The 55,624-nt window shown below is 44.2% G+C and overlaps 1 long non-coding RNA gene and 1 pseudogene across 1 annotated transcript; both read right to left on the bottom strand.

Annotated features, from left to right (window-relative positions):
• Window positions 1-36,854: 36,854 nt before the first annotated feature.
• LOC129704857 (uncharacterized) lies at window positions 36,855-40,245 on the bottom strand. The gene is made up of 2 exons (XR_008724803.1): window positions 39,781-40,245; window positions 36,855-39,492 (listed from the first exon to the last, which is right to left on the bottom strand). It is a non-coding gene; the product is annotated as an uncharacterized LOC129704857 (long non-coding RNA).
• LOC129704936 (U2 spliceosomal RNA) lies at window positions 39,859-40,026 on the bottom strand (annotated as a pseudogene).
• Window positions 40,246-55,624: the final 15,379 nt, after the last annotated feature.

Here is a 55,624-nt window from a genome sequence, read left to right as displayed (position 1 = left end):
ATGATAAAGTACCTGCACTGTTATCAAAATGGCTAAAAGAAATAGCATCTCTCGCACTTCATAATTATACAATTTCAGTCTATAAAGCAAAGACATCTAAGCTCCAGCACTGATTTCACAGTCCAAATTCATGCGGGTGTAAGTAATGCAAGGGATTATGATTCCTCTAAATTTAAAATTAAAGAATTTCACTAAATAGCACAAAGCCATGAGAGCTTCGTAAAATAATATTCCTTTGATTTCACCCCCTGAGAGATGTGTGAATAATCCATTCAATCTTTCATTCAATTCAGGGCCATGAATAAAATGAGAATACTTCATGAATCTTAAAGCTGCATTACTTCTCAATCAATGCGCGCACCTTACTGTAGCAAAGTGGTGGAATGCAGCAATTTACTCTACGTAATTAAAAACTTGGACAGCATAAATGCTGCAAGTAAAGCAAGGATATCCTTGAGATAGATGCATGGGGTGTAGTGGCGATTCACATATTTAATCCTGGATTTTGGGGCATATAACCTCCATAATTTAGAATAATGAGAGATGATCTCATCAAACTGCATGTAGTATAAGGGATTTGACATGGTTGGTGATCCTCCAGTTGTTTCTCAGCGTGGGTTTCGCCAGTTTGGGATATCTCAATGGATTGCAAAATAAGGGATTAACTATTCAGGACAGGGGAGCCAAAAATGACTTTTGAAATAATATGAAATCCTTGGATGTGCAGGAAGGAACTGCAGATGCCGGTTTACACTGAAGATAGACACAAAAAGCTGGAGTAACTCCAGTTCCTCCCTCCACACAAATTCTTCCAATAGTTTGTTTTTTGCTCCAGGTCTTCCAGCATATGCAGTCTCTTGTGTCTACTTATATCATTCAAGATAGTTATTTATTTTGGCACCATTTCACCTGAAATATTGAAGAAACATTCCTCCCTATCAATCTTCCCAAGAATCTGTATGGAAAAAAGGCAGGATTCAGTGAGGACGAGGGTTATGAATGTTATGAGAAGCCTAGACAAGGTGAACAGGGAGGACATGTTTCCCACTATAGAGAGTTCAATAACAAGGGGTCATAATTTAAATGTCATAGATTCATTCAGCCCTTGAGCATAGAAACAGACCCTTTGGCCCAACACATCCATGCTGTCATGGTTTTATAGCTGAGCTGGTCCCATATGCCTGTGTATCTCTCTACACCTTTTTACATGCCTGTTCAAGTGCCTTTTAAACATCACCATTGTTCCTGCCTCTCCAGCCTGCTCTGGCAGCACATTTCATATACACAACATAATCAGGTCCTTTTGAAATCTTTACCCTCTAACCTTAACCTTATGTCCTCTAGTTCTGGAATGTTGGACCCTTGAAAAAAGATTGTGACTGTATAACCTTCATAACAAGAGGAGTGAGTATAGGAGCAAACAGGCCCCTCTGCAGTTATACAGGGCCCTAGTGAGACCACACCTGAAGTATTGTGTGCAGTTTTGCTCTCCAAATTTAAGGAAAAACGTTTTCACCCAGAGAGTTGTGAGTCTGTGGACTTCTCTGCCTCAGAAGGCAGTGGAGGCCAATTCTCTGGATGCTTTCAAGAGAGAGTTAGATAGAGCTCTGGGGACTCTGGGGATATGGTGAGAAGGCAGGAACGGGATACTGATTGTGGATGATTAGCCATGATCAACATGTTCCCGATGTTGGGGGAGTCCAGAACCAGAGGCCACAGTTTAAGAATAAGGAGTAAGCCATTTAGAACGGAGACGAGGATACACTTTTCTCACAGAGAGTGGTGAGTCTGTGAAATTCTCTGCCTCAGAGGGCGGTGGAGGCAGGTTCTCTGGATACTTTCAAGAGAGAGCTAGATAGGGCTCTTAAAAATAGCGGAGTCACGGGATATGGGGAGAAAGCAGGAACGGGGTACTGATTGGGGATGATCAGCCATGTTCACATTGAATGGCGGTGCTAGCTCGAAAGGCCGAATGGCCTACTCCTGCACCTGTTGTCTATTGTCTAACTCGTGGTTTTGTATATCTCTCTGTGATTACTCTTCAGCCACCTACGCTCCAGGGAAAAAAGTTCCAAGCTGAGCAACCTTTCCTTACAACTCAAGCTATTGAGTCGTGCATAGATAGAAAGATTAGAGGGAAGAAATTAAGATAAAAACATTTACCCAAAGGGTCGTGAGGAGCCTGGAAATCTCTGCCTGAAAAGGCTTTGAATCCAGAAACCCTCATCACTTTCAAAGTGCTTGGATGAAGACTTGACAAGCTGTAAGCTCCAAGACCTTTTATAAAAGCTGGGAGGTTTAGTTTAGTTTAAACAATAGACAATAGACAATAGACAATGGGTGCAGGAGTAGGCCATTCGACCCTTTGATCCAGCACTGCCATTCACTGAGATCATGGCTGATCATCCACAATCAGTAACCTGTTCGTGCCTTCTCCCCATATACCTTGACTCCGCTAGTTTAGTTTAGTTTAGAGATACAGCACAGAAACAGGCCCTTCAACCTACCGAGTCCGGACTGGCCAATGATCTCCGCACACTTACACTATCCTACTCACACTCGGGATAAGTTACAATTTTACCAAGCCAATCTACAAACCTGTACGTCTTTGGAGTGTGGGAGGAAACCGGAGCACCCAGAGAAAACCCACGTAGGTCACGGGGAGAACGTACCAGCTCCGTTCAGACAGCACCCGTAGTCGGGATTGAACCCGGGTCTCCGGCGCGGCAAGCACTGTAAGGCAGCAACTCTACCGCTGCACCACCATTGCCGCCCCGCTTGCATTTCATTGCCAGGAAAGAAACAAACTCCAGAATAATTATACAATTCTGCTCTCTGCTCTACAGGAAAGATATGAAAGCAATAGAGAGGGTGCAGAAGATATTTACCAGGATGTTGCCTGGAATAATGGATGTAATTACAAGGAGAGATTGGATAGGTTAGGTTTATTGATACTGGAGCTATGGAGGCTGGTGGATGATATTATAGAGATTTGTAAAATTATGAGGAGCAAAAATAGAATATATAGTTATGGTCTTTTTTTCCAGGGTGAAGGAGTTTGGGATGCAGGGGGTTGGGGGGGGGGAACAAACAGTTGGAGGAATCCTTTGCCTGTGGAGGGAAATTATCCAATAATATTTTGGGTCCAGACCAACCCAGAAGAAGGATGCTGACTGTCCATTCCTCTCCACAGATGCTACCTGACCTAATGGGTTCTTCCTGTCATTTGTCTTTTGGGTCGAACAAGGCAAATGGGATTAACATAGATAGACATCATGAATGAGGTATGTCAAAATATGATTGCCATGCTATACAATATGATTCAGTGTGTTATCTCAAATATATTATATCTATATATGTATATATTATATATATATATATATAGATCAAGGAATATTGTAGAGTTTATAAACTATAACAATTAATCTAATCAATTTGGTTGAGTGGAATCAAATTAATTAAATGAAATAATATTGAATTTGGTCATTCTTTATCTAAATGTTAATTTTTTTATTCTAAATTGATTCCCTTGAAGGTAATTTCACATATAATCAATAAGCTTTTCCCTGATGGATTTGCTAATTTGTGAAGATAATTGTCAATTACATCTGACGTGTTTCACTTCATACACAAGGATGTTATTATAAGGTAAATATTGTGTTCACATATTTCTAATTGTGAGCTTCTTCTTGCGTATGGCGTGCACAGCCTAAACTTGTGAGAAAACTTGTTCCATTCTATCTTATTTGATTGTGCACGCCAGGTTGATTGCATTCGTAGAAACAGGGTGGACCACGTGAAGGTTGCAATCTCCCACCCCTAATTGTGCACTGAAGTATATTGATGAATGGAGAAAAAAGAGAGTTTTAGTTTAGAAATACAGAGCGGAAACAGGTCCTTTGGACCACCGAGTCGGCACCGACCAGCGATCCCCGCACATTAACACAAGCCTATACACACTAGGGACAATTTACACTTATACCAAGTACACAAACCCAAGCCAATTAAACTACAAACCTGTACGTCTTTGGAGTGTGGGAGGAAACTGAAGTTCTCGGAGAAAACCCACACGGTCACAGGGTGAACGTACAAACTCCGTACAGACAGCACTCGTGGTCAGGATCAAACCCAGGTCTCCGTGCTGCAAGAACTGTATGGCAGCAACTCTACCACTGCACCACCAAGGCATCTACTCTGGTCTCACACAATGAGAAGAATCAGTTATTATCCATCATTGATATCCATGTTCACATTCCCATTAAAATTGGAGTTTCTACACTGAGGCTAACTTTGCCATTTCTATGTAAAAGCCAGCCACGAGTTGATTCTACAACACTATGACCCAATGGTTGCATTCGTCTCCTGGGTTACGACTACTGTGACACAATGCTTACCAGGCTAAAAAATAAATAGTTCATAAAATACGAGGCTGAGAGTTTTCTGTCACAATGATTGAAAATCCATCAACTTGAATGTTGAAATAACGAAGCAAAAATGCTGAAAATGCTTTGGTCAGGCAACGAGAAATGTAGTTAACAACAAAGATAAACATAAAATGCTGGAGAGAATGAACAGGTGCCGTTTCGGGTCGAGACCCTTCTTCAGAACAAATAAATCAGTGGAACATTGGAGTTACTGTAAAGTTGCCCACTCACAGTGGCACAGCGGTAGAGTTGCTGCCTTGCAGAGATCCCAACTACAGATGCTGTCTGTACGGAGTTTGTACTTTCTCCCCGTGACCATTTGGGTTTTCTCCGAGATCTTCGGTTTCCTCCCACACTCCCAAGATGTACAGGTTTGTAGGTTTATTGAGTCAGTATAAATGTAAATTGTCCCTAGTGTGTGTAGGATAGTGTTATTGTGTGGGGATCGCTAGTCGGAGCGGACTCGGTGGGCTAAAGGGCCTGTTTCCGTGCTGTATCTCCAAACCTAAACTGAACTACATTGTGAATTAGTCTAGTTTAGCTGATGGAAATAAGCAGGGTTCAGTTCTTGAAACTTTATGTCTGATACTTTCCACACCATTAACTTATTTTCTGCTTCCAAAAGTAGCATTCATCATCTTTTGGCAGTCACTTTGCGTTGAGAATGATTTGATGTCAATATCTCCATCATTTCCCCTTCTTAATGACAGGGTTTTTTTTAATCCATCCAGCTTGAGCATGTCAATGGCATGGCTGAGAATTTGCCATCAATCACCACTATGCTATTTCAGACGTTAGTTAAGCGCTAACGGCAGCTGATTCCTCTTCAGTGTGGATGAAGCACCCACAGCTGACAGTACAAAGGTGGAACAATTTTGGGCACCATATCTGAGGAAGGATGTGTTGGATCTGGAGAGAGTCCAGAGGAGGTTTACAAGAATGATCCCAGGAATGAGTAGGTTAACCTATGATGAGCGTTTGGCGGCACTGGGCCTGTACTCGCTGGAGTTTAGAAGATTAAGGGGGGACCTCATTGAAACGTACAGAATAGTGAAAGGCTTGGATAGCGTGGATGTGGAGAGGATGTTTCCACTAGTGGGAGAGTCTAGGACTAGAGGTCTTAGCCTGGCAATTAAAGGACGCTCTTTTAGGAAGAAGATGAGGCGAAATTTTTTTAGTCAGAGGGTGGTGAATCTGAGGAATTCTTTGTCACAGAAGGCTGTGGAGGCCAGGTCAGTGGATATATTTGAGGCAGAGACAGATAGATTCTTGATTAGTACGGGTATCAGAGGTTATGGGGAGAAGGCAGGAGAATGGTGATAGGCGGGAGAGATAGATCTGTAATAATGAATGGCGGAGTAGACTTGATGGGCAGAATGACCTAATTCTACTCCTATCTCTCATGATCTTATGAACTTACTTTGTATTCTTATTGCTGTGCCTTCTGCTTTTGTGTCATTTGCAATCGAAGCATTGAAGTCTACAAATTGGCAGCAGGGCAGATAAGATAACTGATATAATTTAGTTTAGTTTAGTTTAGAGATACAGCCCACCGGGTCCATGCCAACCAGCGATCTCCACACATTAACACTATCCTACACCCACTAGGGACAATTTAAAAAAAAATTAACCAAGCCAATTAACCTACAAACCTGTACGACTTTGGAGTGTGGGAGGAAACCGAAGATCTCGGAGAAAACCCATGCAGGTCACGGGGAGAATGTACAAACTCCGTTCAGACAGAACCCGTGGTCGGGATCAAACTCGGGTCTCCGGCGCTGCATTTGCTGCAAGGCAGCAACTCTACCGCTGCCCCAACGTGACCGCCCTGATGGAAAATGATGAGTTGATGCTTCAGACTGCTTTCTTTTATTGGACCGAGAACTGAAATAAATTGATATTTGGTTAAAACTGGAAATAAAGAGAGGAATGATAAATGGTTAATTTAATGGAGGGGGAGGGGTGGGGGGGGGGGGGATTAGATGGCTTGAATGATCTGGAAATTAAATCTCTGACAAAAAAAGTATTAAGAGTGAGGTCACCTTCCAAAAGGCTGACGGTACATCAACGAGAATTGGTGCATCAGTCATATACATCAGTGTGGGACCAGGTGGAACAAGGCAATTTCATAACCAAGACTTCTTCCATCATTTCTAATTCGAGACTTGCATGCAAGAAAATAACCTCAATGGGTGCACTGTATGAACTTTATTTTTAAACTGTTTATTGCTGAAGAGGCTCATTTGCATTTGCAGCATCCATTGCAATATAAATACAATGCTTGATGCTTGGATCTGAGGCAAAAGTAGAAATTCTGGAAGTTTAAGAAACAGTTGGACAGGTACAGTACATGGATAGGACAGGTTTGGGGTGGCATATGGATAAATGCAGGCATGTGGGACAAGTGTAGCTGGGACATGTTGACTGGTGTGGGCATGCTGGGCTGAAGGGTCTACTTCCACACTATGTCAGCCGATCAAGCTCCATTGACCTATACAGGATTTAAAATACGAGCTCTGTTTGCATACTGGTGAATAGATTCATTGATATCTTTTCAGGTAAGCTCTCTTTCCTCCATTTTGTACAGCTCTTCATAGTTGCCTCCAAGCATGCAAACCTTGCTGCACTCATTTCTTCCCTGCCTCTCATTTAGCAACAGCACTGTGTTTGTTTCAGTGCAGTATGGATAGTAAACATTGCAGACATTACTCTGGAAATAAATGGAATCAATGAAGACCTGTTGAAGTGTTTCTCTCTCTTCTTTAAGTAGGTGAAATAATTAGCTATTAGTTTTGAGAGCTGTTTATAGTGACAATGCAGCAAATCGGAGTGGAGATTATTGGGTAGTTCACCGGTGAATCAAGGCTGTTCCCCACATTGCTGTGAATGACTCTGATTGCTTTAATGCACATAGTTAGTATGCAATCCTCCATCACTGATTGCATCTTTCTACAGATGCTTTCCTGCTTTTATTGACAAAGTTTTCTGCAGTTTCTTTTTTTTAATTACAAAAATAAACCTTTTTTCATGATGAAAAATATGCAAAGCAATATGTGTAGGACGGAACTGCAGATGCTGGTTTACTGTGAAGATAGAAACATAGACATAGAAACATAGAGCATAGGTGCAGGAGTAGGCCTTTCGGCCCTTCGAGCCTGCACTACCATTCAATATGATCATGGCTGATCATCCAACTCAGTACCCCGTACGTGCCTTCTCTCCATACCCCCTGATCCCTTTAGCCACAAGGGCCACATCTAACTCCCTCTTAAATATAGCCAATGAACTGGCCTCAACTACCTTCTGTGGCAGAGAATTCCACAGATTCACCACTCTCCGTGTGAAAAAAGATGGACACAAAATGCTGGAGTAACTCAGCGGGACAGGCAGCGTCTCTGGCGAGAAGGAATGGGTGACATTCAAGGTCTTCTTATTCAACTGAAGAAGGGTCTCGACCCGAAAACGTCACCCATTCCTTCTCTCCAGAGATGCCGCCTGTCCCGCTGAGTTACTCCAGTGTCTTATCTTCTACACAGAACAAAATCTCTCAGTACATTCTTAGTTTCTCTACATTCAATAGTGTTAGAGTCACACTCTGCAGTGCTGGCCCAAGCACCCGAGCCACTCACGTGGTCCCCTGGGGTGATGCCCCTTCACTTGTTTGAGGGGTATCCCCACAGACTCAGCCCCTCAATGTCCAGCAGCGGAAGGACCCGAGACTGTGGTCTTCCCCAAAACCATCTTTCCCCTCTGTCGCCATCGTTTCGCATTGGCTGCACCGAGCTTCCGTGCATCCTTCAGCATACACTCCTGCAGTCTGGACCAGGACTATCAGTAGCATGCCCTTCTGGACATCTCGCTGTGTTGGAAAACCAAATCAGATTTCTGAGTAAATTGACTTTACTGTATAAAGGACTGTTTCATTTGAATCATACATCATTCTGTACCTCACAGTTGTTGTCAATAAGTAATTATGGTTTTTTTTATTTGAATAGTTCACTTTCCAAAAGGAAACTGCTGGAAGTTGACACCATAGCTGCTGGTGTTTCCAGAATGTTAAGACTTTTGTTCCTGATGTTCACAATCTGCTGAATTTGATTTTGTTTTCATAGAGTCAGAGAGTCAAACAGCGTGGAAACAGGCCCTTCTGCCCAACTTACCCACACTGACCAACATGTCCCATCTGCCTGCGTTTGGCCCATAACCCTCTAAACCTGTCCGATCTATGTATCTGTCTAAATGTTTCCTAAACGTTGCAATAGTCCCTGCCCCAACTATCTCCTCCAGTAGCTTGTTCCATACACCCACCACACTCTGTGTGAAAATGTTACCCCTCAGGTTCCTATAATATCTTTACCACCCTCATCTTAAACTTATGTCCTCTGGTTCTTGATTCCCCTACTCTGGGCAAGAGACTGTGCATCTACCCAATCTACTCCTCTCGTGCAATAAATAATAGGGTGGAGAAGAGTTCAGAAGCAACATATTTAGTGTTAATAAGCTTATGTGAATCTAGAAATAACTTCAAGCAAATGGTCAGGTTAAGTACAACTCAGTAACTCCCTCTTCTCTTAATTCATTTTGTGCAGAATTAAATAGAAACATAGAAACATAGAAAATAGGTGCAGGAGTAGGTCATTCCGCACTTCAATATGATCATGGCTGATCATCCAACTCAATATCCTGTACATGCCTTCTCCCCATAACCCCTGATCCCGTTAGCCACAAGGGCCACATCGAACTCCCTCTTAAATATAGCCAATGAACTGGCCTCAACTACTTTATGTGGCAGAGAATTCCACAGATTCACCACTCTCTGTGTGAAAAACAGAATTCTCATCTCCGTCCTAAAAGACTTCCCCCTTATCCTTAAACTGTGACCCCTTGTTCTGGACTTCCCCAACATCGGGAACAATCTTCCTGCATCTAACCTTTCCAACCCATTAACAATTTTGTAAGTTTCTATAAGATCCCCCCTCAATCTTCTAAATTCGAGCGAGTACAAGCCAAGCCTGTCCAAATGTTGAATATGAAGTGAATAAGTCTTTCCGGATATTTATTTTGCAAACAGGATTTTAAAAACAAATTAATTTCAGAAATGGTGGCACATTCCTCCTCCCCAACAGAGCTGATGACGGATGATGTCCAGTGGTAATTGGCTTTTTAGAAAATAATTTAGTGTGACTAATCAGTATAATTATGGCAGCAGCTGTGGCTAAAAATGAAGTTGGAAACTGTCAAAAGAAAGCTGATTTATTATCCTTTGGTAAAGCTTGGTTAATTGTGGTAATCACAGCTGACGTGCTCATGTTAGTCCTCGTGTAGTCTTGGCTAGCGAATCAGAAGCTGTCCATTGCTAAACATTTTACCTGTTAGTTGCCGAAGTCCATTGAAAACAAAGCAAAATGATACCTTCAGACCTGTGCTAGATTTCACGAGATCAGATCATCCCAGAGTGTGTTCTGGTAGTTTGGTTTAGTTTAATCTATTGTCACATGTGGCACCGAGGCACAGTGAAAAGCTTCAGTAGTTTTGGTAGTTAAAATTATTTGGGTTCTAAGGCAACTGTGGCAACAATATTGTAGGAGGAGTGAGCTGATAACATCATATTGAGAGCAGCTAGAGAAGGCCCTAGTGAAAACCTTGGGCAAAGGTGCACAAGAGCTCACGGTACAAAAGGACGTGTGTTACTATGGATTGAAGATAAAAGACACGGTCAGAATAACAGGGATGTCGGAAGAAGGGTCTTAACCCAAATCATCACCGATTTCTTTTCTCCAGAAATTTTTCTGCAGTTGTATAGGGCTCTGTGAGACACATCTCTGGAGTAAATTGTTTACAGTTTTGGTCTCAACTATTCTGTGGCAGAGAGTTCCAGAGATTCACCACTCTCTGTGTGAAAAAAGTTCTTCTCAGCTCGGTTTTAAAGGATTTCCCCTTTATCCTTAAGCTGTGACCCCTTGTCCTGGACTTCCCTAACATCGGAAACAATCTTCCTGCATCTAGCCTGTCCAACCCCGTAAGAATTTTGTAAGTTTCTATAAGATCCCCTCTCAATCTTCTAAATTCTAGAGAATAACCAAGTCTATCCAGTCTTTCTTCATAAACAGTCCTGACAAGCCCAGATCAGTCTGGTGAAATGTCTCCCAATCCCTTGGGCGAATGTCCTTCCTGGACACCAGGGGGGTCCACGACCCAGAATAAAGGGGATTTCTTTTCTCCAAGATTTTTCTGAGAAATATAGGGCTTTGGTCACCACATCTGGAGTATTGTGTAAGTTTATGGTCTCCTAATTTGAGGAAGCCACAGATTGAGGCAGTGCAGGAGGTTCCGAATTGATCCCTGGGATGGATTTAAGAAAGATTGAAAGACTAGGCTTGTATTCACTGAGTTTAGAAGGATCGAGGGGACTTTACAGAAACATATAAAATTATAAAAGGACTGGACAAGCTATGGGGAGAAATAGGCCCAATGGGGCGCGTCCAGATAGGGGACGATCAGCCAAAGATCAATGAATGGCGGGAAATACTGGCTCGATTGGCCTGAATGGAATTCCTCCACCAGTGGAGGCCCTATTTTCTATGTTTTTAAGAGAGTTAGATAGAGCTCGAGGGGCTAGTGGAATCAAGGGATATGGGGAGAAGGCAGGCACGGGTTATTGATAGGGGACGATCAGCCATGATCACAATGAATGATCACAAAGATGGATGTTTCCAGTTTGGAAGGATGTAACTAGTGCGTTGCCCCAACTATCTGGTCCTGACCTGTGATTATTTAAGGGTTGTAGCAATGATCTGGAGGAGCAGGGCAGAGTGTAGGGTAAGCAGGTTTGTCAATAAGATATCTCAAAATGAGGATATCTGAGGATTCTGCAAAGGAATATAGATAGGTTGAGCGGATGGAAGAAAACTTGGCAAATAGAGTTAATATGGAAAGAGAGAGGTTGTACACTTCAGTAAGATGACTCCGCAGGCTCACTATTATCTATTGGAGGAAGGCTGCAGATGAAGAAGGCATTATGGTATGCTTGGTTTCATACATCGGGGCATTGAGTGTAAGGGTCAGTGAGTCATTGCATTGCACTGTATTGCATACAGTTCTGGTTGCCCCATTACAGGAAGGATGTGGAGGCTTTGTAAAGGGTGCAGAGAATGTTTAACAGAATGATGCCTGTAAGCGGGGCGTGAACTACAGGGCGAGGTTGGGCAGACTTGGATACTTTTCTCGGGAATGTCGGAGTTTGCGGGGAGACCTGGCAGAAGTATATTAAAATTATGAGAGGCGTAGATAGGGTTGATAGTGAAAATCATTTTCCCTGGATGAAAAAATCAAATACCAGAGTGCGTAGCTTTAAGTTGTGAGGAGCAAAGTTGAAAGGAGATGTGCGGGGCAAGTTTTTTTAAACATACTATCAGTAGTAGTAGTTTCTTACCAATTATTTCATTCTACAATTAAGAAGAAAGTACCAATTTATCAACCAAGTGATAACGAAAAACTATGTGTTATTAATGATAAATTCTTTCGGTTGGACTCAGTGTTATCCTTTGTCCATTAGAGAAGTCAGTATAATATGGGTCAAATCTAATTAGTATTCATTCTAACATTATTGCATATTTATAACCACATTTTATATTTTGAGCTGCTTTTCAGCCTAGGGATTGAACCTGTTTATTGGAGTGGACAAATAAAAGATGTATTCACAGTGGCATGCACTTGGATGTCCAGTAGAAGCGGAAATGAACAAAATGCATTCCTTTTGGAAGATGTTGCAGTAGCTGCTTGTCAAAGCTGGAATTCAATCAATTTAGTGAGTTATGGAATAACAAAGGCATCTTTACCCACTGATATCAGTGATATGGCAATCAGCACTCTGATTAACAAGCGAGTAAGCAGTTCTTGGTGGTCTATTGGTGCCATTTAGACAGGATGACGGACACTTCACCTCTGTCTGACTCCTTGTCTTGCTGTTTCTCTGTATCATTTGCAACATCCTGAAGATAAATCGGTCCTGGCTGGAAGCGCAAGGCATAAAAAAACAACAAAAAAATGTCCTGCATAGAAAATATGTGTAGCATTAATATAACCAAAATTAAAAATGATTAAGATCAGGTTGTGGGTTTTTAGTTAAGAGTTAGCGGGGCAGTATCTTTAATTCCATTTTGTTTTTTTCATATTGTGGTGAACAGCGCTGTAATGTTGGTCTACTTGTGAGTTTCAGTCTTAAGATGCTACAATTTATCAAATGCCTGGAGCTGACAAAAGCTAGGTTGGAAATCTGATTTTTCTGAAGGTCTTCCCCCTTTTCTGTTCCAATTGACCTGACACTGTGATTAAACTGTCAGAATGCATCTTTGAGAGAAGATGATTTCCTTGATGCTTCTTTCAAGCCAACACTGCCATCTATCTGTGAGGTCACTGAGGTCTTGAAATGTAATAATCAGTGAGATAACATTCTCAGGAGCAAAAAGGGTTGTTTTCTGAAGTTATTCCCTGTTTAAATGTTTTCATGCACCTTCCATTTTTAATATCACTATTTTCACCATTCAGTGTGTCCTTCATCTGCATGGGCAGGTGCTGTTGGAAGTGTTGTTGTGGGTTGCGTTCAATGGAATATTAAGAACAGTGTTCCTGCAGCTGAGACATCATTTTACCCATTAGAATAATGGCTAGGATGCTGTGGGCAAATGATAATGATGATATGAGCAAGTATTCCCTAGCAATGCTGCTGTTTCTCCCTGCTGAGATCATTACATCTGAAACTACCTCATTGCTTCTAATTCTTGCCTTCAGTACAACCAACTGCAATCTCACATTCATGGGTGTCTACATCTGAGGCCACTTATGTATGAGTTACACCCGACTAATGTCACATTATCCATTTGGCTGATGAGAAAAGATATCTAGCAGAGCCCACAATCCTTGATAACGAATGCTACCCTTTACATTACCATTCTTCACTTCGGGACTTGCTGGCTGTGAATTCAACATGGATGTTTTGAACCTTTGTTAATAACACTAGTCACACATGCTTGGCTCACAGATAGCTGCGATGGTATCATACCTAATTCAAGACTATGTTCACATTGTGCAAGCAATGCTTGGTCACACACTGCATCCTTATAGCTGTTATTGATATACATAAACTATCATGGACTATCCTACAATAAATAAACAATGTCATAAGTTCATAAGGTCATAAGTGATCGAGTAGAATTAGGCCATTCGGCCCATCAAATCTACTCCGCCATTCGATCATGGCTGATTTATCTCTCCCTTCTAACCCCTTCTCCCCATAACCACTGATACCCGTACTAATCAAGAATCTATCTATCTCTGCCTTAAAAATATCCACTGACTTGGCCTCCATGGCCTTCTGTGGCAAAGAATTCCAGATTCACCACCCTCTGAATAAAGACATTTCTCCTCATTTCCTTCTTAAAAGAATGTCCTTTAATTCTGATGCTATGACATCTAGTCCTAGACTCTCCTGCTAGTGGAAACATCCTCTCCACATCCACTTTATCCAAGCCTATCACTATTCCATGATTCAATGAGGTTCCCCCTCATTCTTCTAAACTCAAGGGAGTACAGGCCCAGGGCCGGCAAACGCTCATCATATGTTAACCTACTCATTCCTGGACCCTCTCCAGAGCCAACACAACCTTCCGCAGATATGGTATCCAAAGTTGCTCACAATATTCCAAATGCAGCCTTTCCCAATGTCATATCTTCCTTCAGAATACGTCAAATTACTGATAAGTTCCTAAGTATAGCAATGTTACAAAATTTTGAGATTTTAAAAATCAAGCCTGCAATTTATCCCATCAGGTAAACAATAAAAATAAGTTTAATTTGACACCTAATTCACTTTCATATCTCAAGTATTTAAAAAGTTATGGCCATTTTCATACTCGGAAATTAGCATCTTGTTCCCTATTGATTTTCTATTGACATAACAAAAAAGCTGTGATTGTGGACAGTCAAAAGCCCATAACTTTCTTAAAAATTAAGAGAACTGAATGAAATGTTCAGTTATCATAGATTGAAGCATTCTGAAACAAATATAAAATAATCTTACTTGGATGACCTGAAATTAAAGCATATAATTAGTTAGTTACCTAATTGTAGCTAATTCCAAACTTCAATTACTAGATCTAAACATCTATCCATTTCTTAAGAAATGATTAACATTTTTAAATAGCCTAAGTGTCCAAATAATATTCACAAATAATTCACAATAAAACATGTTTTTTAAATCTCATTTACATTAATTTATAGGCCAAATGGAAAGGAATTTAGTGTTCAATTGCTGTAAATTAATGTCCATTTAAATCAGCTTTCTAGTGGGATCCTGTGAACGCGCTGGTTAATGTTTAACCTACTATAACAATTAAATAAAGCCCTTAAAACTAATAATAGCTCAAGCGAGGGAATCTTCCAGCGATTATTCGTTAATAATTAACTAGGCTGAAAAAACTCGATTTGAACAGCCTAGGGAAAATCGCGTTTTAAACCCGCCCCCCTCTAAACGGCGCCAAAATCGCGCACACGGGCTGGGACAGATTTTCAGCGACGCTTCAGGTACGTTTTGCAACATACCTACTAAGTACATTCAATTACATCATTTTCTGTATTATTGCACAAAATATACATTAAAACAGAAAATGTTGGAAACACGCTGAAGATATTGTCTGCCTCCGTTCAAACTCAAGATTCCGACTCCTTCTTCCAGTAATCTTTAATGTTTTAAGAGACCTATTTTTCAGAAGCTAACCAATGTTAGATGAATGTGATATTTCAACACGATGCCCTGTTATCTTTAAGGCAAGGTGAAATCTGATCACTACAATTCTCCTCATTTCCCAGCACGAGTTTTTTTTTGCAAGGAGGTATTCTTTTCCCCTTAGTAGACTTGTTTTTCTCTTGTGTCCTGCTTACTTTCCCATGATAGTAGGCTACCTTTACGTTGTGGAGTCATCTCCATCATTCACCTTATTTGATCGAGGATGCATCTTGATTAACAGGCTCATTTACAGTTTTGCTCTGTTGTCTCAAAGGAAATACCACCAATGCTCCAATTTTCACTTCGTCGATTGCCACTTCATTGCTTCGTGCTGAGAAATTTCAACCTCATGGTTGGAATTTCTCAGCACAATCTCATTGCAAGCAAGAATTTCATTGTCTTATCTGGGACACATGACAATAAACTCTCTTGACTTGACTTGACTTGACTCCTGCCCATTTGGGTCTTGTTGTAACACTTCAGAGCCTCTTTGATGACCTGAACTGACTGAAAGTTGGTAATTGCAGATCCATTGCATTTGCCTCATTCTTTGGTATTTTGATCCATTTTGCCCCTTGGAGAAAACCCAGCGAAGGCACTTCTGCAGCTCATTATTTAGTACACAAGTGGAGGAAATGTGTTGCTTTGGTTTCCAGTTGACTGACAACAACAATCCCCTTTGATCCAGTGCCCTGTTTCTGTTCTATTGCGGTTCCTGCAACCTTTTTACTGTCCAATAAAATGTACGCGTTGCCTTTAAACAGAAATTCTGATACAAATAGCGCCCTCAAAGGATTGCTTGACAACATTTAACGTGTCAAGTCAAAACACTTCACGGATGTTTGAACAGAGTCTTTGAATCTCTTTCTCCATCCACTACTTGCTTGTTTGCCCTCAGTCAGCTCCCAATAAAGTGGCTGTTTTGGCATCGGAGATCCGACGTTCTTCTGACATAGCCCTACGATACGATACAGATTTATTTATCCCAGTGGGAGACTGGTCTGCCGACAGTCCAAAGATTCAGTTACAAAGGTTGTGTCACCTGCATTATAAGACTAATGACATTAAAGTGGCCAGTTATTGCACAGCACATGTGTAATATTGCACAAACATGGAATGAAATTATCGAGTGGAAAAGTCCAGGATGAGGGATGTGCAAAGATGGGGAGGAGCTGCACAGTTTGATAGCCACAGGGAAAAAGGATCTCCTATGGTGTTCTGTGGCATTCTGGCATCTTCCCACCTGATCTGTCATTCTTTCAGCAATGTGTAGATGCTGATAAGGTTTTATTGGGCAGAATCTGTATGAAGTCTTGCCACTTGACATGAGGTATTCTGTGCAGACGGGTCTTGTGGAGGTGGTTAAAGGGCCTGCCCCACTTTCCCAAGTTATTCACAAATTCTCCCTAGTTTTCAAACTCGCAGAATGTTCGTAACGAGGCCGTTGGAGTCCGTGGATATATCGTAGCGGCTCGTTATTGCAGCGGTAGGTACTCGGGGCTATTTTTTTACCCATGGACATTTTTCATCAGGCTGGAAAAAACGTCCCGACTTACCTGGTGCCCCGAGTACCTACGACTGGCGCTACGATATAACCATGGACTCGTACAGCCTCCTGCAGACTCGTTACGAACATTCTGCGAGTTTGAAAACTCAGGTGAATTCGTGAATAACTCGGGAAAGTGGGACAGGCCCTTAAGGCTATTTGGCGTGTCTGCTGAACACACTGAAACATAGTTAGGTGGGGATAATAACAGCAAGATGCACTTTCAGTTTGGTCTTTAGGCTCATTCCTCTTTACTCCCATACGTTATGTCTTAGTCTTCCTGAAACAGAGCTTGTCTTTAGCATCAGTGTTGACTGATGTCGAAAGAGAGTGCTGCCAAGATAAGTAAACGTGTCCAAATATTGGAAGCTTCTGACCATTCACAAGAATGTTTGGTTCTGCGTGCGGCTGCGGGGGGCTGCATAAATTAAGTTTTCTTTGTGCTAATTGTGAGACGAAAGTTATCCCAGGCACAGGAGCATTTGTCGAAGTCTAGTGGCTCATCAGCTTCTGAACTTGCACTGCATGTGCAGTCTTTTCAGTCTTAGTTTAGTGATACAGCGCGGAAACATGCCCTTCGGCCCACTGAGTCCGCACTGACCAACGATCCCCGCACAATAACACTATCCTACACACACTAGAGACAATTTGACATTTGTAACCAAGCCAACTAGACAATAGACGATATGTGCAGGAGTAGGCCATTCGGCCCTTCGAGCCAGCGCCGCCATTCAATGTGATCATGGCTGATCATCCCCAATCAGTACCCCGTTCCTGCCTTCTCCCCATATCCACTGACCGCTATTTTTAAGAGCCCTATCTAGCTCTCTCTTGAAAGCATCCAGAGAACCTGCCTCCACCGCCCTCTGAGGCAGAGAATTCCACAGACTCACCACTCTCTGTGAGAAAAAGTGTTTCCTCTTCTCCGTTCTAAATGGCTTACTCCTTATTCCTAAACTTTGGCCCCTGGTTCTGGACTCCCCCAACATCGGGAACATGTTTCCTGCTTCTAGCGTGTCTAAGCCCTTAACAATCTTTAACGGACAATTAACGTACAAACCTGTACGTCTTTGGAATGTGGGAGGAAAACGAAGATTTCTGAGAAAACAAAGCAGTTTACGGGAAGAACGTACAAACTCTGTACAGACAGCACCCGTAGTTAGGATTAAACCCTGGTCTCTAGCGCTGTAAGGCAGTAGCTCCACCGCTGCACCACTGTGCCGCCGTGTCATCAACAAAGGGGACGTCACTTAAGGATGTTTCTTATATTTCCTTTTGGCTGAGAGTCTCCTCGGAGACCGATCAGTCGAGTATCTCAGAATGATTCCATCTTCATATTAGGGTAAGTATCAGGTTGCATTGTAGAGAATATCGTAGCAAGCAGTGTGATGCCCAGCACAAGGCTTTGCTTCACACCATTGGTGAGAAGGAATTGGTTTAATGTCCCTCCGTCATCCACTTCCCTGGCCATTATACCATCATGAAGTTGTCGGAGAATTGTGCTGAATATTTTTGGGGTAACCCTCCTCTGCCATAATTTTTCAAAGACCTTCATGGCAAGCAGTGGCTAAAGCTTTAATGAGATCCAAAAAGGTGGTGGACAAGCCGCAGTCTTGTTCTTGGCACTTCTCGTGGAGTTGCCTTGCTTCAAAGACATGTTTCCTCTTCCACACTCTTCACAAAACCACATTGGCTCTCTGAGAGTAAGCCCTGTTCAAGCTGAGTGAATGAACAGTGCGTTTGACAGGACTCTGGCACAGGTTTTACCAGCAGTCGGAAATAAAGGGTTTCATCTGTGATTGTCACAAACTTGTCAATGTCCCATATGCTTGCATAGGCAGATAATGGTGATGTCCTTGAAGTCCTGAGGTGCTTGTATTCTGCTCGTTAGCACCTGACATTGCTCTGTAAGTTTCCCATTCAACATTTGGGGCAGCACGGTGGCGTAGCGGTAGACCTCCTGTCTTAAAATGCCGGGGACCCGGGTTTGATCCTGGTTATGGGCGCTGTCTGTACAGAGTTTGTACGTTCTTCCCATGCCCCGCGTGGGTTTTCTCCGAGATCTTCGGTTTCCTCCCACACTCCAAAGACATACAGGTTTGTAGATAAATTGGCTTGGTATATTAAAAAAATGTAAAATTGTCCCATGTGTGGGTAGGGTAGTGTTAATGTGCGGGGATCGCTGGTTGGTGCGGACTTGGTGGGCCGAAGGGCCTGTTTCCGTGCTGTATCTCTAAAACTAAACTAAACTAAAGGGCCTGTCCCACTGTACGAGGTAATTCAAGAGCTCTCCCGTGATTAAACAAAAATCAAACTCGTGGTAAGTACGTAGAATGTACGTAGCAGGTACGTTGGAGCTTGGGACGTCTCTCAGCGGCTCGTAACGCTAACGGCAGGTATTCAGGAAATGCGGTAAGCTCGTGAAGACTTGTGAAGATTTTTCAACATGTTCAACATGTTCAACATGAAAAATGTCCACGAGAGCCCCGAGTACCTACGAGCGGCTATTACCGTAATTCTCCGAGTTTGAATTAGGAGAAACTCGGGAGAACTCTTGAATTACCTCGTACAGTGGGACAGGCCCTTAAAGCGAGTCCCTTCTTTGAAGACTTTAGTTGGTATAAGATCTTCAGTTGGTATAACATCTGCTTCTGGAGCTTTCACACCTGATAATTATGACACTGAATTGTAAGCGGTCAATTTAGGACACGTTAGGTGAAAACCTCAGCCCACCTCTGTAAGATCCATTTCTCTTTGCTGGTGTGTTAATCCATCTGCACGAAGTAGATAGATATACAAGTATTAACAATGGTGTTAAGTTATCTCTTAGCAATGGAATCTGTGTTCCTGAAAACCTCCGGGAAAACATTTAGTTTAGTTCAGTTTAGAGATACACTGCGGAAACAGGCCCACCACCAGGTCTGCACCGACCAGCGATCCCCGCACATTAACACTATCCTACACACACTAGGGACAAGTTACATTTACACAATTTCTTGCTATTTTCTCTTGATCATGGCCTGTCTTCTCAAATGTGGCAGAAAATGGCCTGATTACATTCAGTCTAAATTCCCGGTCGTCAGTCTGACATCCCACAATTATCTTGTTCTACAAACAAAAAGTCTGCATTCAATTGTTTCTGTTTCTCCACTCCCTCATTTGCCTCCCTGTTCTTCCTGAAGATACCCAACCTGCGAACGAACAGTTGTCCACACCCTCTTATCTCCTCCAATTTAGCAGTTTAGCTCGCCATGCACATGTCATTGTTCACAGGCTTTCTAAATGTCAAACAGGCAAGTGATTGCATTAACAGTTATTGTATCGAAAGACCACTTTAACACACAGTTATTTATATCTTATCTCAGCCCAGCAGCATCTCCCGACATAAAAAGAAAATGAAATGTCTTTATCGCCGTTAACAGAAGCACCAGTATACACAGGCCATCCCCTGGTAACGAACGGACATCCGTCTATAACTTGATTTTCTCCATGCGTTGGAAATATACACAAATCACTCAATATGTTACCATGCCTCCATGTGTTGTAATGAATGGTATCAAAAGCACATGCAACTGATAAGAAAGAATAACCATTACTAAATGGGGAGTGAGAAAGGAACTTGTTCTGCATTGGTATGAGTTTTGAATATTATGGGAGTTTGATTGTATATCACGATGTCTTTAAATCTGGTGTTTATAACGCAGGGATGGCCAGTATGTGGTTTTATTTGCTGCTGGGTTAAAGTATGCTTTTAACATTCCAATGATCTCTCCAGATGGTCCAGATAGTGTCACATAAGTGGCCAAGTCCGCATTTACTAATAAAGTTGCTTCCTTCCACACTTGGATCACGGCATTTTCTTCTGCTGATTGGTGACTTTGAAGGATCAATCCAAGCATTCCATATAAATAAGAACCTCTCCTTCAAATGGTCATAATCACCAAGTTCCCCCATGTATCGTATTTGTGCCATTTATGCCACCGCATCATGTGTAGCTTTTTGTCTGTAGATGTGGATTCTTTAATCCCCTGTGAAGGAACGAGCTGCAGATGCTGGTTTACACCGAAGATAGACACAACCCGAAACATTACCCATTCCTTCTCTCTAAAGGTGTTGCCTGTCCTGCTGAGTTACTGCAGCATGTTGTGTCTATTTGACTTTTTTAAATGTATTTACAATGTTTTAAGTATTATGTGTTTTTTGACAATTCCTGTTTATTGTGTGTCAATATTTAGTGGATGTTTTTCCAATACTGTACATGTTTACCCCTCCCTTATTCAGTTAGAGCTGTCAATCGGGAATAATGGATACCACCCCACTCCTACGGGGGATATCTGTATATGGCTATTTCTGAAGTCACAGCAAATTACTAACCTTCAGACAGCACGTGTAGATTACAGCTGGTGGATATACACCCTATCATATTAAATACATACATCTCCCCAACATAGAAACATAGAAATTAGGTGCAGGAGTAGGCCATTCGGCCCTTCGAGCCTGCACCGCCATTCAATATAATCATGGCTGATCATCCAACTCAGTATCCCGTACCTGCCTTCTCTCCATACCCCCTGATCCCCTTAGCCACAAGGGCCACATCTAACTCCCTCTTAAATATAGCCAATGAACTGGCCTCAACTACCCTCTGTGGCAGAGAGTTCCAGAGATTCACCACTCTCTGCGTGAAAAAAGTTCTTCTCATCTCGGTTTTAAAGGATTTCCCCTTTATCCTTAAGCTGTGACCCCTTGTCCTGGACTTCCCTAACATCGGGAACAATCTTCCTGCATCTAGCCTGTCCAACCCCCTTAAGAATTTTGTAAGTTTCTATAAGATCCCCTCTCAATCTCCTAAATTCTAGAGAGTATAAACCAAGTCTATCCAGTCTTTCTTCATAAGACAGTCCTCAACAAAATGTGACATTCAAAATGAGTGTATCTGTGTTCATAACTATAAATGTTCACATGCTATTATAAAACATTTCACTTCCAATAGATCCTGTTGACACTAACTAGTGAGCCTTCCCGAGGTGTTGTGGGCCTAACTCAACGAAACACCAGTGAAGGGAGATGACCACTTGATATCTACAAGGTCAGTTTGTTTTTAATGAGCTTGTAAACATGTAGGTAGCTGTTTACTGCATATGAAGTTAGTTATCGTCCTTAGCATGTTGGAATATTCAGTGTAGATTGTACCTTGGCTTTGAGCTTGATTTTCTTAGTTGAGCGCTTATCCTGGTGTTATAGCTTCCACTCCCTACACACTAGGGCCAATTTACAGAGGGAAATTAACCTACAAACCTGCACGTCTTTGAGATGTGGGAGGAAACTGGAGCACCCAGAGGAAACCCACATGGTCATCAGCCAAGGTCAGGATCAAACCGGGATCAAATCTTTAAAGGGGACCTATTATTTTCCAAGTTACCTTTATGATCTTCATATGCTTCACACAATTTTTATTATTCTCTTTGCCTGATCTGCAAAAGCTATCTCATGTCCTCATTTAGCCCCCCCCCCCCCCCCCCCCCCCCCCCCCCCCTGGTTTCTCTCTGTGGTGTACTCTTACATCACGTATACTCCCTCCTTTTTCTTGAATGTAACCTCAATATTCTGAATTGTTCCAGCTATACCCTTCACTCCAACAGGAACATGTTGGCCTTGAGCTCTCGAAAGTAGACAAAAATTGCCGGAGAAACTCAGGCAACGCACTCAGCGGGTGAGGCAGCATCTATGGAGAGAAGGAATAGGCTTTCTTAAAAAAGAAAGATGAAACAGGTTGATAAAAGAAACAGGTTTGTATGACCATGAGTATTAAGATTGCTTACATTCAGTGACTGTGTTTTTAAGTTAAATGCTTAAAGATCAGGCTGGAAATCAGACCTAAAATGCACATACTCAATGTTGAATCATTAATCTGATTTGTGACCAATTACAAACGCAGCTGCTAAAATCCCTCTGGATGCTTCATGCAAAAAACAAAATTAAAAAACTCTTCAGTATTCAACATCCTAATCGCTGCCCAATAATCCATCAAGCTCCGTGAGTGGAATATTTCAGCTTGATGATGGCAGCAGCATGAACATGACCTGAGGTTTGCAGCTAAATGATAGCTGGGTTTTGGGCCCTGTCGGTGGGCAAGCTCTGATAGATTGGCTCTGGTAAGAAGACATATTAACAGCACTGCTTGTGGGGATGTGTAATTTTCCCTTGTTGCACCAGAGTATCAGTAAGGTCAGATAGAAACTGGCCTTATCTTCACACACACTGAGAGCAGCTTTGAGTCGAGTAACCATGGCAACATGGCATCGTGTACTGGATGGTAATGCAGTTCTACACGAAAATATTTCTTAAGTGTTACTTGCAGAAACCTCAGCAGACCTAGGTATCATAATACCCTGGTGCTCAAATACAGATCGTTACATTAAATGGCTCTTTTAACTTGACTAGTCCATGAATATTAACCATAAGTAGTGAGTGAAAAATTAATCTAGTCCCCACTCAACTCACCCTAATAATAACCTGAAAATCTTGTGCTAATATAACCAGTCATCTGAACTGCCACATTGCATATTATTAGGTGGTTTGTTGACCACCACTTTCTGACCACTTAGCACAGGGTTTTGAGGATCATTTTCAGACAACAGAGGAGAATGTTGTTCCCAACACTTCTGTGTATGCGGTGCACAGCAATACAAAGGCTACTCAGCAGTCTGAGTGATGTTAGATGGTGTTCCTTTGACAACCTTGTGTAAAATTCTGCTGCTCGTACATAGCCCAGGAGAACAGTGAATCGGGTTTTAAACAGTGGATTGAGGCCAACATCACTGTTAGTTAGTAGCCTGTCTTTGACCTGGCATCTGTCGAAGAATATGGGACATCAATTTCCCTCCAGCCACATGCCAGACATAACGTTGCATGGTGACCCCCATTTCTCTCCATCACTGACATACCGCTGTTGTCAATGCCCGACCTTCACCCTCAACATCTCCCAACCTATGCTCATCCTCCATTCTACTATCTGCCTCACTCCCTGCCCTAGGGTTGCCAACCTTCTCACTCCCAAATAAGGAAGAAAAGGTCAAAACAAGGGACAAATTCCCGACGGCAATTCGTTGACCGACTTGGCCGTGGCTGGGAGAATGATGAGTTGGCCCGGGTGCTGGACTGCACACAAAGCCCAGCCGGCGGGCCAGCTGAGGAGTTTTGACCCGCGCGATGTTGCGTGCAAAGTCCAGCATACCATCCAACTCATGAACCGATGAAGGAGGGGTGGTGGTGTTGGCGGTAAGCGAAGGTCCCAAGGTCGGACAGCTGGCCGGCCTGCCGACCGACGGGGCCACGGGCGAGGCGCTGCTGCTGCACTCCATGGGCTGCACTATGTCGGAATGGGTGAGGCGGGGCCAGACACGGCCCTCCAACCCGACAGTCTCCTGGACCCGAGTAGTAGCAGCCAAATACGGGACAAGGGCGGTCCCGTATGGGACAAACCAATTAGCCCAATGTTGGCAACCCTAGCCTGCCCTCAGCACAGTCTGACTCCCAGTCCTCACTCTGCACTGCATTATCTACCCCATCCCCATCCCAATGCTGCTCACCCTCATTCCCCCGGCCCTGCGTCACACCCCATCACTCACGGTTATGGCACATGGGCGCAGCGGTAGAGTTGCTGCCTTACAATGAATGCAGCGCCGTCGATCCGGGTTTGATCCCGACTACAGGTGCTGCATGTACGGAGTTTGTACGTTCTCCCCGTGACCTACGTGGGGTTTTTCCCAAAATCTTCACTTTCCTCCCACACTCCAAAGACGCACAGATTTGTAGGTTAATTGGCTTTAAAAAAAAATGTAAAGATAGCATCTAGTGTGTAGGATAGTGTTAATGTGCGGGGATCACTGGTCATACCTCGCTGTATCTCTAAACCAAACTAAACTAAACTCATCTCATCTTGCTACCCTCATCTCCGACATTCTCCACCTCAATCTCCCAGCACTGTGTCCCACCCGATCACTATACTTATCATCCTATCCTTATCCACACCCTATTGTCCATCTTCATGCCCCCCAGCTCTGTGTCCCACCTGATCACTATCCTAATCCACACCCTATTCTCCATCTTCATCCCCCCAGCTCTGGGTCCCACTCCATCACTGACCTCATCATCCCACCCTCATCCCCACCCTATTCTTGAGTCCTATCTGCCTGTTGGTGCCCACCCGATCACTTTCCCAACCCCCAAGCCTCATCATTCACCTTTGTTTGTGCCGTGCTCCCCACCCTCATCACTATCCCATTCCCCAGTCTCATCCCCCCTCACCTTGTGCCAATCTCATCACTATCTGAACTCCCAGACCTCATTATTTGCCCTCCCGCCCCCAGCTCTGTGTCCCACCTCATCGCTAACCTCATCATCCTATCCTTATCCCCACCCTATTCTCCATCCGCATCCCTCAGTTAGTGCTCCACCACCATCAGTATCCCAACTCCTGAACCTTGGCACCCCCCCCCCCCCCCCCCCCCCCCCCACGCCCCTCCCCACCCTCCCCACTCTCTTTCCAGCCCCACAACTGCCCACGCTAATCAACCCCTCAATCCTCCTACCCAATTATCAGTCTTCAAACAGTAGCTGGATGAGTGAGAGATGAAGAATTCAACAATTTGGATGTTCGTGGAAAGAACCGGTTACATGAGTTGGCAGTCGAAGTGTCTGCGTGTCAATGGAAATGCAGTGTCAATGGAAACTCTTCATTGCATCCCTGAACAACCCTGTCTATATCTTAAGACATGGATGACTTTCTTCAAGCAAGCTGTTTAGAACTGTTCCCTCAATAACTTCACGTTCGACTCCTCCCATTTCCTCCAAATACAAGGCGTAGCTATGGGCACATGCATGGGCCCCAGCTATGCCTGCCTATTTGTAGGTTACGTCGAGCAATCCTTGTTACCAGGGCCCCATCCCCGAAAACCAAGGGAACTCAAAACACCTGGACCATTTCCGACACTTCCCTATGACCGATATCAATAACAAAAGTATTCTAACAGAGATTAAAGTTTGGAGGCAAAGAATGAGGTTGTTTTTTTAATAACATCTTTATAAACATGAAATGAATCGTGAAACGCCGTCCATGGCGGGATAGCAGTGTCCATCATGGATGGGCCTCCCTATTAGTTTCAATCACAGTTGCTTTGTTATGGCAACTCTTCATTGCATCCCTGAACAACCCTGTCTAAGGACCCAATATCTTAAGACATGGATGACTTTCTTCAAGCAAGCTGTTTAGCATTATGGTTAAGAAGGAACTGCAGATGCTGGAAAATCGAAGGTAGACAAAAATGCTGGAGAAACTCAGCAGGTGCGGCAGCATGCCTTTCCCCCTTCGCCACAGCGTCCTAGCAGCACAGGGAAAGCACTCTTCCTGAGGAAAACGTTGGGGAGTCTGCACCCCCGGGGGCATGGAACCTTGCTGGAAATAGGCCAATTTAGGGCTTATAGTGGGGAGCCCCCGATCAGTCTGGAGGTGGAGGTGGGTGGTATTTCCTTCGAATAGAAAGTGAGCACAGAGAGGGAGAGGGAGAGTGCTACAGAGACAGAGAGAGAGATAGGGAGATGAACCAGCGTAAACATGGAGAGAGAATCAGACCATACAGGCAATGTGGCATTGTAATTGTGGCACTACATTGCAACAATGAGGGTCCTAATTTAATGCTGCACCTTGCTGCCCAACATAAAACCAAAACTGAACCTAATCTGTGAAGCAAGAGTCTTAACTTGACACATCTTGTGAAATCTAAAATCATTACAGACTTGCCCTGAGAACTAAGCTTCTGACATTGAATCTCTCACCAACATGACCCACTTGGGTTGGAGGTGTTGCCTAAGGGCATGTCCCACTTACGCAACTTTTTCGGCAACTGCCGGCACCCGTCATAGGTCGTTGCAGGTCGCCGAAAATGTTCAACATGTTGAAAAGCCAGCGGTGACCAGAAAGAGACGCTATGACTCTTTGGGCGGCTGAGGAGACAATCTTGTGCAAAGATTGCATTTCAAATCCTGTCCAAATATGGGCCATCAGATTGGAGGTCCTCTAATATTTCACATTTTAAAGGCACGTTGTCCCCCAATCATTGATGCTGGACTCCATGTGGAGTCCAACAAAAGAATGTGGTGCCTGTGAATCTGTCAGCAAAGTCACAGTGGGAGCGTTGAGCATTTTTCTCAGTTCAAATGGTCACCACAGACACCACGGTCCAGCACATTCTAAACTGAGAGCGGCACGGTGGCGCAGCGCCGGAGACCCGGGTTCGATCCTGCCTACGGGCGCTGTCTGTATGGAGTTTGTACGTTCTCCCCGTGACCTGCGTGGGTTTTCTCTGAGATCTTCAATTTCCTCCCACAATCCAAAGGCGTACAGGTTTGTAGGTTAATTGGCTTGGTGTAAATGCAAAATTGTCCCTAGTGTGTGTAGGACAGTGCCAGTGTGCGGGGATCGCTGGTCGGTGCAGACTCAGCGTGCCGAAGGGCCTGTTTCCGTGCTGTATCTCTGCAATGATGTCGCCTGTCCCGCTGAGCTACTACAGCTTTGTGTGTCTATATTGAGCACTATTAACCGCTGAAAGGGCATTTGAAAGCTCCGTTGATTCAATACTGTCCCCACTGTTAGCACAAAAAAATGAGAAGTGAAAAGCACGCAAACATTATAGGATGCTACATTTGCTTGTCAGATGCTTTTAAACTCTCGATTGTTAAGTTGAAGGATGACTGGCTAGTGTAGAAAAGTTAACAATTCCTTCCTGCTTCAATAATCGCATTCAATCTCATTCAACTGTAAAGCATATTTTAATAAACCCAGAAATACCTCACATCAAACAAGTCAAACAGACATGACATACTTTTGTCAGTAACACAGCTTGTGTTAGCTCCACCTTCCCCAACTAGCAATATTGAGACCCGTGAAGAAAGCAATGAGCTGAAGATAGACACAAAATGCTGAGTAACTTAGCTGGACGGCACGGACTTGTAGGGCCGAGATGGCCTGTTTCCGTGCTGTAATTATTATATGGTTATATGGTTATATGGTTATATGGGACAGGCAGTATGGCTGGAGAGAAGGAATGGGTGACGTTTCGGGTTGAGACCCTGCTTCAGGCTTATGAGTTGAATGAGATTAGTTTAGAGATACAGTGCGGAAACAGGCTCTTCGGCCCACCGAGTCCGCACTGACCAGCGATCCCGCACATTAACACTATCCTAGGGTCAAGTCAAGGGCATTCAAGTCGCGGCCCTGTTTCCGCCAATCTATCCACCACCACGTACAAGAAGCACAAGACAGACACCATTGTGTGCAGATGCCGAGAAGTGAGTTCAGCTCTGGCTGAACAACTTCTAATCTTGTGTGTGTGGACTCGATAAAAAGAACACTATCCTACACACACTAGGGATCATTTTACTTTTACACCAAGCCATTTAACCTACAAACCTGGACGTCTTTGGAGTGTGGGAGTAAACCGAAGATCTCAGAGAAAACCCACGCAGGTCACAGGGAGAACGTACAAACTCCGCACAGACAGCACCCGTAGTCAGGGTCGAACCCGGGTCTCCAGCGCTGTAAGGCAGCAACTCTACCGCTGCGCTACCGTGCCACCCTCAGTTCAGAATGAGCTGAACCTTGGTGTTTATGGTGACCATGTGAACTGGGGAAAATGCTCAACGCTCTCACTGTGACCTTGCTGACAGGTTCACAGGCACCACATTCCTTTGTTGGACTCCACACGGAGCCCAGCAGTAGGTTTAGCCTCGCTGTGACATTCCAGCATTAAGAGAATGTTAAGAGAATTTCCTTTCATGTTTTGCATGTCAGACCTAGCAGGAGATCCAAAATCCTGCTGAATAAATTGATATTTTACACCTGCTCAGGAGGCAAAGGGAAAGCTATTTTCCTTTTTTTATTATTTTGGTTTAATTTTATATTTTTAATTATTTTCAAATTATTTCATGTGTTTAATTGATTTTGTTTAATTAATCTATTCCATTTAAAATAAAAAAATTAAAAAAAATCGGCAGCTGCCCACAGACTTGAAATGGGGGAAAAAAAAAAATATATATATATTTAGATGTCTCCAAAAGTCAAAATTATTTAAAATTGTTAGCGTCTTTCAGTTCAGTTCAGTTTAGTTTATTGTCATGTGTACCGAGATACAGTGAAAAGCTTTTTGTTGCAATAGACAATAGACAATAGGTGCAGGAATAGGCCATTTGGCCCTTCGAGCCAGCACCGCCATTCAACGTGATCATGGCTGATCATCCCCAATCAGTACCCCGTTCCTCTCCCCCATATTCCCTGACTCTGCTATTTTTAAGAGCCCTATCTAGCTCTCTCTTGAAAGCATCCGGAGAACCTGCCTCCGCGGCCCTCTGAGGCAGAGAATTCCACAGACTCACCACTCTCTGTGAGAAAAAGTGTTTCCTCGTCTCCGTTCTAAATGGCTTACTCCTTATTCTTAAACTGTGGCCCCTAGTTCTGGACTCCCCCAACATTGGGAACATGTTTCCTGCCTCTAGCGTGTCCAAACCCTTAACAATCTTATATGTTTCAATGAGATCCCCTCTCTTCCTTCTAAACTCCAGAGTGTACAAGCCCAAGTGTTGCGTGCTATCCAGTCAGCGGAAAGACAATACATAATTATAATCGGGCCATTTACAGTGTTTAGATAGATGATAAGGGAATAACGTTTGTATGGGAATAAGGGAATCTATGGCTGCTTTGGCAGAAAGCCAATGCTCGTCCCATAGCTTTGCCTTCAGTCAAGGCCAAACTGTTGACCATGTCAGGCTGGGGTCTTCACACTATACCTGTTGAAACTTAGTCGATGTTCGGATCTAGCTAACCAACTGAAGTGCACGGAGAGTCAGAGATAGTCACTCTGAACGTGACCCTTGAAAAGGCCGGAGTTTACGGACTGTGGACGGCACTTAATGGCAGTGGCCAGCTCCATCAAGAAAGAAAGACACAAAAAGCTGGAGTAACTCAACCGGTCAGACAGCTTCTCTGGAGAAAAGGAATAGGTAACGTTTCGGGTCGAGAGCCTTCTTCAGACATCAATTAGAAATAAAGCCTCGGCTAATGGAGAGAGTAGAAAACACTGTGGGAGGCAACAAAATGGTATATGACTTGCAATATTGAAAGGTGTATGAAAATACATGGCTACAATACAATTTACAATGGATGCTCCAATTCCAACCTCTGTGCAAATTCACCTCCAGCAGATGGAGGTTGCAGATTCAACACTTAGCACCTCAGCAAGACAATCGATCGATGAACAGTCGGCAAAGGTGCTGCCCAAGCCATGAGATATCATCTTATATAACTACGTTAGCGTAGTAATATCTCTCCGCTCACATCGATTACCAGCTAACAGACCCAGATACGTATGAAAATATGCAGTTATGGGCCACACAACTTTCCTGTCCAGGTCAAAGGTCAGTTATCCCCACTGGCAGGGTCATGGAATTAGTCCGATCAAAGTGATCCTCCCATGTGCGAACATTGGGCCTGGCTCTGAGGTTAAATCTCATTGATTCACCAATTCTATTGAGGCCAGGAGCAGAGTTTAGAATCATTTGCAGAATTCCAAACACCTTAAGAATTTGTAAAGTAATTGTCACCTTAAGTAGTAGGTCATTATTAATTAGAATCTTTTTATTTGGGATCAGCTGTTCTGAATTGTACCTGCATCATCTCCTTTCATTGTCAAGCATTGAGTCTTAAATTACTGGAGCATTGACTTATATTTATGGTTCTATTGAATTATAATTAACTTCTTCACATTAATCATGTTGCTCAGTGAAGTTTCAAGAAAACCTGATGAGCCTTTTTCATCTCCTGTCACACGGGATATATTTATACAGCTTAATTCAAAATGTTGCCTTAAATAAATAAATCGTGATTATGCTTGAATACAGTTTGCGTTAATTGGTTCAACAATGCCAGCCTTTATGGTTCTCGAATTTAGAAAAAAAAACATAGATTGTGGTGATCTACTCAACATTTATGAATATGATCTAATGATCGGCAGAAGAAGAAAAGTTCAATTTATGAAGATATAAATGGGATAATTTTACAGGGCTTGTTGAAAGAGAGAGATCTGGTGATGTTCACCAATCTGTAAAGGTGACTGGCCAGGTTAATGACGAGGCTAATAAAACATATCGGATTCTCGGCTTTAAGGGCATATAAAAAAGGACCAATGCCTAACCTCTCCTCTCCCCCTACCGACCCTCACGGTCCCTCAGATCCACATCAGCCGGTCTCCTCTCCATCCACAAGTCCAACCTCCGCAGTTTTGGGGACAGAGCCTTCTCCAGGGCAGCTCCCAGGCTCTGGAACTCCCTCCCCCAACTGATCCACAATTCTGTGTCCCTCACCATCTTCCAGTCCCGCCTCAAGACCCATCTCTTCACCTCTGCCTATCCTTAGCCCCACGTCCCCCTCCCTTTTCATCTGGGCATTAATTGCCTCATATTGTGTTTTGTATTGAATTCTGTCTTTACTTTGTGTACTAGTCATGTCTCTACTATTTATTTCATTCCCCTTACATGTTTTTCCTCTACCTGCTAAATTTTTGTAAGTTGTCCTTGAGACTCGTGAAAGGCGCCCATAAATAAAATTTATTATTATTATTATAACCTACGCAAATCCCCCAATCTGGCCTCTCCGCATTGGAAGGTAAAAAGGAGATTTAATAAAGCAGCTTCAAAGATGAGGAGGTGCAACAACACAAGATATCAGATGCTGGGTATCTGAAAGCACAATACAAATCCTCAATAAGTCAGGTAGTGACCATGGACAGAGGAAAATAGATTCAATGTTTCAGATCAATGATCTTTCATTGAAACCCAGCAGTTTTAGTTTAGTTTAGTTTCAGGATACTGAATGGAAACAGGCACGTTGGCCCACTGAGTCTGCACCAACCAGCGATCCCCATAGATTCATAAGATCATAAGTGATAGGAGAAGAATTAGGCCATTCGGCCCATCAAGTCTACTCTGCCATTCAATCATTAATGATCTATCTCTCCCTCCTAACCCCATTCTCCTGCCTCCTCCCCATAACCTCTGAAACTCGTACAAATCAAGAATCTATATCTCTCTGCCTTAAATATATCCACTGACTTTGCCTCCACAGTCTTTTGTGGCAAAGAATTCCACAGAGTCACCACCCTCTGACTAAAGAAATTCCTCTTCATCCTCTTCCTGAAATATCGACCTTTAATTCTGAGGCTATGACCTCTAGTCCTAGACTCCCCCTCTAGTGAAAACATCCTCTCCACATTCGCTATCCAAGCCTTTCATTATTCTGTACGTTTCAATGAGGTCCCCCCTCATTCCACTAAACTCCAGCGAATAGAGGCCCAGTGCTGACAAACACTCATCATAGGTTAACCTACTCATTCCTGGGATCACTCTCCAGAGCCAGCATATCCTTCCTCAGATATAGTGCCCAAAATTGCTTGCAATATTCCAAATGCGGCCTGACAGCGCCTTATAGAGCCTCAGCATTACATCCCTCTTTTTATATACAAGCCCTCTCGAAATAAATGCTAGCATTGCGTTTGCTTTCTTTACTACTGTTTCGACTTGCAGTTTAACTTTTTGGGAATCCTGCACCAGTTAAGAAAATAATCTACACCTTTATTACTACTACCAAAGCGCATGACTTTGCTACACTATGTTCCATTTGCCACTTCTCTGCCCACTCTCCCAACCTATCCAAGTCGTTCTGCAAAATCCCTGCTTTCTTTACACTACTTGCCCCTGCATCTTTTTTCGTATTAGCCACAAACTTGGCCACAAAGCCTTCAATCCCCTCATCGAAATCATAAATGTACAACGTGAAGAGCAGTGTCCCAGCACCGAGCCTTGTGGAACTCTGCTGGTCACTGGCAGCCAAAGCCACACTTTGCCTTCTGCCATCCTGATATCCCTGCTAATACCAGATCTATGATACCATGGGCTCTCATCTTCCTTAGCAGCCTCCCATGTGGCACCTTATCAAAGGCTTTCTGAAAATCTGGGTAAACAACATCTACTGACTCTCCTTTGTCTGTCCTGCTATTTACTTCTTCAAAGAATTCCTGCAAATTTGTCAGTCAAGACCTCCCCTTGACAAAGCCTTGCTGACTTTGCCCTATTATATTGTGAACATCCAAGTACTCCATAACTTCATCCTTGATAATGGACTCTAAAATCTTACCAAGCTAATGAACACAATCCTACACACTCTAGGGACAATTTACACTTATATCAAGTCACAACCTACAAACCTGTATGTGTTTGGAGAGTGTGAGGAAACAGAAGATTGCGGAGAAAGCCCACACGGTCACGGGGAGAATGTACAAACTCCATACAGACAGCCCCCGTAGTCGGGATGAAACCCGGGTCTCTGGCACTGCAAGTGCTGTAAGTCAGCAACATTAACGCAGCGCCTACGTGCCACCACTTACCCACTGAAAACGTACTCACAGAATCACAGAATTAGAGGTTAATTCCATGCAGTTAGGCTATTCAGTCCATCAAGCCCAACAGTGCCTTCAAACACAATGCAACTGGTCCACTTCACTGTTCATTTCCCACACACTAATTATTTGCCTACAGTAATGAAAGTAGGAAAGCAACTGACACTGCAGTAAGACTGCATTTCGAGTATACAATACAATACAATACAAAACACTTTATTTGTCCCCGAGGGGCAATTCAGATGTTCCTGCAGCACACTAATAAAAATACAACATAGCATTCAAGAACTTTAACATTAGAACATAAAAACATCCCCCCACAATGGTTCCCACTGTGGGGGAAGGCACAAAGTCCAGTCCCCATCGTCTTGTCCGCCCAAAGTCGGGCCTATTGAGGCCTCCACAGTCGCCGCTACGGGGGCCCGATGTTCCCGGCCGTTCTCGCCGGGTGATGGTATTCCGACGTCGGGAGAACCCTCAGCGGCTTGGGGTGCCAGGAACGGCCGCCCTCCTACCGGAGATCGCGGCTTCCAAGCCAACAGACTGCGCCGAACGGAGCCCCACACACTGGCGATCTCGGCCAGAGATCCCAGGCTCCGAGATGTAAGTTCAGCGCCGCAGCTGGCCGCTCCACAGAACCGCAGCTCCACGATGTTTTTATCGGCGGCCCCAGCATACTGGAGTTCCAGTGCGGCGACCCAGACAAGGCATCGCCCGCTCCGCAATAGCGCTCCAGCGCCGCGCCGCCGCCAAAGCCGAGGTTCTGGCCAGGTCCCCTCAGGGAAACGTCGCTCCAGGACCCGCTGGTAGGCCGCCAGGACAGGTCGAAGGTGCTGCTCGGAGGAAGGCAGCCTCTCCGACCAGGTAGGGACTTGAAAAAGCAGTTTCCCCCTTCCCCCCCCCACCACCCCCTCACACATAAAAGATTAGACCCCCCAACTAAACACTTTAACGCACTAAAAATAATAAAAAGAAGTGAAAGAAAACGGACAGCTGCAAGATAGGCGCCGTTCAGGACAGCGCCCCCACCAATCTGTATTGTGTTCAGCGCCTATCTGTATTGTGTTCAGTTCTGGGCACCATGTTATAGGAAAGATGCTGTCAAGCTGAAAAGGGTACAGAGAAGATTTATGAAGATGTTGCCAAGACTAGAGGGTCTCGGCTATATGGAGTTGAGTAGGCTGGGTCTCTGTTCCCTGGAGTGCATGAGGATGAGGGGTGATCTTATAGAGGTGTATAAAATCATTAGAGGAATAAATTGTGTAAATGCACAGGGTCTCTTGCCCAGGATCTTTGAATCATGGACCAGAGGACATCAATTTTAGAAGAAGGGGAAAAGATGTAATAGATATCTGGTGGTGGGTGTATCGAACAAGCTGCCAGACGAGGTAGTTGAGGCTGGGACTATCCCAACATGTAAGAAGCAGTTAGACAGGTAAATGGATACGACAGGTTTGGAGGGATATGGACCAGGACAGGTTTGGAGGGATATGGGCAGGTGGGACTAGTGTAACTGGAACATGTTGGCCGGTATGGGCAAGTTAGGCTGAAGGGCCTGTTTCACTATGTAGGAATCTATGACTCTGTGACTCTTTCAGTCCAGTTATGTTAACAGAAAGAAGAATCTGTTTTCCACAAGTAAATTAAAAGATATCTTAATCAGCTATTCAAAGACAAGATTCAAAGCCAATAGGTTACATAGTCACAGTTGTACAGCACGGAATCAGTCTCTGTGGCCCAACTCATCCATACTGGTTGAGATGCCTATCTATACTGGTCGCTTTTTTATTCTCCTCTTCTTTTCCTATTCATGCATCTTTCCAAATGCTTTTTGAAGGCTGGGATTGTACCTGCCTCGATCATCTCCCCTGGCAGCCTGTTCCATGTACCCATGTTTCCATGTGTAATAAACTTTGCCCCTTAGGTCTCCTTTAAGTATTTCTCCTCCACCTTATACTCATGTCCTCATAAACCTTCTCTGTACCCTTTCCAGCTTGACAACATATTTCCTATAACATGGTTCCCAGAACTGAATACAATATTCCAAATGCGGCCTCACCAACGTGTTATACAACTACAACATGACCTCCCAGCACCCATAGTCAGGATTGAACCCGGATCTCTGGCGCTGCGAGCGCTGTAAAGGGCAGCAACTCTACCGCTGGGTCACCATACCACCCTATTTTCTTATAATGTCTTAGGATTTGTTTTACTTTTTATTCATTTAAACTCCGTAATTGTTTACATTTTGTCTCATCAAACTATTTAGTCCTTTTGGCTTATCTTGTTTTTCTCAAACATTTCTACTACATTCCTTATTACATACCATGACTGATATATTGATGCTGGGTTCGAATGCTGAAAATATATTTGTGCATTCTTGCCTCATTACGTTTTCTCACGGTCTCTTTCCTTGCAAAAATGACATCCCATAAAATGATTTTGAGGATATTGAATAAGATGTTCATTCAGCAATTTTAAGCAGGAACTCACACTGCAATGAATCCTTACGTTGCAATCATTATGTGCGATGTGTCAGCTTCTTTGGATTTCAGCCTAAAATCCTTGTAATTGCAAATCCCTATGCTAAATTTTATTGCCATGTAATATTAAAGATGGCATAAAGAATATCATAAATATAAATTAGTTGAATGTACCACCAATATCAGATAGGATTATTTTAGATAAGATAATGCTAACATAAAAAGCATAGCCTCCAGTTTATTTCGTAACATTAGCTCGTTGGACCTTTCAACATTCATAAGATATTTATTTGCCCATTATGTGAACCAATGGTTTAAAATAAAAAGCAGTTGTCGTTCGTTCAAAATTCTTCAGAAGGCAATGTCATATATTAATTTCTCAAATTGTGGTTTCAACGTCTAAAGTTTGAAATCAAAGAAATGCCAGCCATAGAAAATAGTAAGATTAAACGAGAACTTACCAGTTTGAAGTTTGATCTGTATTTTATGAGGAGTTACGATGAGGGATTTCGTGAAGAACCCCGCTTCCACGCTTGCGTGTCATTCTTCAAAGCAGCGGTGTGAGGTCACAGGAACCTATAATGATCTAACATAGTAAGATTATCAAAGAGATACCAGTTTTTGATATGATCATAAGAGGGTGGGAGCGGAGGGCACGAAATCCCTCATCGTAACTCCTCATAAAATACAGATCAAACTTCAAACTGGTAAGTTCTCGTTTAATCTTACTATTTTACTTCGGAGTCACGTGAGTGACTTCGTGAAGATTTCAAAGCTCTGTGACCTCATGCCGTGGAACGAGTCCATGCTTCACAACTGCCTTGGGTATTGGGAGAGAGCATCATTAGTAATTTTAAAACACAATTATACAAAGAGTTGTGTGGTATAATGAAAAAAAAATTATATAAATTTTTTTTAAATTTGAGAATCATAGCCCTGTAACCTTTCGGGCAATTATTTTGTTGGACATAAAATGTCTTCTTAATACAAATGATGGCTCCAAAATTTAACTGGTTTATTATAAAAACCTGTGGAAAAACCCTTTTTGAATGACCATCCTGCCATTCTGAGGATTTGGTCTGTGGGTACCTGTACAAATTTTTGCTGCGGATGTTGCTGCAGCCCTGGTGGAATGAGAGTTAAAACATTAGTGTCATTTTTAGGACCTATTTGAGCCACCTAATATAGTTTGAGTCGTGACCCTTTCATGCGGTTTCTTTTAAGAGATAAACAACTCCATTTTCTGACCTCGAATGTTCTTAGTATATTCCATATATTGTTAGATGTGTCTTGCTATACACCGTCGTTTGCCATATGGGTGTACCATAAATTCAAACACTTGACCTGAGGAAACCCGATCTGTTTTCTTTTATTAAATCCTGTATGACAACACCAGTTTCTCGGTGAGATGATCAGGGAGTCCAGGCTCAGTTTGCTTAATGGCTGGACTTGTTGTGCGGTAAATAACACCATGAGCATAACCATCTTCCTGGTCTGTTACTGAAGTGACAACGCTGTTATGAGCTACAAGCTCCTCAGCATGTTGAGAAACGACACCCACGTCCCAGATTTCGGAGTACCTGGTTTTCTTACCAGGGGTGCGTTCCCACCGCGTGCCGCTCCGTTCCTTGTGATAGGTAATTGGAGAGTGCACTTGTGGCACTATTGATGGCACTGTAGCTCCATCGATTATCATAATGGAGGCTTGTAAAAATTCCAATACGGCCAGAATGTTCTTGGCCTTTTGGTCGAGGTTGTTGTCCAAGCAGTATATGCCCCATTTCTTGATGTCCAAAGGTACTGCTTCCGTGTTGACAGTCTTAGTGCAGATGAGATGAGATTCATCGTCCTGTCTGACAGCCCAATGCCGTGCAGTGGGTCTTTAGACTCTATAAATCCATAATCCATAGTCTTATGGCATGGATGACAGCCTCCAGTCACTGGAAAATTAATAATTTTTTGGCTATGTTCAATAGGGAACATGGTTCTAAACCATCCCCTGTATGACCGAATACCATGATTTAGAAGGTCAGTCGGAACTCTGAGAATTCCAGATGCCGAGTGTAGTTGAATTATCCCTAGTACCCCATTGATGGGGCCGAACGGGGGAAAAACATCACCCTATGGCTTTGTTACATAACAATGCCAAGCTGGTTTTAGAATTTTAGTAAATAATATTGGAGCTAATGATTGCCCCTATTGTAAGCTCTATTGCCAAAGTTCCTCTTTTGAGTCAATGCCTGCCATATAGAAAACCCGCAGCTGACACCAAGTCTTATCAAGAAAAAAGAGTATCCATCTTAAAATGAATATCTAGAACAAATGTGTTTAGGGTTAAAATCAATGATAATCCTGCAACCCTACTCTATTTATTTTTAATAAATATGTTTGATACAATTCTAATGTTCCATGAAAAGTATGCTCAATCACATCTTTTGTGTACAATTTTTGTAGACCATGTGGGTTTTAGATTGTTTGGTTTATGTAAGGACAAAATGCCCTTCTGGTGTATGTTGTACTGTGGATATTGGAATGAGTAAATCTTATCAGATAACCCTGAATACTGCTGAGATTATATGAATCTGTAGTGATTATATACCATACATAACTGTAGTGTTGTAACCTCCCCTACCATCATAGGTCCCTATTTTAAACAGAAGAAAACCCCACCCACCTACCTCCATGGTTACCGGTGGTTGTGTTATTTCCTTGGTTTTTTGACAAAGGAGGTTCTGGTTTGATATCTCTTGTTCGGGGTTGTGTGGGAGGTTGAGGTTCCCGCATCTTCCAGGGTGGCCGCCCTGGCCATACCCTAAAAAAGGATCCTGCGGGTTATTGATTTCTAGCACTGCCACTGGTATGAGCCACATTATTTATGGCGTTGCCTGTGGCCGGTATCATGCTCCAAAATAGGCCCTTGCGCTGGCCTTGATGAGCCCCAGTGTCTTGGCTTTGTCCACTCACGGTTCTTTGTTTGCAAATGGTAGCATTTTTTGGGGTCCCAGTGCTGGCTGAATGGCCGCCTTCCATGTGTAGTTCAGATCATATTGCATATTACTAAACAGAGCTAGTGCGTCTAGATGGTCTTTGGTTACCTACATTTAGTCCAGGGTGCGAGTGTATTCTATGATGCCTTCCGTCAATCCCTTTAAGGTTCTCTGGATCTTGAGGTCCTGGTTCCTGATGTTCGTCCATATGCTGCCAAATGCATTGGTTTACACTGGGCACCCGTAATGCCTCACCGTTGCCAGGTGGCAGATGTCTGGCCAGTGTCTGTAAATTTTTTCCCTGTTGGCGTTTGTGGCCAGACATATAGTAATACTATTGCCATCCTGGATCCAAGTCTACCCATGTTTGACTTGGTTAAAGTAATCAGCCACCATGTCCAGCAGAGTCCCTGCTGTGTTAGGATCATGGGATGCTGTATTACCAGGCTCTGGCCCATCAGGGTCCTGCCTACTCTTTTTTATAGAGTTAGAGATCTCTAGGGTCCCGCACGGGGTACCCATGTGGGGCTTAACTGCTGCCCACTTGTCTTTTGTTCTGCGGACCCCTCTTGCAAGTCAACCCAGAACTGACCCACAGTGCTCCCCTCTGATGGGGTAGAAACATTGTGCAGCCCTCAAAGAGGTACTGCTGTGGGTTATCACGTTGGAGCAAGGCTCCATACACCGCTTCTTCCCGCTCCAGCCCTCTCGGGCGCTGGTTGCCGGCGGTTTTATGCAAAGTCGGACCCTTCTCAGTCCACTACCTTGTTTGATTTGTGTCTAGCCTACCGCTCGGCCACATGGATCTGGCCGGTGCGGGGCCGACATCGGGCACAGCTGATCCCACTACGGTTGATCCAAGTGCCGCTGGCTGCTGCTGGCTGCCCGCTGTTCCACGGTCCTCCTTCTCCAGCTTGTCCTTCCTTCCGTGGAGTGGATATGGCCGGTGTGGAGGATAACTGGCACAGCTGATTCCATCTATTCCTTTACCCCGGCTCCAACGCTCTCAGCGCTCCTGGCTGCTCCTTTTATCTTAGACCCCTGGGACCCACCCCCGTACTGACGGTACTGGTCCCTTGCGGTCGTTGCAGCCGGTCAACCCCACTCTAATGCCCTCAATTCTGGGCACTCCTACTTATATGGTCCTTAGCTAAGGAACATATAAGACATTAAAACTGATGATAACAGCTATTATAGATTTTATTTAATATATGGTCCCTAGATAAGGGACGTATCAGATATTAAACTGATAAGAACAGATACTACACTTGGTCTTAGCCAAAAGGCCTAGAAGCGATCATTGTAACTAAAACCCCCGCTGGGACCGACCCTGGTACTCACATACTGGTCCCTTGTAGTAGATTGCAGCCAGTCAACTGCCAAGTCCTTTGCTGCTGAAAAATGAATTTTCTCACCGTGCTGGAGCGAAGTTGGGCACAGGTGTTTTCCTCCTCCGGGAATCGATGTGCCCATGCTGCTCCTGCCGTTGCCAGCTCCTGCCGTTGCCAGCTCCTGCCGTTGCCAGTGCTCCTGCCGCTGCCGGCTGCTCCTGCTGCTGCCCGTACTCCTGCAGCTGCCCGTACTCCTGCAGCTGCCCGTACTCCTGCAGCTGCCCGTACTCCTGCTACTGCCGCTGCTGCTGCTGCTGCTGCCGCTGCCGCTGCCGCTGCTGCTGCTGCTGCCGCTCCTCCGCGGTTCACCCGCCGGCCTTCTGCAGCTTACATGGACCCGGTCCATGTCTGCACCTAGAAGGTAAGTTGAAGGAAACGCAGGGTCTCTTACCTGCTGTTCCCGACTTTCCTTCTCCCGCTGGTGACCGTCGTTCCCTCCGTTGCGGGTTGGAGCCGCTCGGACCAAACCCCGGTGTTCACGGGCCTGGTCCTTCGCGGCAGTTCCGCAGCCGGTAACCCCGGCTGTTCCTATAGATCCCCTGGACCCTGGGCCTTACCTTTTGGAGAAGGTTTTCGTCCCCAACGTCCCGTTCCTACTCCATAAGTGCCTCTGCACTCGCTGAGCGTTTCGAGCCCCGGTACCGCTGGTCCGAGCTGTCTGTCCCGCAGCCTCTGTGCTGGCTGCTAGCGACTGGTCCCAAGTCAGTCTCGCTTGAGACTGGCATACGGAACCTCTTTGCTTTGCTTCCCGCCCGGCCGAGAGGTGAATTTTGCCGGTGCGGGAGCAAAGTCGGGCTCAGGTTGTTCCCCTCCAGGGAAACTCGTGCTGTTGCTGCTGCCGGCTGCTCGCCCTCCACGGGTCTCCCCGCCGGCTTTCCGCAGCCACCTAAAAGTAAGTAGTAAAAGAGGGAAAACGCAGAGTCTCTTACCTGCTGTTCCCGACTTTCAAATCTCCCGCTTGGGGAACGCCGTTCCCCCTGTGTGACTCGTTGCAATGCGTGTAGCGATATGACACGCAAGCGTGGAAGCGGGGTTCTTCACGAAGTCACTCACGTGACTCCGAAGTAAAATCAGCAACAAACACATTAGTTTCGTTTTGAGCGCGGAAACAAGTCCTTCGGCCCACCGAGTCCGCGCCAACCAGCGGCCCCCACACACTAACACTATCCTATACGCACTAGGGCCAATTTACAATTTGACCGAAGCCGTCAAACGTACGTCTTTGGAGTGTGGAAGTGACCGGAGTACCCAGAGAAAACCCACGCAGTCACAGGGAGAACGTACAAACTCCATACAGACAGCACCCGCAGTCAGGATCAAACCCGGGTCTCGGGCGCTATAAGGCAGTAACGCTGCACCACTGTGCTGCCATGTTTTATCTTTGCATATGCAACAATGTTTTTGACCGAGCAATATGTTGATTTTTGTCTGCAATGCTGTTGTGGAGTTTGAAATCCTTCCAACCAGCTGGATTTATTTTTCAGGAGTGCATATCATTCTGTACACAAATATGTTTTAATATCCGCAGGTTGTCAACGTGGGAACACTGAGTGGACTCGTAAATGCGTGTTGATTTTACTTGTTGCAATCATTCACTTATTAAAATACTATTGTCTAGAACTTAGCAAAAATGTGATTGAAGTCAGATCACTTAACATTATTCACGTATTTATTTGATTAACTGCATTGTAAAACTATTATTTATGTCAGGGTGCTTTTAAATTTAGTATGCACTGTATTGTGAAACAGCGAGAAATACTAGGAATCCAAGTAGGTCACGGTAAATACTCCTTAACATTTGATTTTAGAACGCATTAAATGCTGTTTGGTGGTTTTCAAATGTGCTTTGCATGCTTAAAGCTATTTCCATAGCAACAAATCATGCATTTCCCAAGGAAAGAAAGTGCCCTAGAAATGAAATTGTACAGGTATGATGACTGGCGCAGCAAAGGGGCACAGTCCAGCCTTGTTGAATCCCATAGGCATCAGACACATCAAAGGCTGCGTGTCAGGGTTGAGGACATTTCCGTTTGGTTTGAGATCAACTTGGAGAGCAAGAGGAAAGATGGAGTTTTGTGGTCCACACAGGTACAAAACGCAGAGATGGAGCTAGGAAAGATAAGATAGACACAAGAAGCTGGAGTAACTCAGCGGGATAGGCAGCATCTCTGGAGAGAAGAAATGGATGACGTTTTGGGTTGAGACCCTTCGTCTACCTTCGGTTTAGACCAGCATCTGCAGTTCTTTCATAGAAACATAGAAACATAGAAACATAGAAATTAGGTGCAGGAGTAGGTCATCCGGCTCTTCGAGCCTGCACCGCCATTCGACATGATCATGGCTGATCATCCAACTCAGTATCCCATCCCTGCCTTCTCCCCATACCCCCTGATCCCTTTAGCCACAAGGGCCACATCTAACTCCCTCTTAAATATAGCCAATGAACTGGCCTCAACTACCTTCCATGGCAGAGAATTCCAGAGATACACCACTCTCTGTGTAAAAAATGATTTTCTCATCTCGGTCCTAAAAGACTTCCCTCTTATCCTTAAACTGTGTTCTGGACTTCCCCAACATCGGGAATAATCTTCCTGCATCTAGCCTGTCCAACCCCTTAAGGATTTTGTAAGTTTCTATAAGATCCCCTCTCAATCTTCTAAATTCTAGAGAGTATAAACCAAGTCTATCCAGTCTTTCTTCATAAGACAGTCCTGACATCCCAGGAATCAGTCTGGTGAACCATCTCTGCACTCCCTCTATGGCAATAATGTCCTTCCTCAGATTAGGAGACCAAAACTGTACGCAATACTCCAGGTGTGGTCTCACCAAGACCCTGTACAATTGCAGTAGAACCTCCCTGCTCCTATACTAAAATCCTTTTGCTATGAATGCTTTCTACTTTCCTGTTTTTGCCACCAAAGTGGATAACCTCACATTTATCCACATTATACTGCATCTGCCATGCATTTTCCCACTCACCCAACCTATCCAAGTCACCTTGCAGCCTCCTAGCATCCTCCTCACAGCTAACACTGCCCCCCAGCTTCGTGTCATCCGCAAACTTGGAGATGTTGCATTCAATTCCCTCATCCAGATCATTAATATATATTGTAAATAGCTGGGGTCCCAGCACTGAGCCTTGCGGTACCCCACTAGTCACTGCCTGCCATTGTGAAACGGACCCGTTTACTCCTACTCTTTGCTTCCTGTTTGCCAGCCAGTTCTCTATCCACATCAATACTGAACCCCCCATACCGTGTGCTTTAAGTTTGTATATTAATCTCTTATGGGGGACCTTGTTGAAAGCCTTCTGAAAGTTCAGATATAACACATCCACTGGTTCTCCCTTATCCACTCTACTAGTTACATCCTCGAAAAATTCTATAAGATTCGTCAGACATGATATACCTTTCATAAATCCACGCTGACTTTGTCCAATGAATTCTCCACTTTCCAAATGTGCTGCTATCCCATCTTTAATAACTGACTCCAAAATTTTCCCCACCACCGATGTTAGACTAACTGGTCTGTAATTCCTCGTTTTCTCTCTCCCTCCCTTTTTAAAAAGTGGGGTTACATTAGCTACCCTCCAGTCCTCAGGAACTACTCCAGAATCTAAAGAGTTTTGAAAAATTATCACTAATGCATCCACTATTTCTGCGGCTACTTCCTTAAGTACTCTGGGATGCAACTTATCTGGCCCTGGGGATTTATCGGCCTTCAATCCATTCAATTTACCTAACACCACTTCCCGGCTAACCTGGATTTCACTCAGTTCCTCCATCTCATTTAACCCCCGGTCCCTTGCTATTTCCGGCAGATTATTTATGTCTTCCTTAGTGAAGACAGAACCAAAGTAGTTATTCAATTGGTCTGCCATGTCCTTGTTCCCCATGATCAATTTGCCTGTTTCTGACTGCAAGGGACCTACATTTGTTTTAACTAATCTTTTCCTCTTGACATATCAATAAAAACATTTGCAGTCAGTTTATATGATCCCTGCCAGTTTTCTTTCATAATCTATTTTCCCTTTCCTAATTAAGCCTTTTGTCCTCCTCTGCTGGACTCTGAATTTCTCCCTGTCCTCTGGTAGGCTGCTTTTTCTGGCTAATTTGTACGCTTCATCTTTTGTTTTGATACTATCTCTGATTTTCCTTGTTATCCATGGATGCACTACCTTCCCTGATTTATTCTTTTGCCAAACTGGGATGAACAATTGTTGTAGTTCACCCATGCAGTTTTAAATGCCTTCCATTGCATATCCACCGTCAACCCTTTAAGAATCATTTGCCAGTCTATCTTGGCCAATTCACATCTCATACCCTCAAAGTCACATTTCTTTAAGTTCAGAACCCTTGTTTCCGAATTAACAATGTCACTCTCCATCCCAATGAAGAACTCAACCATATTATGGTCACTCTTGCCCAAGGGGCCACGCACAACAAGACTGCTAACTAACCCTTCCTCATTACTCAATACCCAGTCTAGAATAGCCTGCTCTCTCGTTGGTTCCTCTACATGTTGGTTTATAAAACTATCCCGCATACATTCCAAGAAGTCCTCTTCCTCAGCACCCTTGCCAATTTGATTCACCTAATCTATATGTAGATTGAAGTCACCCATTATAATTGTTTTACCTTTGTTGCACACATTTCTAATTTCCTGTTTGATGCCTTCCCCAACTCCACTACTACTGTTAGGTGGCCTGTACACAACTCCCACTAGCGTTTTCTGCCCCTTAGTGTTTCGCAGCTCTACCCATATCGATTCCACATCCTCCAAGCTAATGTCCTTCCTTTCTATTGCGTTCATCTCCTCTCTAACCAGCAAAGCTACCCCGCCTCCTTTTCCTTTCTGTCTATCCCTCCTGAATATTGAATATCCCTGGATTTCATTTCACTGCACATCTCGTACGTGTATGTGACAAATAAATTTGACTTGACTTGACTTGACTTGGATGTTCAGCTTGGTCACCCTGGAGCCATGTCTCCGTGATCCCAACTATATCATATTCATTAATAACTATCTGCACATTCAACTCATCCACCTTATTACGAATGCTCCTTGCATTAAGATACAAAGCCTTCAGGCTTGTTTTTACAACACTCTTACCCCTTATACAATTATGTTGAAAAGTGGCCCTTTTTGATTTTTGCCCTGGATTTGTCTGCCTGCCACTTTTACTTTTCACCTTGCTACCTATTGCTTCTACCCTCATTTTACACCCCTCTGCCTCTCTGTTCTTGCACCCATCCCCCTGCCACATTAGCTTAAATCCTCCCCGACAGCACTAGCAAACACTCCCCCAAGGACATTGGTTCCATTCCAGCCCAGGTGCAGACCGTCCTGTTTGTACTGGTCCCACCTCCCCCAGAACTGGTTCCAATGCCCTAGAAATTTGAATCCCTCCCCCTTGCACCATTTTTCAAGCCACGTATTCATCTGCAATATCCTCCTATTTCTACTCTGACTAGCCCGTGGCACTGGTAGTAATCCAGAGATTATTACCTTTGAGGTTCTACTTTTAAGTTTATCTCCTAGCTCCCTAAATTCACCTTGTAGGACCTCATCCCTTTTTTTACCTATATCGTTGGTGCCAATGTGCACCACGACAACTGGCTGTTCACCCTCCCCCTCCAGAATGTTCTGCAGCCGTTCAGTGACATCCCTGACCCTTGCACCAGGGAGTCTCGTTTGCGGCCGCAGAAACGCCTATCTATTCCCCTTACAATTGAATCCCCTATTACTATTGCCCTTCCACTCTTTTTTCTCCCCTCCTGTGCCGCAGAGCCACCCATGGTGCCATGAACTTGGCTGCTGCTGCCTTCCCCTGATGAGCCATCTCCCCCAACAGTATCCAAATGGGATACCTGTTTAGGAGGGAGATGACCGCAGGGGACTCCTGCACTACCTGCCTACTGCTTTGCTGGCTATTGGCCACCCGTTCCCTTTCTGGCCTCTTACCTTTTACTTGTGGTGTGACCAACTCGCTGTACGTGTTATCCAAGACTTTCTCAGCATCGTGGATGCTCCAGTATGAATCCAACCGCAGCTCCAATCGTTCAATGCGGTCTGCCAGGAGCTGCATCTGGATACACTTCCTGCAAACGTAATCACCAGGGACACAGACCATATCCCTGATCTCCCTCATGTTGCAGGCTGAGCCAAATTAAATCAACCCCCTCACACTATAAAAATCTTTATCCTTTAAACTGTACCTTTACTAATAAATACTGTACCCTTAACTCACAGAACCCTTAACTCACTGAACCATTAACTCACAGAACCCTTAACCTGAAAGCAGAAATGCAAACCTGGGGATGCACTCAATCAGCTGCTTCCTCTGGTCCTCTTCCACCAATCAGAGGCTTCCACCAGACCCCTTCTCTGGAAGTGAGATGAAACGCTGCAGATTTGGGTAACTCCTCCTCTCACTCCAACGGCTCCCCGGCCTCTATGAAGGCAAGCCCCACGCTCGATTTTTAACTCACCGCCCAGGTAACTCCTCCTCTCGTTCCAATGGCTCCCCGGGCCTCCTACACATTTCTAGCTAGGAAAGAGAACCTCCTAAGTGAATACAAGGACTTAGGATTACATTAACATAGCCAACCACAATGGTTTTAAACACCGCATTACTACCTCGGTCTCTGCACATGGGCATGGGGTAAATAAGTAGAGAGAATCGGCTGAAAGATTTTGTCGGAAAAATGGCTACCAATTCATAGGGTACTGGAGTCAGGAATGGTGAAAGATTTTCCATCTAATGTTTTACTTCTTCCACAAGCTATGATTGGAGGGCAGTGTAGGAAAGAAAGAGAATAATAAGGAGAAGGAAAGCAGCAGAGTGGTACAGTATGAGGGCTGGTATGTGTGTTCGTACATTTGTGTGTGTGTGTGTGTGTGTGTGTGTGTGTGTGTGTGTGTGTGTGTGTGTGTGTGTGTGTGTGTGTGTGTGTGTGTGTGTGTGTGTGTGTGTGAGTGTGTGTGAGAGAGAGAGAGAGAGAGAGAGAGAGAGAGAGAGAGAAAGAGAACCACAAAGGAACTGAAGGTCATTGGTAGGTTGTTAATTGACTGGCAGGGAAGGGCAGGTCTCAGTCATAGAGTCATACAATGTAGAAACAGCCCCTTCGACCCAACCTGCCCACAACGACCAACATGCCCCATCAACACTAGTCCTGTGTTTGGTCCATATCCCTCCAAACCTATCCTATCCACGCACCTGACTAAATATTTTTTAAACATTACAATAATACCTGCCTCAACTACTTCCTCCGGCAGCTCATTGCACACACTTACTATCCTTTCTGTAGTAAGATTCCTATTACATTTCCAAACCCCCCCTCACTTTAAACCTCTGTCCTCTAGTTCTCGATTCCCCTACTCTGGGCAAGAAACACTGTGCATTTACCCAATCTATTCCTCTATTCCTCTCATAATTTTGTACACCTCTATAAGATCACCCTTCATCCTCCTGCACTGCAAGGAATAGAGTCCGAGTTTGATCAACCTCAGGCCCTCGAGCCCTGGCAACATCCTCGTAAATCTTCTCTGCACCCTTTCCAACTTGACAACACCTTTCCTTTAGCATGGTGCCCAAAACCGAACACAAAACTCTAAATGTGGCCTCACTAACATCTTATACTACTGCAACATGACCTCCCAACTTCTACACTGAACACTCTGATGGATGATGGCCCATGTGCCGAACGTCTTCTTGACCACCCGATCTACCTATGATGCCACTTTCAAGGACTTATACACCTGCACTCCTAGATCCCTCTGCTCTATAACATTCCCCAGAGCCCTGCCATCCACTGTGTCGGTCCTGCCCATGTTAGACTTCACAAAATGCAACACATCACCTTTCTCTGTATTAAATTCCATGTGTTGAGATGTTGGTGGATGGAGTATTTGCAAGTTGCTGAGATGTTCAAGGTGACCTGAGTGAATTGAAAGAGCGTGGAGTATTGGAGAGAAAATGCCAGTGGTCACTAGGAAAGACAACAAACTATTCTGGAAGAACTGATTGTCCCAGACTCTCAGGCAGTGGTTTGGTTGAGGCCGAGCATGTTAAGTAATTCCCAGTTAAGAGATGGTTCAGTGTGCATGGGTTTAATCTGTACAGGGTGATTTTAGACACACATTGGCAGAACAAACATTGTACATTATACATCAAGGCGGAATAACGTTCAAATCCTTCATTTTGTTCTTCCTCGGTCGGGGGCCCCATGCCCTCCGTTCACGGGACGGTCTTGACTCCTGTAGCTGGCGGCGTTTGGGCCCTCCGCGTCCAGGTGTTCAGCTCCCGCATCAGGGGGCTGTTAGCTCCTCCGCGCCGGGCGATCGAACATCGCGTCGGGGCTGGTTGAACCTTCTGCGGCATTGGAGCTCCCGACTAACCTCTCCCGAGATACGAGTACCCTCAGTATGAGAATGAAAAGGGGAGTTAAAATGTTAACAACTAGGAGATCCAGCAGGCCTTGGCACTTTGTACTTTTCTTTACCAGACGAATGTGTGCAATTTTGCACCCTGTATCTTTGGGAGTAGACTTGGCTTAAAAATAGTGCAAGATAGGTTCAGAGTTGACAGGTTAAATGAGTGGTTAAGAAGGAAGTCAACCTTATCAGAGATTCTAAGCAGGTTTAAGACAGGTTGTTTTAATATTTCCTTAGGAGGATTGAGACTGAGATAAGGAGAAGATTCTTTACTCAGAAGGATGTAATTCTGGAGAAATCCCAGACATGGATGGCCGAGGATAGTCAGTCATATTATTATGATTCAAATATAATTAATCAGATCTATATCACCTTGCAGTTTATGGGAGATTGAAAATTAGCCTCTGGGTTTAGCACATATCAATAGAGATGACACTTCATAGTGCCTATTAAGAACTTTGCAACATCATGCATTTGCCATTTAGTTCATGTAGTTCATGAACTACAGTTGCTGGTTTAATCTGAAGATAGACACAAAAAGCTAAGCTGGAGTAATTTAGCAAGTCAGACAGCATCTCTGAAGAAAAGGAATAGGTGACGTTTTGGGTCGAGAGCCTTCTTCAGACTCATATTTAGTTTAGTTTAGAGATAAAGTGTGGAAACAGGCCCCTTGGCCCACCGAGTCCGCGCCGACCTGCGATCCCCGTACACTAACCCTATCCTACACGCACTAGGGACAATTTACAATTTTACCAAAGCCAATTAGCCTACAAACATGGACGTCTTTGGAATGTGGGAGAAAAGCGGAGTACCTAGAGAAAACGGGTGAACGTATAAACTCCATACCGACAGCACCCGTAAATGCAAATATTCTCCTCGTTTGTGGAGATAAGAATTGGCCAGGCCATGGAAGATTGAAACACTTGCATGTGTCACTTAACATTGGGGAAGTGTTGAAACTCTGACAACGGTCTGGAAAGTAAAACACAGTGCACACGAAAATCAGTGAGCCTCCCTTAATACCCCCCTTGTATTCTTGCTATTTTCTAATTAGCTTACACAAGATAACTATTACGATGCAAGAGGTACTGCCACCTTGAGAGTGGAAAGTGTTTGATAGCTTTGTTGCAATTTGCTTTTAATTTACCAGTGAATAGTTTTCTACTGGATTGCAAACCTAACTGTGCAAAAAACCCAAAGGGCATTGAAAAAATGTAAACCTCTGAATGCTAAATGTTAATATGGATGAGCCTAATTACTTTGTCCATTAAATTAATAACATTAGTTTTCCTGTTTAAAACAAATGAGCTAAGTGTCCTAACTGTTATAATGATGGACAAGAGTAATTCATATTAATCTTTTGTAAATTGTTGTGTTATTAATGATTGTGTTTATATAATATTGGTTTCTATTTACATTTCTGAACCAGATCCTATGTGTCATTTGACTGTGGAATTGTTTTGATAGTTATGAAAAAGGAAATGTCATAAAGCCTTTGACCTCCTGCACTCTGCCAATGAAGTCTAATGCCAGCTCAATTGACACATTGTTATGGTCTGGTGAAATTAGTAACACTGTCCTCAGGACTCTTCCATTTCAGATATCCAGCCATTCCTGTTTGTGAGGGAACTGGCCACTTCTGATGGCAGAAGAGAAAAGAGGGCTAATGAAAGGCCACTGACATGCAATGTAAATTCATTTTTTTCTATTTTCAAAGCTTGAGAATTCCACCATTCCTTCATATCAGACTGCCAGCAAATGCACACATTTTATCACATAATCCATGTACTTTTTTTTGACTCTCCTCCATACTCATTCATCTCTGTCGATTTAGACAATAGACAATGGCAGGAGTAGGCCATTCGACCCTTCGAGCCAGCACCGCCATTCAATGTGATCATGGCTGATCATCCACAACCAGTACCCCGTTCCTGCCTTCTCCCCATATCCCCATATCTTTAAGAGCCCTATCTGCATCTCCTCCAGACTGCTCAGTTGCAATTAACCGGCTTTCCCCACTCTCTCACTGCCAGCAACACCATGTGTGTCTTAAGTTACACTTGATTTCCACCTACAGTAATTATTAACATTTCCATTCCTTCGTAAATATCCATCCCTCCCTTAAAATTGCGGGTTTCTATTTTTACCAGCTCTGATGAAGGGCCATCGACCAGCAATGTTAAACTCTGTTTCTTTCTCCACAGATGCTAACTGTATTTCCACCATTTTCTGGTTTTATCTGACACCATACAGAAGAACGGTCTCGATCCGAAGCGTCACCCATTCCTTTGCTCCAGAGATGCTGCCTGACCCGCTGAGTTACTCCAGCATTTTGTATTTACCTGCCATTCATATGATATTCTGCCTCTTGTTCTTGCCACTAATGTGGATAACCTCACATTTATCCACATTATACTGCATCTGCCATGGATCTTCCCACTCACCCAACCTATCAAAGTCACCCTACATCCTCATAGCATCCTCTTCACAGTTCACACTGCCATCCAGCTTTGTGTCATCCGCAAATTTGCTAATGTTGCTTTTAATTCCTTCATCTAAATCATTAATATATATATATTGTGAATAGCTGCAGTCCCAGCACCGAGCCTTGAGGCACCCCACTAGTCACTGCCTGCCATTCTGAAAGGGAACCGTTAATTCCTACTCTTTGTTTCCTGTCTGCCAACCAATTTTCTATCCATGTCAATACCCTACCCCCAATACCATGTGCTCTGATGTTGCCCACTAATTTCCTATGTGGGACCTTATCAAAGGCTTTCTGAAAGTCCAGGTACACTACATCCACTGGCTCTCCCTTATCCATGTTATTGTCTACCTGAACTTAGTTGTTAGGGATAAAAATTCATTTATTTTTATTCATTTTTGAATGACAAATAATTTCAATTCAATTCAACATGTATAGGTCTATTACCAAGAAAATCTTGGAACTTTGCACATTGTTCATCAATGCTCAGCATAGTCTACTCTTCTGCCTCACTTTCCCAAAGTTTACTTATATTTAGAGCCTTGTTTTCTGACTCGCCCTTCTCCCTCTTAACCTGTATATCGAATACCGTTCAACGGTGACTGCTAGCCAAGCGTTACTGCACCATTAACTAATTGACAAACTCAGACTAATTATTCATTATTTTTGTTAGCTGAAGGACATATCGTTCCAGGAAAAAATGAACACAATATTCTAACTATGGCACAACCAATAATTTATACAAGTTTTCCATTAGCTTCTTAAGCATTATTTCCCATTTAAAAATGTAGCATATAATTTGCTTTTGAAGGTTTGTATATCTGAACCCTGATTTTTTTAAATGTGCACATTTTATGCATCTCCTGTCTCCAAAATACATCATTGAGTTTTCAAGAGCGGGCAGAACGGGGAGAGCGGGGAGAGCGGGCAGAGCAGGGAGCGGCAGAAAGCGGCAGAGAGCGAAGAGCGGCAGAGAGGCATGGAGGCAGAGGCAGGAAGGCAGGGAGGCAGAGAACCAAAGAGTCAAATAAAATAACGCGGAATAATAAAATAACGTCTTTACCTGAGCCCGTGCTCATGGTCCGGTAGCCCTGAGAGTGAGTTTAAGATATTCTCCCTTGAATTTTATTCAAAGGAACGCAGTGTCATTAATACATGGTAAAAACACAATTACATTTACTGAGGAATGTGGATCGATGCATTGATGACACATTGTATTACTACCTGTTAACTACTGGCTGTTAACAAGTGCTAACAGTGGCAGTTAACAAATCGTTTTCGTCTTAGTTGAATAAAGTGATAAACGACTCAAATCTGTCTGCAGTACTCATTAAACCCGAACTGGAAATTAAAAAATAGGGGAACACCATTCCCCTGCGTACTCACCCCCACTCCCCCCCCCCCCCCCCCCCCCCCCCCCCCATTTCCATCACTGTGGGACAGGTTGGCTGGTGTGACAAGTTGCAGGGCTGCCAACTCTCATGCTTTGAGCATTGGACTCACGCCCTCAAGCAAACTCTCACACCCTCACGCTGATCAGAAATTTCTCACGCTCAGTGGTGAGAAATTGTGTGATCAACTAATTTTTCAAAACTCGGATAAACTGCATGGTACGTGGGTGTTGGAGAGCCGGGGCTGCGGGAGGGATGGGAGCAGAACCAGCAGTGGGAACAGATGTGGGGAGCCGGGACTGTCAAGTGTTTATGGGGCTGACGCTGCAGCTCCGGCCATGGAGCACTCCGGAGTGCAAGAGTCCCGGGCCGTCAGAGACGTCGGAAGCGTTGTGTCAGCTGCAGTGAGAGTCTCTGTGCCGAAGGGACTGACTCTCAAAGGGAGATGGAGAGAGAGAGAGGGGAAGGAGACAGGGAGACAGTGGAGAGAGAGAGGGGGGTGAGAGGGGTGAGAGGAGAGAGAGTGGAGAGACAGAGGGGGCGTGAATGGAGAGAGAGAAGAGGGAGGGGGGAGAGAGAGTAGAGAGGAGAGAGAGGGGAAGAGTGAGGTGGGAGAAGGGGGGAAGAGAGAGAGGGGTGAGAGGGGTGGAGAGGGAGGAGGGAGGAGAGAGGAAAGAATGGGAGAGAGAGGGGGGAAGAGAGGGGGGTGGTAAAAGGGGAGAGAGAGAGAGAGTTAGAGAGAGAGAGAGAGAGAGGGGGGTAGAGAGGGAGAGAGAGAGAAGGGGGAGAGGGAGAGACAGAGGGAGAGAGGGGGAAGAGAGAGAGAGAGGGAGAGAGAGAGAGGGGGGAGAGAGGGGGGGGAGCGAGAGGGGAAGAGGAGAGAGAGAGAGGGGGAGAGAGGAGAGACAGCGGAAGAGAGGGGGAGAGAGACGGATGAGAGTGAGGTGGGAGGGAGAGAGAGAGGGGAGAGAGAGAAGAGAGAGAGGCGGGAATAGAGTGAGGGGGGAGAGGGAGAGGGGGATAGGGAGGCAGGACTGCCAACTCCCATGCATTGAGCGTGAGAATCACGCATTTCACCAAATTCTCACGCTAATCACAAATTTCCCTCGCTCTGTTGTGAGAAATTCTGTGATCAACGAAAATGTCAAAACTTATATCAACTGCATGGGCCGTGGGTGTTGGAAGCAGAAGCAGCGGCGGGGACAGATGCGGACGGGGAGCGGGGCTGGCGAGTGTTTGCCGGGCTGGCGAGTCGCTCACTGCAGCTTCAGCCATGGGGCAGCCTCAGTGCAAGAGTCCCGGGCCGTTGGAGGCGTCGACACGTTGCACCGCTGCCTTGAGAGTCTCTGTGCCGAATTCGCCCAGGGGACCGGCATGGATCAGGCTGCGGCTCGGTGCATCCTGGAGGACAACCAGTGGCTGCTGGAAGTAAGTACCAAGCACTGGGTAGAAACGGTGGAAGATAGTGGACTTCAAATGGGGGTGGTTGGTGAAAGCATCCTGCTTGCCTGCTAGATTTTCACTTACTGTAACTGCAGGAAAAATGTTCCCGATGTTGGGGGCGCTCAGAACCAGGGGTCACAGTTTAAGAATAAAGGGGGGGGGGCAGTTAGGACTGAGATGAGAACAAACTTTCTTCACTCAGAGAGTTGTGAATCTGTGGAATTCTCTGCCACAGAAGGCAGTGCAGGCCAATTCACTGGATGTTTTCAAGAGAGAGTTACATTTAGTTCTTGGGACTAATGACATCAAGGGATATGGGGATAAAACTGGAAAGAGGTACTGATTTTAGATGAAGCCATGATCATATTGAATGGCAGTGCTGGCTCGAAGAGCTGATGGCCTATTCCTGCACCTATTTTCTATGTTTCTATGCTTGAGTATATGGCAATAAAACTTGATCACTTGATTTTGAAGCATTCATGCATGGTGGAGGCATAATGTAGTCATAGAGTGATACAGTGTGAAAACAGGCCCAACCTCCAAACCTGTCCTATCCATTTGTCAATCGAACTTTTTCTTAAATGTTGGGATGGTCCCTGCCTCAACTACCTCCTCTGGCAGCTTGTTCATTACACCCATCACCCTTTGTGTGGATAAAGTTACCCCTTAAAAAGTTACCTCTTAAAAATACTTCATACAAAAAACATTGAAATCATACTTCTACAGCGCACTAAAACATGATTTTAATACATCAAATTTCAAAAGGTTCCTACCCTGGGAGGGGGGATACCCTTCTTCCACTCCCTCACCGGGTACCCCCAAGGCCAGTGATCAGTGATCACACAGCCCCCCCCCTTTCTAAAACGCTCCAATCCAATTTAAAGCATATATATTGCATTCAAGTGTACGTTAAAAGACTCGCTACAGTATGCACCATATTGCACAATTTCAAGCTGAAAAATGCAAATGTTTCGTACCAATGGGAGGGGGACACCCCCCCCCCCCCACCCCCACCCCCACCCCCACTGGTCACTATACTCCCTCGGGATTGGTCTCTCGCAATTTCTCACTCCCAACTCTCACCCAATGTTGGCAGCCCTGCAAGTTGGGCCAAAGCGTCTGTTTCCACACTGTATCACTCTTTGACTCCATGACTAATCCTGCCATAATGTAGATAAGCCTTTGCCTGTGCTGTAGATCAGCAAGTGGAGAGGGGAGAGAGGATAAAGGGAAGACAAAATGCTAGGTGCACTTTTTGGGCCAGTTTGTTAGAAAACAGCTTACCAAGCTGCAGAACCCACCATTTCCCGTCCCATGCTGATATCCTTCTGACCTCTACTCTGTCACTAATCATCTCAACATCTACTTAATTACAGTTACAGAATTCAACAGTTGAGTTGCGTTTAGTTTATTGTCCCGTGTACCGAGGTACAGTGAAAATATTTTGTTGCGTGCTGACCAGTCAGCGGGAAGAATATACATGATTACAATCGAGCCATTTACAGTGTATAAAGGTAATAACATGAATAACGTTGAGTGCAAAATAAAGCAAGTAAAGTCCGATCAAAGATAGTCCGAGCGTCTCCAATGACGTAGATAGTAGCTGAAGGCTGCTCTCTGGTTGTGGTAGGATGGTTCAGTTGCCTGATAACAGTTGGGAAGAAACCGTCCCTGAATCTGGAGGTGTGCGTATTCACACTTCTTTTACTTTTGCCCAATGAGAGAGGGGAGAAGAAGGTGCAACACGTCC

The sequence above is a fragment of the Leucoraja erinacea genome, chromosome 16, assembly GCF_028641065.1.
Source record: "Leucoraja erinacea ecotype New England chromosome 16, Leri_hhj_1, whole genome shotgun sequence".
NCBI classification, from domain to species: domain Eukaryota; kingdom Metazoa; phylum Chordata; class Chondrichthyes; order Rajiformes; family Rajidae; genus Leucoraja; species Leucoraja erinaceus.
The sequence above is the reverse complement of the archived record's forward strand: the minus strand, read 5'-3'. Positions and strand labels throughout refer to the sequence as shown.